This window comes from Schistocerca americana, chromosome X (genome assembly GCF_021461395.2).
Source record: "Schistocerca americana isolate TAMUIC-IGC-003095 chromosome X, iqSchAmer2.1, whole genome shotgun sequence".
Lineage (NCBI taxonomy): Eukaryota > Metazoa > Arthropoda > Insecta > Orthoptera > Acrididae > Schistocerca > Schistocerca americana.
Genome location: NC_060130.1, coordinates 628948279 through 629020367, shown reverse-complemented (window position 1 = coordinate 629020367; position 72089 = coordinate 628948279).

Here is a 72089-nt window from a genome sequence, read left to right as displayed (position 1 = left end):
ACACCGTGAATTCATTGTCCCAGGAAGGGGAAACTTTATTGACACATTCCTGGGGTCAGATACATCACATGATCACACTGACAGAACCACAGGCACATAGACACAGGCAACAGAGCATGCACAATGTCGGCACTACTACAGTGTATATCCACCTTTCGCAGCAATGCAGGCTGCTATTCTCCCATGGAGACGATCGTAGAGATGCTGGATGTAGTCCTGTGGAACGGCTTGCCATGCCATTTCCACCTGGCGCCTCAGTTGGACCAGCGTTCGTGCTGGACGTGCAGACCGCGTGAGACGACGCTTCACCCAGTCCCAAACATGCTCAATGGGGGACAGATCCGGAGATCTTGCTGGCCAGGGTAGTTGACTTACACCTACTAGAGCACGTTGGGTGGCACGGGATACATGCGGACGTGCATTGTCCTGTTGGAACAGCAAGTTCCCTTGCCGGTCTAGGAATGGTAGAACGATGGGTTCGATGACGGTTTGGATGTACCGTGCACTATTCAGTGTCCCCTCGACGATCACCAGTGGTGTACGGCCAGTGTAGGAGATCGCTCCCCACACCATGATGCCGGGTGTTGGCCCTGTGTGCCTCGGTCGTATGCAGTCCTGATTGTGGCGCTCACCTGCACGGCGCCAAACACGCATACGACCATCATTGGCACCAAGGCAGAAGCGACTCTCATCGCTGAAGACGACACGTCTCCATTCGTCCCTCCATTCACGCCTGTCGCGACACCACTGGAGGCGGGCTGCACGATGTTGGGGCGTGAGCGGAAGACGGCCTAACGGTGTGCGGGACCGTAGCCCAGCTTCATGGAGACGGTTGCGAATGGTCCTCGCCGATACCCCAGGAGCAACAGTGTCCCTAATTTGCTGGGAAGTGGCGGTGCGGTCCCCTACGGCACTGCGTAGGATCCTACGGTCTTGGCGTGCATCCGTGCGTCGCTGCGGTCCGGTCCCAGGTCGACGGGCACGTGCACCTTCCGCCGACCACTGGCGACAACATCGATGTGCTGTGGAGACCTCACGCCCCACGTGTTGAGCAATTCGGCGGTACGTCCACCCGGCCTCCCGCATGCCCACTATACGCACTCGCTCAAAGTCCGTCAACTGCACATACGGCTCACGTCCACGCTGTCGCGGCATGCTACCAGTGTTAAAGACTGCGATGGAGCTCCGTATGCCACGGCAAACTGGCTGACACTGACGGCGGCGGTGCACAAATGCTGCGCAGCTAGCGCCATTCGACGGCCAACACCGCTGTTCCTGGTGTGTCCGCTGTGCCGTGCGTGTGATCATTGCTTGTACAGCCCTCTCGCAGTGTCCGGAGCAAGTATGGTGGGTCTGACACACCGGTGTCAATGTGTTCTTTTTTCCATTTCCAGGAGTGTAGATAGTGTTGGGAGATAATGGTGATATAAACGGACTTGGCGAGGCTTCTTAAAGAGACATTAAACGATATTGTTTCCGTGGGAACTGACGTGTTTCATTTGCTGCGACAACTTCTTTCTTTCTTTCGTTTTTTGTTTTTTTTGTTTCCTGAAACTATATCTTTGTTCAGCTTCCCGATGGAAATTGAGAGTGATAGTGGGGAGTTTTGTGTTAGCAGCGGTCCACATTTCCGGTTCAGTGGCACGAATCTGGAACCTATCTAAAGGCAATCTGACAGCTACAGAGATGGCGGTGGAATAGACGTGATGACTAGTTTATCGTCGCCTCGGGGGTCAGGCGAGGCTGATGAGGCTTATCTAAACCATTTCCTTAGTACCAAAGTGAAGAGTATGGATCGGGCCTGCTGATAAGTTTTTCCCAGAATGTCAAGCTTGCACTGTTGTGTTGGCTGAAGAGCCAACACCGTGTTACTAGAGGAGGCCGAAATGCACGCGTTTTAGCTCACGCAGGCTGGCGTGAGGAGGGAAGAACTATACTGACGTGAGGTCTGGAACGTGGCAAGGAATGAGAATTCAGAAAGCGGACGTAATTAGTTTCATACTTAACTTTAATCCATTAATGATGAACGTCGCTCTTGACGGTACATGATTTACAATATTATCTGTTCAGATAATAGAAACTGAATATGGCTCCTTGCTACGTCGTAGCAATTGATGTAGCTGAAGGCTATGCTAAACTGTCGTCTCGGCGTCTGTAAACAGTGAACCATCGCTAGCAAAGACGGCTGTACAACTGGGGCGAGTGCTAGGGAGTCTCTCTAGACTAGACATGCCGTGTGGCGGCTCTCGGTCTGCAATCACTGATAGTGGCGACACGCGGGTCCGACGTATACTAACGGACCGCGGCTGATTTAAAGGCTACCACCTAACAAGTGTGGTGTCTGGCGGTGACACCACATGCATCCCATAGTGTCATCACAAACCGCATCAAACCTGGACTTTGACGACGACAGTAGCGGGTGGAGAACAATCTCCACCGCGACGTCAGTTTGTAAAACTAAAGTGTGTAAAACGGCTCGATGAGATGTTCCATAGCACGTATTTATGATTGTTTGCTGTGTAGGAATGATTTCAACACCGGAATACTTACGGAAGCAATTACTTAGGTTTGTTCCCAATATTTTTAAGTTTTTCATCAGCTTCACATCGTTTAAAACCGTTACTTTGCCAATTTACGACTTTTTCAAGTTGTTCCACAGTGATTTCGTGTGTGAGACGGCTAGTCTTTTTGTCTGTTTGTCATTCTGGTTTTGCTCTGTTTATGGAACCCCAATTGTTGTAGTTAAGCAAGAGCTGATCAGCAATAATGTCTGGTGACAAGGTCATGTGCGCAGAGGTTATCTTGATAGCGTTACTAAGCTTTTCCAATCGTCTCCAAGATGAAATGAAATTACAAAATAACATTGTTCACTGTGGAATATTTGGCCACAAGTATTCCATTATTTAACATAGCAGTTTGTTGTAATAAATACACCTTGATACTCTCATATGCGTGGGGACCTGTCCACTCGTCAGCTGCTTTCTCAGATAGCTATACAGCAAATCAAGCAAATCACATTGATAGTTTCTTTATTACAATAAAGTGGATTGACAATACTTGACTTTGATTACAACGAGTTATCTCCAGCTATGGGCGACATGCAAACAGTTAGTGTCCTTCACTGTATACAATGTCCATGTAAGCATTCACACTCGCTCATAAGTCATTGCCATCGTTAATATCACTGTTCATCTAGGCCTCTCTGCTAGTGTCCGTCTTCTACTGTCCCCGAGGCTGGCAGGAGCGGCGCTTATATTCTCTTCGTATATACGAGACGAAGGTTGGATGCCATCTCAGAAGAATTGTTCCATTTACTCTTGAAGATTGCAGCACTTCTTTCTCCTATATCATGGGACTGGGTGGATGGAGTGACTTCAGCCAAATTCGATTGGGTATATAAGGCTTCTAGTTCCCGGCAGATGTCAAAATTTAATCGCTTGGTGCCACAACAGCCGACGCCACAGGAAATAACTGCACAACGTTCCGTGGTTAATTTCACGGAGAAGATTTTAGACGATGCGACGCTGTCAGTTTTGCGCAAAGGTCTTAATTTTGCACCTACACCAAGTGCAGTACCTCTTATAAGTTTCGTAAGTGGTGTTGAACAAGCTGTACGTCGCCTTCCTATGGTCGCTGTTGAAGAAATAAGAAGGGAAACTGGTCGGGTTCTTCTGAAAGTTCCTCTCCAACGCAGAGATATAACTGCTGAAGAAAGGGCTCCACTACGGAACCTTCGAGAAGATCCGGAAATAGTGGTGCTTAAAGCTGATAAAGGTAATTCTATCGTTTTGTTACCTCGTGGGTTGTATTTGGAGAAGATATATTGTCTACTTAGTGATACTATGTATGGGAGACTTGATCAAGGCTTAACAGCACGTATGCAACGGAAGACGAGTGCACTTTTGAACTCTTCCTCGGTAGCTCCAGAGACCATCAAGCGGTTAAGACTACCGAGACTGTATGGTCTTCCTAAAGTGCATACAGAAGGTCTGCCTTTACGGCTTATGGTGAGTAATACTGGCGCACCCACATATGATTTAGCCAAACATCTAGCTCCTTTGCTGAGAGCATTTGTTGGCAAATGTTCACATTATACACACAACTCTGCTGATTTTATCAACAGACAGGCGGCTCTCCACTTAAGTAGTTCGGATCTTCTAGTGAGTTTTGATGTAGTTTCTCTTTTCACAAAAGTACCTCTTGTGGATTCTTTGATTCTAATTGGTCAACTGTTTGAATCGGACATTACTGCTTTGTGTCGACATGCTCTTTCCTCAACTTATTTTATGTTTAACCAGGAATATATTCAACAGTCTGACGGTGTCGCCATGTGTGAGCGTGTGGGTGCTATTCTGTCATTCTGCGCAACGGATTAATCTGAGATGTGCCCTTTACCCTGTGGCTCCTGCAAGATACAATTTCCACCCCCACACTACTACAGAAGTCAGACAGACGCTCCTAACGTTCTAAAGAGAAATACCTGAAAAACTTTCAGCAAAAAATATCTTCTGGAGTCGTCCGCTGTAAGGAAATGACACAAAAATTCACAAAATTTCTTACATAACTAGTGGGATACTTGGGTACTGGAGTAGTGCTAGTTAGTGTAAGAAAAACATGAACTAACGAAAATTATTATTTATTTTGCAAAAATTCTGAGAAATCACAATGGCACTTCTAGTTATGAACTGAACAAGTTATTTCTGGGTTCTTTTTGGAATGTGAAGTTACCTCTTAAGGATAGGATTCACTAATGAAATTTCTATACAAAGTTTAAAATTGTTATTGACTTGGCAGAATGGCTGAGAGCTGCACATACTCAACTTGAATAATTATCCGTTAGAATGTTGCTAGGCATGGTCGAGGCTGTTGGGTGTGAAATGCAGTGAAGTGTATTGTTGTGGAGGAAATATGGGGCTCGCAAGAGCTGTAGCGCACAATACTGTAAGCTGCGATGACTGCTGTCTGCGCCGCTCGCTGCTGAGAAATAAGATAACTCTCGTTCTATCTGGATTGACCTTTGCCAATCAAACTCTCCCTACGCCTTGATGAAGTCAAGGACTCCTGTTTGCCCCCAGTCTTATTGGTGTGGTACACTGGTCAAATAACCAGTCCACCACGATGCCACTCAAAAAATTCGCTCGCAGGCGATTAACTATAACTGTGTCCATTCACACCGCCCAAAAGTGTGGCGGCCAACACAGTGAACAACGCTTAATCGCAAGGACTCAATATAGAGTCGCACTCTGATTCGCTCTCGATGGAGGTGCTCTCCCAGTGAAGTACTGAGGAGAGACTTGTTCCTCGCTCCTTGAGTACACGTATGAGCGCACACGCTCTCGTTACGTGTTCTTGCTTCAAGAGCGACAATGGAACGGCCCCTCTCCATGCCAGACGTGAAGGGGTACATCTTTCGGTCTCTTCCATTACTCCTTCAGCTCAAGGCGTCAGGAATATCGTCTGCCAATCAGCATTGCTCTTCTAAAACGGGAGAATGACATTTCGTTTAAGGTGACCAATCCAGAAATCTGTAGCATCGGCGTTTGGCGTTTGCTGTCTCCCTGTGAAAACCTCTGAAATTGCGTGCTATGTTTGTAAAGAAAGCGTAGGCTGGGCGCTCCCACACAATGTAGCGGAATTTGCTTTTAAGCCAAATACGGGGTCATTCTCCTCTTTCACTCGGGCAAACGCTGTTCTCTCCACGGGCGGTCGCCATCCGATGTAGATAGGCTGAATCGTCCACTGGAGGGACCGGCCTCTCGGCGTGCGATACGCCTCTCCCGAACTAAAAGCTCTTGTGACCGTGGTGTCTTGAATGTGTGTATGTACACCAGCCTCGAGTATCTCAACCCCGGTGCGCACTTGTTATATGCGTATCATTTACATGAATTCATACAACATTGACTTTATGTTATCGAGTTTGGGTTCGAATGAAGTGTCTTGATGTGTGGAATATGATTGTGAGGGCGGAATATGTAAGCAATGAAGGTCAGGAGACCACAACGTTTTACAAATGGGCAGCCCTCTGTCTCTTCTGGAGGCTAATCTTTTTATGGAGGATTTTGGGGAGACAGCACTTGAATCAGCGGTTTGTAAACCAACTATTTTTTTGAGATACATCGATTATACTTTCATAGTGTGGCCCCACGGAGAAGAAAAGTTAATGGAGTTTTTTCATCATCTTAACACTATCCATGAGAATATTCGATTTACTATGGAACTAGAGAAAGATGGCTGCCTTCCATTCCTGCATGTTTTGGTTAAACGGAAGAGTGACTGCACGGTGGGATATTCTGTCTATCGTAGGCGCACTCACACTGTTTTGTAGTTGCATTCTTCATGTTGCCATCACCCATCTCAGACCGTAAGTGTACTTAAAACCCTTGTGCATAGGGTACATACGGTGTCGGATGCAGAGAATTTGCCTAAGGAACTTGCACATTTGAGGACGGTGTTCAGAGACAATGGGTACTCGACCCGGCAAATTAACAGGGCCTCCTCAACTAGAGCCAGGAACCGGGAAGTGGATAAAGAGGAGAACGCGCCAGCCAAGTCCCGAGCTTTTCTTCCCTTCGTTGGAAATATCTCCTTCAAGATAGCGAGGATTTTTAATAATTTTCAGGTGAAAGTGGTTTTCCGTCCGCCTTCTAAGATTTCGGATATGCTGGTATCGGTGAAGTATGATTTGTTACTGCGGAAGGAGGGCTCAAATGGCTCTGAGCACTATGGGACTCAACTGCTGAGGTCATTAGTCCCCTAGAACTTAGAACTAGTTAAACCTAACTAACCTAAGGACATCACAAACATCCATGCCCGAGGCAGGATTCGAACCTGCGACCGTAGCGGTCTTGCGGTTCCAGACTGTAGCGCCTTTAACCGCACGGCCACTTCGGCCGGCGCGGAAGGAGGGAATTTAAAAAATACCATGTCAATGTGATATGGCCTATATAGGACAGGCAACGCGTACAGTGGAAGATTGTTGTACAGAACATCAACGTTGCACTCGCCTACTGCAACCCAGTAAGTCTGCAGTTGCGGAACATTGTATTTCTAACGGACATTCAATGGAATACGACAAAATTTCGATTTTGGCCACAGCAACAGCTTTTAGGAAGTCCATTATTAAAGAATCCATTGAAATATGCATTGCGGGAAATCTAATGAACCGTGACAGTGGTTCTCAATTGAATAACGCATGGAATCTCGTCATCTCCGAAATCTGCTCGAGACGAAGACGCCAGAAGACTTCGATGGCTGTGGCCAGCGACAATACCGACGGCAGCTGAGCATCGCAGTTCCACCAGCGAGGGTGCTGTCGCTGGGTGGTGTGGCCCTTCTGTCTCGGCGACTGCAACGCATGCGCGGCAGTACTATCAGCGCATTTTATAAGCTACAGCGAAGAACGTCTTCGTCAGTCCTCGTTCGGCTCACCTGATGATGGCTGGCAGTTGTCCTGCCGAAATATCGTGCAATGAAGTTTACGACGACCGGCTGTAAGCCCGAAATCTTTTTGAACAATCTGTTCAGACAGCAAGGGCAGTAACTCCCCTTTGTCAAAGTTCAGTCAGAAAAAAAGTCTATGTGAAAATGCACACCTCTGTAACGTTGTCAGTGATTGAAACATTTTGCAGTTATTTCAAAGTTAATTCAAACAATCACAAATCTTTATCTTTACTAGTAACCGAATTGTCTTAGTTTTCCTCACAAAGTTCATATATTTTAAGTGTAGTAAAAAAATAAAGTGAGTAGATTTAGAATTGAAACACATGTATAAAAACTTTATTTTAGTTCATACATCTGAAACTTTGATAGTGTATGGAATGACCCTGCTGTTTTAAACTTAATGCCTAAGAACAGCACTCGATGGTTCAAATGGTTCAAATGGCTCTGAGCACTATGGGACTCAACTTCTGAGGTCATCAGTCCCCTAGAACTTAGAATTACTTAAACCTAACTAACCTAAGGACATCACACACACCCATGCCCGAGGCAGGATTCGAACCTGCGACCGTAGCGGTCAGCGGTTCCAGACTGTAGCGCCTAGAACCGCAAGGCCACTCCGGCCGGCGAACAGCACTCGGATTTCGTACAAAAGTCAATATTTCAGCATAAAGCTTCCATAGTATTTTCAAAGCTATAAATTTTCCTCTACCCGGAAATACTGGCTTCTGTTTTAGCCTGTCTACTGCACGGCCACAAACTATGCTGATGTTAGAGTTAAATAAGCATATAGGAAGTATTGCTGTTAAGTAACGGCCGTGATTCTGTGTGTTATTGTGTCTTTGTATGTCCATGTTTTTAATGATAAATTAGGCCACGTTTCCGGGACAACGTAACTGTTACAGTGAGTGGGAGAGTAGGTACAGTGTTAAAACAGAGACAGAATACAATTGTTTCCTTTCATAACTAAAGAAACTCATTATAAGATACGTATTAGGCCAACCATTTAACTAAGTACGTTAAAATACTAAGTTAATTCAAATAATAACACATTACTAACAGCAAAGGTAGTTTTGAGAAGTTTTTATTGTTGGAAGATGCAAATACACTCCTGGAAATTGAAATAAGAACACCGTGAATTCATTGTCCCAGGAAGGGAAAACTTTATTGACACATTCCTGGGGTCAGATACATCACATGATCACACTGACAGAACCACAGGCACATAGACACAGGCAACAGAGCATGCACAATGTCGGCACTAGTACAGTGTATATCCACCTTTCGCAGCAATGCAGGCTGCTATTCTCCCATGGAGACGATCGTAGAGATGCTGGATGTAGTCCTGTGGAACGGCTTGCCATGCCATTTCCACCTGGCGCCTCAGTTGGACCAGCGTTCGTGCTGGACGTGCAGACCGCGTGAGACGACGCTTCATCCAGTCCCAAACATGCTCAATGGGGGACAGATCCGGAGATCTTGCTGGCCAGGGTAGTTGACTTACACCTTCTAGAGCACATTGGGTGGCACGGGATACATGCGGACGTGCATTGTCCTGTTGGAACAGCAAGTTCCGTTGCCGGTCTAGGAATGGTAGAACGATGGGTTCGATGACGGTTTGGATGTACCGTGCACTATTCAGTGTCCCCTCGACGATCACCAGTGGTGTACGGCCAGTGTAGGAGATCGCTCCCCACACCATGATGCCGGGTGTTGGCCCTGTGTGCCTCGGTCGTATGCAGTCCTGATTGTGGCGCTCACCTGCACGGCGCCAAACACGCATACGACCATCATTGGCACCAAGGCAGAAGCGACTCTCATCGCTGAAGACGACACGTCTCCATTCGTCCCTCCATTCACGCCTGTCGCGACACCACTGGAGGCGGGCTGCACGATGTTGGGGCGTGAGCGGAAGACGGCCTAACGGTGTGCGGGACCGTAGCCCAGCTTCATGGAGACGGTTGCGAATGGTCCTCGCCGATACCCCAGGAGCAACAGTGTCCCTAATCTGCTGGGAAGTGGTGGTGCAGTCCCCTACGGCACTGCGTAGGATCCTACGGTCTTGGCGTGCATCCGTGCGTCGCTGCGGTCCGGTCCCAGGTCGACGGGCACGTGCACCTTCCGCCGACCACTGGCGACAACATCGATGTACTGTGGAGACCTCACGCCCCACGTGTTGAGCAATTCGGCGGTACGTCCACCCGGCCTCCCGCATGCCCACTATACGCCCTCGCTTAAAGTCCGTCAACTGCACATACGGTTCACGTCCACGCTGTCGCGGCATGCTACCAGTGTTAAAGACTGCGATGGAGCTCCGTATGCCACGGCAAACTGGCTGACACTGACGGCGGCGGTGCACAAATGCTGCGCAGCTAGCGCCATTCGACGGCCAACACCGCGGTTCCTGGTGTGTCCGCTGTGCCGTGCGTGTGATCATTGCTTGTACAGCCCTCTCGCAGTGTCCGGAGCAAGTATGGTGGGTCTGACACACCGGTGTCAATGTGTTCTTTTTTCCATTTCCAGGAGTGTAGTTAAACAGTAATTAGAGGGAGGACGCCAGACATGGCTCTCAGTAACAGGACACCACATTTCTACATCTACATTCACGTATATGTGACTGCTCCAGGATTCACACTTAAGTGCCTGGCAGAGGGTTCATCGAACCACTTTCACAGTAGTTCTTGCCGTATCCTCTCTAACAACGCGGAAAAAACTAAAAAAATGTTCAAACGTGTGTGAAATCTTACGGGACTTAACTGCTAAGGTCATCAGTCCCCACACTATTTAACCTAAATTATCCTAAGGACAAACACACACACGCATGCCCGAGGGAGGACTCGAACCTCCGCCGGGATCAGCCGCACACTCCATGACTGCAGCGCCTTAGACCGCTCGGAAAAAAAACTAACACTTAAATCTTTCTGTGCAAGCTCTGATTTGTCTTATTTTATTACGATGATCATTTCTAAGTAAGTAGATGGGTGTCAACAAAATATTTTCGTATTCGGAGGGGAATGCTGGAGATTGAAATTTCGTGAAATGTTCTCGCCGCAACGGAAAACACACTTGTTTGAATTATTGCCACACCAACTCGCGTATCCTGTCCGTGACACTCTCTACCCTGTTTCGTGGTAATACAAAACGAGATGCCCTTCTCTGGACTTTTTCGATTTCCTTCGTCAATCCTATCTGGAAAGGATCCTATATTGCACAGCAATACTCTAGCAGAGGGCGAACAAGCGTAGTGTAGACAGTCACTTTAGGAGACCTATTGTATCCTTTAAATGTTTTGACAGTAAAACGCACTCTTTGGTTTGCCTTCCATACAACATTATCTACGTGATCGTTCCAATTAAATTGCAATCCCTAGGTATTTAGTTGAACTGACAGGCGTTAGGTTCGTGTGATTTATCGTGTAACTGAAATTTAATGTTCCACGTATTTAAAATGGCTTGTCTCAGCACTAATTTCTGGGCGAGGAAAATGTTAAGTTGTCAATTTTCGCTTCCTCGAAAGGTTTGTCGAGGGAGAAGTCTAATCAAAATGTGGCATGCGCAATGATCAGAAAAACTGAACGGCCACATCTCTCATTTGACGCGTCTTTGCTTTAAGTTGGTTGGTTGTTTTGGGGAAGGAGACCAGACAGCGAGGTCATCGGTCTCATCGAATTAGGGAAGGACGGGGAAGGAAGTCGGCCATGCCCTTTGAAAGGAACCATCCCGGCATTTGCCTGGAGCGATTTAGGGAAATCACGGAAAACCTAAATCAGGATGGCCGGACGCGGGATTGAACCGTCGTCCTCCCGAATGCGAGTCCAGTGTCTACCCACTGCGCCACCTCGCTCGGTTGTTGCTTTAAGTCTCGGAAACGTATAAGCAGTAGGGCAAAGTTGGTATGACCCCACTTGTCATTGGTAGCAAATTTATTCAAGATGGCGGATCCAATACGGCGGCCATAGATGTGGCAACGTCGCAATGACGTCATGGTGAGAAGTTCAAATTTTGGTGGGAAAATAGGTCAATTGCGCTACCTACACTAACCTAACACACTCCCGTCCCCCCAACCTGCTCAACCACCACCCCTTCCCTCCCTGAGACGGCTTCTGACCGTCTCGTTTAAACACGCGCCCTAGTTAGGCCTTGGCTTCCCGCCGGCGCTTTTCCGCGTGGCGGCGCCGTCTGTTCTCGTCTCATGCCCCGCCCTCTAGGTCGGTGGTGTGGAGTGGCTGAGTCGTGAAGCGGGGCAGTAGGCCATCGACTTCGGAAGTGCTTGTTGGTCTTACTTGCGATGGTTTGTGTGGTGTCGGCCGGCTCACTCCACCGTGAGGTTCTACGGCATAGCGTGTCTGACTTGGAGAAGCCGTTAGCTCCGATTATGCTTGTTCTTATCGGAAGAGAATTGAAATAAGGAGCTGCGATGTTGCTGTTACGGAGAATAGTGGGAGTCGCCGAGGACGGATGCTCCGGGAATGTTTTGAGCACTGAGGGCGGCAGGTTTTCCTCCGGGACTGAAGTTGAGTATATTTCGCTATTGCCGTTGTGCTTTTGAATTGCTATTGCCTTGTATTAGGTTGGTGTTTGCGACTTCCTTTAGGTTGCTGCCGCCGACATTGTGTGTTTTTCGCCCACCGGATTAGCTCGCCGGTTCTGAACCTTTGAAGGAAAAGGTTGAATGTTAGTTCTGCACTGCGTTTGCGGAGTTTGACTTCGAGTGGGTAGGTTGTTCTTGTACTGCTGGGCTGGTTCTTCGGCTAGACGTCGACGTGAGCGGGAATTGCTTGGTTAAAATTTGCAGTAGGCACTCCGGGCATGGTCGATGCTGTACAACGAAGATAGTAGAACATGTTGAATCAAAGGCTGTGAATGCGAGCTGTTGCTCTGTCATGTCACACTAGGAGACTGTCTAATTAGGTACTGGTGTATTGGTGGCTATCTATTGATTCTTGTGACCAATTTGGTAGTCAGTTCCAAGCCTACGTGTTCTATGTATGTGAGAGAAGGAAAAGAAATTTGTGAAGTACGTGGCTGTGGATACCTTAAAAGTTGTTGGTGCATGTGTTTATCTTAAAGATTGTTTTAATACCGTATGTTATTATCAGCCCCCTTTTAGACTGAAAATTTTACAGGGTTAGTTTTATTTGTATGTTTGCCTATATGAACAGTGTCGATTGAGCTGGTGGCTTTTACGCCAGTTTGTGAAATGCGGTAGCTTTACGCTGTGGTTTAATGGTTTGTAATTGAAGGTCATCATTTAATTCCTCTTTGGGGCTCGCCTTGTATTTTTCCAGTTTCGTACTACCTGGAGATTGTAAATCATGATATTGGGGCACAATGACTGATTGGTAGCCTTGCAGCTGCTTGTATTTCATACTCAGCAACTGTGGTTAAACTTTTGTAAATTTGCTGGACATGTTGGTGTGCGATTGTTTGCATTTTAAATTTAGATTTTATGCAAGTTTACCTTTTAGAAGTATATGCATGTACTGTTGTCCCTAGGTTTTAAGCTTGATAGTATCAATTGATTTATTTAAGGCTGCTATGTTTTAGGGAATTGCTTCGCTGTATGATAGTTCTTAATGCTTAATGTGGATTTTAAATGTACTGTGGCCCTTAACGCTCGATTACTGATAAATTTGTTGATTTGCCTTCTATTTTTGAGAACTTGTGTAACCTTAACCATCGGCCAGCCCTTCAGGATGAGCTGTTTATTAAGTACCTGGATGAATTGGCCCTTCAGCGCCCCCCCCTTTTGGAAGCTCTACAGCCCTTAAGGCTTTGAAATTCAGTTTTAATACTTAACCTCCCTTGCTAGTGTACTGGGGCCCTTAAGACCGGCTTACTGATAAATTCCTGGCCATTACTTACTTATTGCAGAATTTGTTTGACTAATTTCATTTATTACCTGGCCCTTAAGGTCGAGTTGTTAATAAGCGCTTGTTATTTTCCAGTTGATATTTTTAAGATTTTCTTATCTTGTTAATTTGGCCCTTCAGGCCCCTTGCTTGGAAGTTGCACGGCCCTTCAGGCCTCTTTATTGTTTCACACTGCCTTGCCTAAACTGTTGGAAAATCTGCTCTTTAACTAAAGTCTAGTTAACTATTTTGGTGGCCCTTCAGGCTCAAACCTTCTGTTCGTACGTTTATGGTTGAATATTTTCTTTGTCTGTGGTATTGGCCTTTTATATCTTAAATTTTGAAGTGAAGTGAATTTTGGTTTGCAAATTTACTAGCCCTTCAGGCTGAACACGTTATATGTATTCTTGCTAAATCGGCCCTTCAGGCTTTCTTTACGATTGCAGCCCTTAAGGCATACGCAGTACTATGTTACGTGGTACAATGTTAAATTGTTGATGAACTAGTTTCTTAAGGTTTGATTCTCCCTATATCAATTATCTTGGCAGATTGTATATTGTATTTTAGCTCGTTTTAATAAATGCATTAGAAGAAAGGTGTTGTGTTACTTCTACCAGCACTTGGCCCTGCTTCCTCGCCTGATCCTAGTGGCTCCTTACTTCGTTGATTGTTAGAATTTTTGTCCGTTAGCCACTATTATCGGTTTCATGGAAATTGGCGGAAAAGGATTCAGTCTGTGCTGAGCTGCCGGATAGGACGGATGTAAGTCTTTATTTTGTATGCATTTTTGATTTAAACAATTTAAGTTGTCATAGGCAGTAGCTCCATCCAGTGTGTTCACCATGTGATCTGGAGTCCAACTGACCCAGTTCACAACAGCGCCACGAGAGGGCACTGTCATCCCTAACCCCTCTCCCCTCCTATGACGTAATCCAAGATGGCGGTCTGGAAAAAATATGGTGGGAAAAGGACTGTCTGTGTTTAGTTACTGCTCTGGTATGTAGGATGTAATTGTTCACATGTTCAATGGACGAGACGTCTGTGCTGGAGAAGGAGGAGTATATTAGGATCTCAGGACTGTCGATAACATTGATATTTGGTAAAGACTAATATGGCTAAGTTCCACTTCACAACTCATGCTGATACATGCATGTGCTGTAAATGTAGATCGTGCGATTAAAGTGCGATAGCACTGATACTTGGTGAAGACAGATATGGGTTAAGTTACACTGCGCAACTCATACTGATAGATGTGTGTGTCGTAAATGTAGACCATTTGACAGAAGTCCAGCCGTAGTACAAGAGGCACGGCCTCTTCCAACAGGCCCAGGGTCTCGGGCAGGCAATGCGCTAGGCTATCCGAACCCTAGTCTCTGCGCCAGCTCAGGCCATGACCAGGGAGTGTTCCGGCTTACAACACAGTCACACGGTAGCTGCTAAGCACTTCCTGTCACTTTGAAAATACCCATGGTCTTCCTACCTCCTCCCCATACCTACTGGATGGATACCCTTCGTCGTTGATCACTAACTGCTTCAGGAGTTATTACACCTGGTGTTGGGGAATATTGTCACATACATAACTTAAAGATACCACATGAGCTAAATGTACCACTGCACAAAGAGAAAGAGAGAGAGAGAGAGAGAGAGAGAGAGAGAGAGAGAGGGCTTTGTAGATGACGTGAGAGTATTTAAACAATTATGTATGGATGTCAAAAGAAAAAGCTAGCAACACAGCTGTGAAACCGTCCCAGAGACACTTGGCGCACTTTTGTGGGAAGTACTCCTATACTTGTCTTTGAGTATGAACTGCTTCAGGAGTTACTAAATCCAACTGAATACATCTGTAAATACACTTCCAATAAGATTGATGCTCAGTATTTTGCCTCAATTTTGCGATGCATACCGCAACACTCTAACATGGACTCAAAAATAGATCGCGCCACACGTGTGAAACCGTTACTGAGACGCTTCGCCCGATTTGTGGGAAATACCCTTATCTTTGAGCATGAGCTGCTTCATCAGTTACTAAATCCAACTGATTATGTCTCTAAATGCACTTTCAAAACGATCGATGTACAGTAGTTTGCTTCAGATTTGCAACGTACACCTCCACACTCGAATATGGACTGTAAAAAGATTGCGACAAACTTATAAAGACTTCCTGAGACCCTTCACATGCTTTTTGGGAAACAGATCTCGCAACTGATATCAGCTGCAATATCTGATTTTACGCGTCAAAAGGACGATATTGGGAAGTCGAAATAAATATAAATATCTCTGTAATACGAAAAACAGGACGGTCACCACTTTCCAAGTTTCAGCTGCTTGTTTGAAGCTATTGCCAGAGAGAGAGAGAGAGAGATAACTTTTTGAGTCCTATGGCTACTGTGGTGTTCATCAGTTTTCTGAAACTGTGAGTGGGCTTAGTTTATATTTGCTGCTGCTGGAGTGAGGGACGCTATTTTTTCCTCTCTTCTCGAAGCACTGTCTAAGCACAGACGGGAAAATCAGCACAATTATGCAAACAGAATTCGAAGGAGTGTCCTACAGATGAGAAAAATGACGAATATTCGGTGAATTACCGATGTTCTACAGCTGCTGGTCTGGAGATGGTGTAAAGCCACAATGGCGGATGAGGTACAGCATCCCTCCAGAGATGGATGGTGTGCTTGAACTTGTCTTTGAACACTCGAACAAAGAAGACATCACATTACTCTCAGAATTTTCCATACGTACCTTGCCCCCGTCTTGTTCAAACCCGTGTGTAGGCTTCTATGCCCTTCACAAAGGATGTCTTGTTAATGAATGGAGCATTCTAATTGGCTCTTACTGAATTTATACATGTCAAACTCCTGCTGCTGCCGGCGTGGGAGCACTGTCCGCCAATTTCTGAAGACGAGACTTTCAACGGCAAAACTATTTTGTACAGATCGCCATATTGCAGTGACAGTTAAACCCTGCAAAAGTGATCTACAGATCATGAAATACGGAAAGACACTTTTTCAAGCACATAACTCTGCTACTGTTGAGGAAAGCTCGAATTTTTCAGCGTGAAACTAATCTCCAAACAAGCTATATCACCATGTACGAAATTGATCTTGTAAACACACAATTCGTATCCTGCACCATACAAAATCATCACTCCTGTATCCTGCATATAGCTGTCGACCACCAGACACTCGTATATATACCGCGAAGACAGACAGACCCCAAAACAGAACATATGCACATGCACCGTGTACACTCCTCACAGCACTAGATATTTCCCACGAGGTCGGAACTGTTTCTGGCCCTGACCTGCTTGCTTTCTTCACCCATCTCCAGACACTGGGATTACAAGAACGTATGTATTTTCATATGGTTTGCCAGAATACCATTCCATTTACAGGATAGTTCTCAATATCAAGCACATGGTAGTTGGCTACCGATAGCTTGCAGAACATAATTCTAAAGATAATGAGTGGAAATTATATTTATAGAAACCCGAAACTTCAGCGAGGTGCAGGGAGGTGGAACATGCTGCAAACTACTGAGTAACTAGAAACTTATTTCGTCTGTGAAGATCTTTACGTGATAACTCGAAAAAATTGAGGAAACTGATAGTTCCACTCGCAAATGCCTATGTCAATGGTATAACAGACTCCAAATCGCCCTTCTGCTTTACAAAGTCAACTAAGGTGTTTCTCATATCCAGAGAACCAGCAAACCTGTCTTCCACCCGTTCTTCACCATCTAGATGTAGACAACACGCACCACAATCGATGTTCTCTCAACCAAATAAAGACGGGAAATGTTCAGAAGCAGTCAGTCGAGCAGTTTACATAGGAGGACATAATGATCCAGGGCAAACACATGTCCATATTGAATCTCCTCAAATTTTTCATAGAGAACACAAGTGATCATGAAGGCTACCCAACACATATTGAGTATTAGTTCGCTATTCAGCCATCTTTAGTGCGACACGGTCAGGTCAGCTGCATTGCTGTACCCTAGCTGGTCTTTGCTTTCGGACGGCTCCTGCCGTAAGCCAGAAATGTCATTCGTTCCCGTCACAGGCTACCGCCGCCACGTACTCCCAGCACATCAGACAGAATTGTCCTAGAATACCTGCCACATATATTTGATCACTGTAGTTACAATTAAATATTACGATTTCAGCCTCAGTTTGTAAGTAGGCTGTTTACGTTTATATGTTGGTAACGCCACGTAGCGCTCTGTATGAAAATCGCTGACTGTGCTGTGTGCAGTCTGTGGCTGGTTTGCATTGTTGGAATATTTGCTATTGTAGCGTTGGGCAGTTGGATGTGAGCCGCCAGCAATGGTGGATGTGGGGGGAGAGATGGCAGAATTCTGAGAGCGGACGATCTTGACGTGTGTCCATCAGAAAGAGTAAATTTGTAAGACTGGATATCATGAAATGATGACTTTTGAACATTATTAAGGTAAATACATTGTTTGTTCTCTATCAAAATCTTTCATTTGCTAACTATGCCTATCAGTAGTTAGAATCTTTTATTCAGCTGGCAGTATTGGCGCACGCTGTATTGCAGTAGTTTGAGTAACGAAGATTTTTGTGAGGTATGTGATTCATGAAAGGTATAGGTTATTGTCAGTCAGGGCCATTCTTTTCTAGGGATTATTGAAAGTCAGATTGCGTTGCGCAAAAAATATTGTGTGTCAGTTTAGTGAATGTCTGAGTACGTTCAGTTTTGCTCAGCTGTTTGAAAATCAAATAACGTAGAGGTTATCCAGCACTGTCATTTATAAAATTTTTCTAAGGGGATATTTCAAGTTGTATGACATTCGGTAGTGAACGAAGTACCAGAAATACCCCCTCCTGACGACTGTGGCTGTGGAAATATGAAATCTATAGCATTCTTATGACTGGACATAATTTTCCAAGTAAAAAAAATCTTTCATTCCCCTTACAGCTGTCGCGATTTTCCGCGTCAGATCCATACCTTCCCTACGACAGGACAAAGCCATTTTCTTCGCACAAGTCAGAACACTGACCACAGTACACAAACTTTATAAACCTGCCGATCACGGGGAATCTATCGCGCATCCCCTATTACTGAGTATAATACTTCGCCAATAACTAAACGCTGGCGATACGAAATAATACTGAGCAAAAATCCGCGGTGGATGGACATATCTCATTTGCTTTTCTTGCGAGTGATACCAGAGTGTGTCAGAATGAAAGACGTAATCGTCTTACATGCCACCAGATGTTAAAAACACGACCACAATGGCCATGTTGAATGGTTCCTGCACATCTTTGAAAGGCTCCTGACTGAAGGTCAGTAGTTCCAGCCCCGCACTCCCACCTAAATTTTCCGCTATCTCTGCAATTTCTTCCTCTTCCCCATTTTTCAATCGTTTCGCAACGCTCCTCGTTACGGGTTGTGACTTCATTTTAAAATTTTGCTAACCGAAAGGATAAAATCCCGTGATAAAACTTCTAATCACTACTCTATCTATTGTATTCTGGATACAATTTTATACAAAACCCTTTCCAGAATTACATAATACAATACACAGACACAGTACAAGCAACATAAGACAAATAACACTGCTATTGATATCTCATAACTAACCGCATCCTATGAAGGGTACGCCAATTGAATGGTTCCTGTACATATTTGAAAGGCTCCTGTTACGGGGAAGGTTCGTTTCATGAAAATATCTTTGTTGATGGAACAAGTAGAAAGATTCCTGGTTATGTGGAGGATTAATAAAAGGTTTCAAAAAATGGTTCAAATGGCTCTAAGCACTATGGGACTTAACATCTGACGTCATCAGTCCCCTAGACTTAGAACTACTTAAACCTAACTAACCTAAGGACATCACACACATCCATGCTCGAGGCAGGATTCGAACCTGCGACCGTAGCAGCAACGCGGTTGCGGACTGAAGCGCCTAGAACCGCTCGGCCAAAGCGGCCGGCAATAAAAGGTATCTCCTTCTAACGCTTCTAGCTTATTTATCATTCTCTCTTTCTCTGATAATTACTTCTCTGATTTTGATTCTCATTATAAATATGGGATTCTATTTTAATTGTTTGGAATAACAACAAACCAATGAATTAAACGTTAATTTATTTTACTAATTGCAACATTTAACATCTCGATAATAATGTCAATCTCATGGGTGCCTTTACAATTATAAGCCAACGGATAATTTACTCAGGTAATGGATGAGGACTAGATGTATTCACATTCATGTTAGTACTTGTGTGCTAGAGTCATACATTTACTGCACGCATGCATGCATCACGATTAGTATGGTGCAACAAGTTACAAGTAATGCAGCACAGTCGAACGCTATCCGGACTTGGTTATGAAGTTCCGAGCTAAGGTGCATTCCGCGATTCTAAATTGGCAGACGTCTGGCCGAAAGCTCCGCACACGAACGAGCTGCTACACATCGCTTAGAGGGCCACTTTTTGCTCGCCTCTAAGACGGCGGATTTCCCCAGAGCGACCAGAATTCGGCCCAGCGCAGCCTCTGTCCCTTCTGCACTAGGCGGTACTTTACCTCGCAGCCCAACTCCTTTCAGACTCGAACGCTAAGAGGGTTCCTTAAGCAAACTGCCGACTAGGGTCCGTTCCTGCGGTGAAGCAGCACGTGTAGCTCAATTAACAAGGGGAGGCCGCCAATTGTGAAATTCAGATTCGATTCATACTGCGCATAATAAATGCTCATGGCCAGAGGTGTAATGTGGCAAAGCACCAAGATGCACTTCTCAGCCGTTGTCGAGAAAATCGACAGTTAAAAGAAACCGCTGCGGTGAAATACTCTCAACGATTAATGATCTTCAACAGCGTCGTGGCGCAGCGGGAAGCGCTCGGGTTCGTAATGAGAAGGTCGCCGGATCGAATCTCGCACCATGCATTTTTTTATTATGTTTTTTATAATTCAAATATATATATATATATATATATATATATATATATATATATACTATTAATGAATTGCTTATGCATGTTGGTGAAGGCGGATAGCTCTCCACTTGTACCGCGTCCATTTTTCCGTTTGTTTAACAGGGTGTACCAAAGTTTTCACGTCCGCACTGATTTTCGACGATGTTATAAGTTGCGCTAGGGACCGCATCTACCTTCTTTCGAAGTTAGCAGGCTACTACGCTGTTATGCGGCGGCTCGTTTCGGCCCATTCAACATCTGTCCTTCAAGTGTAACGAGCGAGTAACGGAGTTTATATTTCATACCTGCCACAGCAAATTTGTGTTCGTGGGGTCTCTATTCTAATTCGAACGTTTGAATTACGCTATATGTATTCGTTTCGGAATATCGTTTCTACGTCTTCCGTTAACTATACGTGGTTAACATGATGAAGACAATTAATAACATTTGTGAAATACAACTTTGTTTGCGGAAAACATAATGATGTTCGAAGTCGTCAGTTTTTCCACGACAAACGACTTTCAACAACTTATAATATGCATAATTGTTGCAACTGATTGCCAGGAATTATATATATATATATATATATATATATATATATATATATATATATATATGTGTGTGTGTGTGTGTGTGTGTGTATACATTTGAATTACAAAAAACAAATACTAAAAAAAAAGGTTGCATGGCGCGAGATTGGATCCGGCGACGTTTGGATTACGAACCCGAGCGCTTACCGCTGCGCCACGACGCTGTAGAAAACTGTTAATCGTAGAGAGTATTTCACCGCAACGGTTTCTTTTAACTGTCGATTTTCTCGACAACGGCTGAGAAGTGCATCTTGGTGCTTTGCCACATTACACCTCTGGCCATGAGCTTTTCTTATGCGCAGTATGAATCGAATCTGAATTTCACAATTGGCGGCCTCCCCTTGTAAGAGAAACTGTCCAAGAATGGAATATTGCTGTCGCTACTCACAACGCTAATAAGACAGGCTAATTCACGTAAGGCACGTGGCATTCCCTGGACTATAGGTCGTTACTTGAAACCTTCATAAACATTACCCACATGATGATTGTTCAAATCGCCCTACAATATATTAATTCACAACTTAAATAACAAAAAGAAACTCTCTAGTATCCTAACTAATTCAGTGTATTAAGCAAAAGGTGGATCTACACATTGCCTACCACGTGGCCACCAAGTCCACGTGTTACCCTACTATTCAAATTAACTCTCGGGATCGTGATTACTATTCCTTTCTTTCGCGGTACATAAATTCCCAGAACATATAACAATTTCACAAAACATGGAAACACATTACACACGCCTTATTCTCCCGCGTCCGGCCATTCTGATTTAGGTTTTCCATGATTTTCCTAAATCGCTCCAGGCAAATGCCGGGATAGTACTTTGAAAGGGCACTGCCGACTTCCTTCCCCGTCCTTCCCTAATCCGATGAGACCGATGACCTCGCTGTTTGGTCTCTTCCCCCAAAACAACCCAACCCATCTTGTTCTTGCCACTGGGGCGCTCGTGCACAATGAATCTATAAGTCACACGTGTTATTCTATTCAATCTCAACACACGAACGGTATGTCACACACGCATCTTAATTTAAGATATATCCTCACCTTAAGTTTACCAGCTGTGTCTTACCATTTCATCGTGCAACACGACTCAGAGATTTACCATTACAAAGCTTCACACTATATCTTAAAATATTAAAAAGATTCTTAAATGTTTCACACACGCATCTTAATTTAAAACCTATCCTTATTTCCTAACGCTGAAGTAAAAGTGTTGGTACCGTTGTGGCTCACTTAAGGTGGACTCACCAATCACGCCGGCCGCGGTGGTCTCGCGGTTAAGGCGCTCAGTCCGGAACCGCGTGACTGCTACGGTCGCAGGTTCGAATCCTGCCTCGGGCATGGATGTGTGTGATGTCCTTAGGTTAGTTAGGTTTAAGTAGTTCTAAGCTCTAGGGGACTGATGACCACAGAAGTTAAGTCCCATAGTGCTCAGAGCCATTTGAACCATTTCACCAATCACGCCACGCTTTCTTAGCGGTGCTACCCAACACGTCCACTCACCATGAAGTCCGCTGCCGGAGTGCTTTAGAACAGCACATCACCCAGCACTCTTTGTTCCCCCCGGAAGTCCTCCAAAGTATCACAAAAGAAGCTCGTCTCTTACTGCCAACCTTGCTCATCTTTGCTTGACCAAGACCTGAAGTTTCGACTAGCTGTTGCTCTCTTTGGAGCACCCTTACATCTCTGTCCAGCAGACGCTATCGATTGCTACAATACTGAAATTGTGTAAATGTCTTTCTCCCACCCACCCACCCACACACACACACACACACACACACACACACACACACACACACACACACAACATGAGATATTGATTTAGGGAATTACACAGGAAATGTTGGCTTTACAAGCTGTAACATTAATAAATGACAAGTGGTTTTGCCTTCCTTGAGTTTGCTATTGCATTTTCTGTTCTAACTGAGTTTACTTTTATGATTGTCATTACATTTTCTACTCAAACTGAGTTTATTTCTATGCGAGGGTCCAAGAACGGATCTCTCATCGTTAGTGTCACAAGCGGTCTAGGTTATACAGGCGCACACAAGTATTGCTAACGATATCCATGTTAAATCCTATACAAGCCTTATAACTCGAAGTATGGTATTGCTTCCAAATGAAGTGGTTTTACATACAAATCCTGCGATATTTAATGTTGTTACTGCTACTTCCATAACATACACACTTGGTGATTTTAAATAAAAAACTAATACTGAGTATGTGTTGGGCAGCCTTTGTGTTTGGGTGTGTTTTCCGTGGAAAATTTGATAAGATTCAATATTGACGTGTGTTTGCCCTGAACGATTATTCCTTCCCATATAAATTGTTCGGCTGACTGCTTCTGCAAATTTCCCATCTTTATTTGGTTGAGAGAATATCGATTGTAGTGTGTATTGTCTGCATGTAGATAGAGAAGGACAGGTGGAAGACAGGTTTGCTGGTTCTCTGGATATGAGAAACACCTTAGTTGACTTTATACAGCAGAAGGGTGATTTTTAATCTGTTATATGACTGACATAGGTGTTCGCGAGTGGAACTATCAGTTTCCTGTGTTTTTCGAGTTATCACTTAAAAATCTTCACAGACGAGATAAGTTTCTAGTTACTCACTAGTTTGCAGCATGTTCCACCTCGCTGCAACTCGCTAGAGTTTAGGTTTCTAGAAATATAATTTCCAGTCTCTATCTTTGGGAGTATGCTGTGCAAGCTATCGGTAGCCTACTGCTATGTGTTTGATATCGAGAACTATCGTGTAAATGGAATGGTATTCTGGCAAACCATATGAAAATACATATGTTCTTGTAATCCCAGTGTCTGGAGATGGGTGAAGAAAGCAAGCAGGTCAGGTCCAGAAACAGTGCCCACCTCGTGGGAAATATCTAGTGCTGTGAGGAGTGTACACGGTGCATGTGCATATGTTCTTTTTTGGGGTCTGTCTGTCTTCGCGGTATATATACGAGTGTCTGGTGGTCGACAGCTATATGCAGGATCCAGAAGTGATGATTTTGTATGGTGCAGGATACGAATTGTGTGTTTACAAGATCAATTTCGTACATGGTGATATAGCTTGTTTGGAGATTGGTTTCACGCTGAAAAATACGAGCTTTCCTCAACAGTAGCAGAGTTATGTGCTTGAAAAAGTGTCTTTCCGTATTTCATGATCTGTAGATCACTTTTGCAGGGTTTAACTGTCACTGCAATATGGCGATCTGTACAAAATAGTTTTGCCGTTGAAAGTCTCGTCTTCAGAAAATGGCGGACAGTGCTCCCACGCCGGCAGCAGCAGGAGTTTGACATGTATAAATTCAGTAAGAGCCAATTAGAATGCTCCATTCATTAACAAGACATCCTTTGTGAAGGGCATAGAAGCCTACACACGGGTTTGAACAAGACGGGCGCAAGGTACGTATGGAAAATTCTGAGAGTAATGTGATGTCTTCTTTGTTCGAGTGTTCAAAGACAAGTTCAAGCACACCATCCGTCTCTGGAGGGATGCTGTACCTCATCCGCCATTGTGGCTTTGCAGCATCTCCAGACCAGCAGCTGTAGAACAACGGTAATTCACCGAAAATTCCCGTCATTTTCCTCGTCTGTAGGACACTACTTCGAATTCTGTTTGCGTAATTGTTCTGATTTTCCCGTCTATGCTTAGACAGTGCTTCGGGAAGTGATGAACGTCACAGTAGCTACAGGACTCAAAAAGGTATCTCTTTCTCTCTGGCAGCGCCTTCAAGTAAGTAGCTAAAACTCGAAAAGTAGCGACGGTCCTGTTTTTAGAGTTACAGAGATATTTATATTTATTTCCACTTCCTAATATCGTCCTTTTGACGTGTAAAATCAGATATTGCGTCTGATACCGGTTGCGGGATCTGTTTCCCACAAAAGCGTGTGAAGTGTTTCAGGGAGGTTTCACAAGTGTGACGCAATATTTTCAGAGTCCATATTCGAGTACGGGGGTATACATCGAAAAATTGAAGAAAACTACTCTAATCGATCGTTTTGGATGTCTAATTACAGAAATATTCAGTTGCATTTAGTGACTTCTGAAGCAGTCCGTGCTCAAATACAAGTAGACTTTCCACAAAAGTGCGCTAAGTGTCTTAGGAACGGTTTCACAATTGTGCCGCTATCTTTTTCTTTTAGAGTCAGCATCACGTGTAATAACTCCTGAAGCAGTTCGTGTTCAGCGGCAAATGGTATCCATGCTCCGGGTACGGAGAGGAGGGGGAAGGCCGCGGGTATTTTCAACGCGACAGGAAGTGCTTAGCGGCTACTGCATGACGGTGCCATAAGCCATCGTTCTCCCTGGCCGTGTCCTGAGCCGGCGTGGAGACTTGGGGGCAGGAAGCCTGGCGCGATGCCTGCCCGAGTCCTTGGGCCTGTTGGAAGAGTCTGCGTGCTGGAGTGGGTGAACGTCTTGCCTCTTGCGCCTGGTGTGCATCTGCACTAAAGAGATCATAGGCTGTGTCGCCTTAATTATACACTCCTGGAAATTGAAATAAGAACACCGTGAATTCATTGTCCCAGGAAGGGGAAACTTTATTGACACATTCCTGGGGTCAGATACATCACATGATCACACTGACAGAACCACAGGCACATAGACACAGGCAACAGAGCATGCACAATGTCGGCACTAGTACAGTGTATATCCACCTTTCGCAGCAATGCAGGCTGCTATTCTCCCATGGAGACGATCGTAGAGATGCTGGATGTAGTCCTGTGGAACGGCTTGCCATGCCATTTCCACCTGGCGCCTCAGTTGGACCAGCGTTCGTGCTGGACGTGCAGACCGCGTGAGACGACGCTTCATCCAGTCCCAAACATGCTCAATGGGGGACAGATCCGGAGATCTTGCTGGCCAGGGTAGTTGACTTACACCTTCTAGAGCACGTTGGGTGGCACGGGATACATGCGGACGTGCATTGTCCTGTTGGAACAGCAAGTTCCCTTGCCGGTCTAGGAATGGTAGAACGATGGGTTCGATGACGGTTTGGATGTACCGTGCACTATTCAGTGTCCCCTCGACGATCACCAGTGGTGTACGGCCAGTGTAGGAGATCGCTCCCCACACCATGATGCCGGGTGTTGGCCCTGTGTGCCTCGGTCGTATGCAGTCCTGATTGTGGCGCTCACCTGCACGGCGCCAAACGCGCATACGACCATCATTTGCACCAAGGCAGAAGCGACTCTCATCGCTGAAGACAACACGTCTCCATTCGTCCCTCCATTCACGCCTGTCGCGACACCACTGGAGGCGGGCTGCACGATGTTGGGGCGTGAGCGGAAGACGGCCTAACGGTGTGCGGGACCGTAGCCCAGCTTCATGGAGACGGTTGCGAATGGTCCTCGCCGATACCCCAGGAGCAACAGTGTCCCTAATTTGCTGGGAAGTGGCGGTGCGGTCCCCTACGGCACTGCGTAGGATCCTACGGTCTTGGCGTGCATCCGTGCGTCGCTGCGGTCCGGTCCCAGGTCGACGGGCACGTGCACCTTCCGCCGACCACTGGCGACAACATCGATGTACTGTGGAGACCTCACGCCCCACGTGTTGAGCAATTCGGCGGTACGTCCACCCGGTCTCCCGCATGCCCACTATATGCCCTCGCTCAAAGTCCGTCAACTGCACATACGGTTCACGTCCACGCTGTCGCGGCATGCTACCAGTGTTAAAGACTGCGATGGAGCTCCGTATGCCACGGCAAACTGGCTGACACTGACGGCGGCGGTGCACAAATGCTGCGCAGCTAGCGCCATTCGACGGCCAACACCGCGGTTCCTGGTGTGTCCGCTGTGCCGTGCGTGTGATCATTGCTTGTACAGCCCTCTCGCAGTGTCCGGAGCAAGTATGGTGGGTCTGACACACCGGTGTCAATGTGTTCTTTTTTCCATTTCCAGGAGTGTACATATATGTAGTGTCCGTTTGCTATGTCCGCGGACCTAACTGAATCGCGCGTGCCCTGCCGTCGCTCAGCCCGGACGCACATGCGCGGTGGTCGGCCTTAGCTTCACGTCGCGGCCGCCGGAGGTTCATGGCACTATCTCCGGCCGAAGACGTCGCGCCATTCAATAGTTCTTACCTGCAGCTCCCTCTATGGCCACCAGATATGATGCGAGCACAGACCTGACGCCACAGCCACTCGCTCTTGCTCGCTAGCTGTGTTAATATCGAAGTGTTATTATATAGATCTTATATGACAACTTTGGGCTTAGAACTTGGTTACGATTTGGATTGAACTGTGTATTTGTGAATTGTATTGTGAACTTAATTACGTAGCTATATGCTATGAGAGCAATAGACGGTGCCTGCTTCAGTGTGGAGAGTAAAGATAAGTAATCTTCCCGATCGCTGGCGCCTTACTTTGAGACCTATCTTTCTCGGCCCTCAGATCTTGCGTCACACCCCGGTCACGTCCTGCTACCAATTCCAACTTATGTTTGCCACTCCAGGCAGACATAAAACTCTTCTTTCGGACACGTCTTAATTCATAATGGCTGCTGTATCAAAAAAATGATGTCTGCTCTTTCGGACACGTCTGAAAGAACAAACACCACAGATATGATCTCTTATGTGCAGACGCACACCAGGCTCCAACTCTTATGGGGATCTGCGAAATGTAGCGAGTAATGGGGATAATGGGCAAAGGACACCAAATTAGTAGTGTTTGAATAAGTTGGGAATTTGGGTCGACGGGAGACGTGCTAGGGTAGTCCGTGCATCTGCAGTGATCACTGTGTCCAGATGGTTCAGTGGTCAGAACATCTGCCTAGTAAGCAGGAGACCCGGGTTGGCATCCTGGTCTGGCACAAAGTTTCCACTTTTCCCATTGATTTCAATCAATGCTCACTCGCAGCCAGTGTCTGTAATTCGTTTGTGTCTCAAATTGTGATTGATTATTTGTGACCTAGTTCGTTAGGGATTAAATGTACATTGTGGCGGTGTAGTAAAAATTCCTAACTTGTTGAAGAGGTACCTGTATGACGACTATGACTACCATACCATATTACATTCTTGAATGAATATATGCAAAATATGTCAGGAGTTTGATTTGTTTATTTCCAAGACTAACAATTATAGCGAATTATATGAAGGGCAAAAGTATATTGATTCTCTGGGAATCTCGGTAATATGCTTCTTCCAGTTCAAGTTTTTCTCAATGTGTACAACCAAAAATTTGGAGCATTCTGCCCTATTTATGACTCCTGCTAATGCGATACATCTATTGTTCGTATGACTATATTTGTTGCACAGAAGTGAATATAGTGTATTTTCTCAAAATTTATGAAGATTCCATTTTCAGGGAACCACTTAACAATTCTTTGAAAAACTTCATTAACCACAAAAATGGTTCAAAGTGCTGTAAGCACTATGGGACTTAACATCTGACGTCATCAGTCCCCTAGACTTAGAACTACTGAAACCTAACTAACCTAAGAACATCACACACATCCATGCCCGAGGCAGGATTCGAACCTGCGACCGTAGCAGCATCGCGGTTCCGGACTGAAGAGCCTAGAACCGTTCGGCCACAGCGGCCAGCCATTAACCACATCTTCTGTTGCTTTCTCTCTGAGGGAATTTATGCACTTAACATCTCGAATTGCAGGAAAGGGAGCACTGCCTACTGCTGCTACCCCGGTCCTTGGCAGGGCGTATTACAGGACTTCACTTACCCGTTTTAGACGCTTTGCTCCAGTAGCCGCCTATGTGAGATGAACCCAGTCTCTCTTTCAAAGTTAATATACAGTGTGTAAATAGGTATCAGTGCAGATATTTCTACTGGTGACTGAGGACAGTGTACTGAACAACATTACATGAGTATTAACGTCATTAGCAGACTAATAGTTATAGCTATTACAAGTCGTATGTTTTACTTTGATTAGTACTTCCAAATACATTTGACAAGAGCAAGACATTAATGCTAATTTTCCCCTGGGCAGCAGATCAGATGTGTAAGTGTGGACACTTGAATGCAAAACGGTTAGCCAATACTGTCAGGCGGAGTCCACTTAGTCGTGCAATTACGACTGTGAAGAAGTAAAATATGTGACTTGTTTGCGGGGAAACTGCTAGACTCAGAGAAAAACAGCCAACACACTAATGTGTACACGTATTAAGGCACCACATGTAAAAATATCTGCACTTGTACCCTGTTAAACCCGGTATCAATCTGACCTACTGCTTGTAACGTCACAATAAACGAAAGGAAACGTGATTTTCAAGATTTTCTCCCTGTACAACTGTTCCTTGCCAGAATCATAAAATGTACGTACACTGTATCATCCGACCCCTTCTGGCAACCGTCAGCATTTACTGCAGGCGAGGAGAACGCTGCAGCACACTTCTATTCACAACTACGTCCACAATGGAACTGCCCACGAACACATACAGCACTAAAGCAGCTATATTGAAAAACAGAACTTCCTGTAGAAATTTCTGCATCCTAAAAGTTATCATTTCTTGCAGATGACCATTATGTGATTTTATTTCAGTGATTACAAAATCCAGCGGAAAGTACATATTGGGTAACCTAGGTAGCTTGTGAATGGCAGTGCAGTCACTTGTTGACGTATCACCTTGTGGTTCTTCTGTCGATATCTGTTTGGTGAGTTTTCAGACGTTTCGCTAGCTATTGAAACGTCAGAAACATCTTGAAGCAAATTTTGGCTTAAGCATGCGATACAGATACCAACAGTCAATATGTTAAGCAGATTAATTTGTTGAACAGGCTGCAGTTCACCTACAGGGTGTTAGAATTCTCATCCAGGGTGACACATCCTCAATTACGACAAAATTGTGAGCCATCTGTAGGTAACGCTCAGTGGTCTGTTGGAATGATTCTAGTATGCTTTAGGTCTGAGTTCGATCCTCCCTTCAGATAACAACTTTTAATAGGAATGAACAGACCCTCTTCACCACCAATAACGCCAACTGAGCAACATAGGGTTGAATCGTGATTCTAAATCCACATTAAAAATGAGGTTCCCTCGCTACCAATAGGAGGAGAGTCGGTTCAGATTGGGTCACGACAGAGGCGAAAGTCACGGCAAGCAGAAAGTCTCTCATTAGTAGACATTCTTAAATTATAGATTTAATTAAATTTATGAACCAATAGTCGTGTAAGAACAAACGGCGTTTGTGTCTTATTCTATTTGAAATTCAGATATTGAAATTACTGGGATGGCCTAGGATTCGAACTCAGATCTCCCCTCCTGTGGGATTTGAACCCTTCAGGATGATCCAGTTCCATCCTTTAGTTGCTTTCTCAAGATTTCAACTCTTCAAGGTCAGAGGAAACGTGAGTATCTTGATTCGAATACCGGTCCACCGTAAAATTTTCATCATGTCTTTTCAAGTTTTACCATGCGTATGCCGAACTTCTGATAAAAAAATGACTATGATTTTTAATATCTCTTCGTGCACCGTCAACAATAGGGATAGCTGTCAAATTCGACTCTGTCAGAGACAGAACTTTTCATCACATCGTTTCAGGTCCAAACCTGCCACTCCCAGCTATTGCTGAAAGAGAATTCTGTAGCTAACGTCTCTTCGTGTAATCAAGAACGACGAAATGCATGGTGGTTCGACTCCCAATTAGCAAAGAACTTTTCGTCACTAATTTCTAGTTAAAACATGTTCACCTATCGACACTGGAGACATAAAACGGTATTTAGAATCTATTCGTGGCTAGAAAACAACGGCGATATGGGTGAGTTCGAATCTCGGTAAGGCAAAACTTTTTCATCCTGTCATTTCAATTTCAGCCATCTCGCTACTGTTGAAAAAACTCGATAAATTACATATGACTGTGCTTGGTCAACAATATGATTAGATGCAGGCATCGAATACCCCACCAACACAAAATAAGGTCTCGACATTTTAAATTTAAACATGCGCAAACGTTGTTATTTGTGAATGAAATCATATTAAGATATTTTGTGGTAAGTTAAGAGAGAAAATGGCACTAAAAGTAATCTGCATGGCATAGTATCTGGCGTCTTAATCGTCATACAGCGATTACAGTTGGTCTTTTACAAAACATTAGCAGTTACGTAGTACGAACACAGAAATGGGAATACAATCGTTTTCATTGGTCAATTTTTAAAGAAACCTTTTGCATGTGCGGAAATGGTGTCGCGCCACTGCATCTACTAGATTCCAAACTTGTTTTGTATATACCCTCCCCCAGTGGTCCAGTCGATTAATACCAACTATTATTCTCGCCACGTTGAGGTCCATTTCATTTATTCGGGGCCTTACGTCACCAGTGGAGCTAGCAGCGTGCATTGCAAGTAATTTCGGTTAACTGATTGGAGATTAGAAAATGCACTCATTCTATAAAGGAGATTCCTTACGGAACATTCGTGCGAACCATTGGGGGAAGGTACACAGAAATCAGGTTTGGAATCTAGTAGATGCAGTGGGCCGAAACAATTCGCATCCTCGCTTCGTTAAAAGCTGACCATTTGTGGGTTCGTAGTACGTAACTGCGCATGTTTTGTAGAAGACCCACTGTGATCGCTGTATGCCGATTAAGACGCCAGATACCGTACCACGCAGAGTACTTTTACCAAATAAAAACAAATATTCCTCGACCCAAAATCAAACCCTCGACCCCCTGCATGCTAACCCAAAACGTTATCCACTGCACCAACTGCACAGCACTGCTCTGTTTTCTGACAGAGGTAGTCACCGTACATGTGATAACATTGTTGCCTGATTGCCAATCTTTAACATTCACTTACTGCTCCAAATATGAAAAGGACGAAATATTATAGAGACATTTTTGTATTGCCAGGACGTGAGGAGTCCGAGTGCGCGAATTTTTCTTCACCCTGTATAAAGTTCATATAGTGTTTTTCTATTGTTCAATATTTTCACCTCCTTTGCTGAAACGTGCTTAAGTTACAATTAAGAGCCAAGCATGTTCAATGCAAATGTTTTGATTATAAGATGGAGCATATTAAACATTTCGTAAGTCAAATAATAGTTCTACTGGTAGGAAATATGATTCTTAGCGTGAATTAACAGTTGCGCGAAGGAAGTGGTACCTATGTGAGCGTGTGCTTGAAATGAAGGCAGATCACATCACAACAGCACTTTCATGGGCCAATACTCACAGAAAAAAGGGCTTTGTAATCAGGACAATTTTCTGAACCATTCTTCATGAACTTCGAGTTTCAATCAAATACAGGCCGCTTACAGAATCAGTTGTAGTTTGTAACCACGTATTTGCGGATTGATATTTACTGTAACGTTTTTGGTTCCTTTATCATATAATTTGATCCATGTCAGTTTTCGATAGTACTTACGATACATACTGCATATTCATACACTGTCTGACAAAAAAAGTACTACACCCAGAAGGGGAGCAGCAAACGAAATGAAACTTCGTGGTTTGAGAGAGTTTGTGGTGTTATTTAAGTAATTACAAAATTGAGTCAAATGTACAAACAACTTGTCAGTATGAGCCCACTTGTCAGTATGAAGTTGCACCCTCTCTCTCCTCGATGTGTGCAATGAGTCGGTTGGGAAGGGTGCCATAAAGCCGTTGTATCCTCTCCTGAGCCAAGCTGGCCCACATATTTTGTAACTGGCCTTTGATGCCACGGATACTGTCCCTGGGATGGAGCTGGTCCCACACTTGTGCTATCGGGGACAAATCTGAGCCCTTGTTGGCTACAAGAGTACCTCAAAATTACGTAGATAGTTCGTAGAGACACGGACTACGTGCGAACAAGCATTCTCCCGTTCAGAATTGGCACCGCAATACTGTAGCTTGGGAGTTAACACATGTGGACGCAGGATGCCTGTGACATACAACTGTGCTGTCAGTTTCCTCAGTCATTACCAGCTGTTACCTGTAGTCATACCCACACCATAACCCCAGGAGTAACACCACTTACCCCTCCAAAACAAAGAGAGATTGGCGTCTCTATCCAGGTCACCGCAGCATTCGCCGACGATGGTCATCCGGGGTAGCACGACACGAAGACTTATGCCTCGCCTAGGCTCGTCAACACCGACATTGGACTGTTGCTAAGTAGAAACATGTTCCCTGGTCGGACAAATCTCGTTTCAAATTGTATCGAGCGGATGGAGGTGTATGGGTATGGAGACAACCTCATGAGTCCATGGACCCTGCATGTCAGCAGGTGACTGTTCTAGTTGGTGGAGGCTCTGTAATGGTGTGGGCGTGCGCAGTTGGAGTGATATGGGACCCTTGGTACGTCTAGATACGACTGTGACAGGTGACACGTTACGCAAGCATCCTGTTTGATCACCTGCATCCATTCATGTCCATTGTGCATTCTGGCGGACTTGGACAATTCCAGCAGGACAATGGCAATGCGACACCCCACACGTCCAGAATTGCTACAGAGTCGCTCTAGGATCACTCTTCTGAGTTTAAACACATCCACTGGCCACCAGACTCCCCAGACACGAACATTTTTGGGGATATCTGGGATCCCTTGCAACATGCTGTTCAGAAGAGATCTCTCTCCCCCCCCCCCCCTCCCCGACATACTCTTACGGATTAATGGACGGCCCTGCAGGATCCATGGTGTCAATTCCCTTCAGCACTACTTCAGTTACAAGTCGAGTTCATGGCACGTTGTGTTGCGGCACTTCTGTGTTCTCGCGGGGGACCTACACGATATTAAGCAGGTGCATCAGTTTATTTGGCTCTTCGGTGTATGAATAAACATTTATTACTGTAGTTCGGTTTGCTATCACTTTTAGCAGTTTTGTGTGTAGTCCTGCAAAAATCTCTTATTTTCATTTACATTAACGTGCAGTTGAAGTATTTCTTTCAACATCCTCTGCAATCTCTCTCTTGAAAAGTCTCACGTTTCTTTAACAGTTTTTCAATAACATTACGTGAGTACAATCATCACAAATTTTATATAGCATTAAACTTGTATTCATTGTTTTGAGGTACAGCTTTTTTTTACTTTACATGATTGGGCATGAGAAAGTTGTAAATTAGTGAAAAACTTAATTTAAGAGGTTGGTAAAGTAGATTAAGTATATTCTCAAAACTGCAGCATCAGGCATTCAAGAAGTGTCTAGACTCTTTAAAATCAACCCTATTTTCTATAACACCTGTTCATATTCGACTTCTAAATGCAGACTCAGCAGCAACCCATTCAAGGGCATTGATTGGATCTAATTTAATGTGTTTTGTTGTCGGGTCACCCATTATTGCGAACTCGACATAAATTCACTACTACAGTAATGTTATTATGTTATTCTCGAAGTCAGTGATGTCTACAATTTTCAGCCTACTGAAAGAATTATAAGTCGGCAGTCTTAGTCGCTCTTCTTCGATAACTGCTTCCGGACTGGGTGCTAGAAGACAACCGTTGTCCTTCTTCAACCACAGCTTAGACTGGGTATTAGATGACACTTGTTGCTGAAAATTCTGCAACAATGAATGAGAGAAAAGCACGCCTGAGTTACAGCAAGTAAATGAATTTGGCAAATACGTTGTTGTTGCATTCTGAGATTTGGCAAGGTCTGAACAGGTGGAAACTTTCAAAAGGAATGTAACTCAGAATCAGAGACATGCCTTTGTGGCTTGGGTTGCGTTACGAGAAACCTGTATGGAAGGGACAGGATAAGAAATGAAACACGCTTCAGATCAACCCTCTAAAAGAAATCGACTGATATGCCTTGGACATAGTAAAAGAATGGGAAAGAGGAGATTGGAAGAGGCTTTGTGAACGACCTACATAACAGAAACGTTGCAAGAGGAAGAATGAGTACATATATGCGAGACTTAGATTGTATTGGAGAGTTGTGTTTGTGTTCTTGAAAGAAAAGAGTTGAACAACAATTAGAGCTATGGCAGCATGACATCAGTACCTTATTTCGAGTTGCAGCCCCCTGATTTTATAACGCACCTTGCTGTTGAAGCAGCAAGTGGTCTCTGTTTTTGGACTATTACACCACCAGCATTCTCGTCTACTTCGTCAATATTATTAATTTGAACGTGCCCATAAGGATAGTGAAAGAAAAACGACTTTTGTAAACTTTACATTAAAACTAATTACGTCGACAATTAGACCCATTCTCAACGCTTTCAAGAACGGTAGTTTCGTAGTCAGAGGGCCTGACGAATACATCAATGTATTTGTTTATTTTATGCTATTAAATTCACAGAAGTGTTAGGTAAAATTAATATCAGCGTCAATTTTGCAATTTGTAAGTGCTCCATTAAGCTAGTAGCGTAATAAGGCCAGTCAGTCAATGAAGACCAAAAAAGGTCGAATACGGGAAATAATTTGTGCAGTCACAAATTTTTGTACAGTTGTCCGTGGAGTGCCATGAACAAAATACTATTCCTTGAATAACTCGAAAATTACGGTCTCCAGCGAAACCGTAAACCCAATAAAAATTTTAACTACATTAAATTTCCTGCAAAAAGGTCCTGTTAATATTTTTTTACGACTAATAGTTTCCGCGTATCGAGCGGAAGAATATGAAAATTTCGCGGGTGGTTTATGAAGGCCAATATAACATCACGAGTTGCATGAAGCAACAGCGGCAGGGGCAGCTGAATCACCCTACATAAGGCAGACATACAAAGCTAGATGGACTCAAGAAGATTTAAAAATAGAAAAAAGTTGTGGCTGAAGGTTTATCAATTAGAAAGACTGCAGCAAACGTTAAAATATTTTTCTTACACACCGCATATCAGATTAAGGAGTTGAAATGAATGAGACCCCAACTTCGGAAGAAACTCCATCCCGCACATGGACAAGCTCTAGCCGATCATGTTCATACACCTAAAGCTACTGTTTGATTGAGGACGTGATTGCACAGGAAACACAATGCAGCGTCAGTTAAGTTTTATTGAGGTAAAGGCAGCTGTTAAAACTTGATTAGCTGCTGGAGATGTTCCACATATTTTCTCAAACTGCAGCAACATACTCTTTGCAGTACATAATATTCTAAAAATTGTGTAAGATGAACATGAATGTGTGTTAAATTCATACGTTTTCTCTATGTGACAGACGATTTGTGCTGCAAGACAATGTTAAATGTGATTTCAGTGCGTGTGGGAGAAAAAAGGTGGTGGTGGTTAGTGTTTAACGTCCCGTCGACAACGAGGTCATTAGAGACGGAGCGCAAGCTCGGGTTAGGGAAGGATTGGGTAGGAAATCGGCTGTGCCCTTTCAAAGGAACCATCCCGGCATTTGCCTGAAACGATTTAGGGAAATCACGGAAAACCTAAATCAGGATGGCCGGAGACGGGATTGAACCGTCGTCCTCCCGAATGCGAGTCCAGTGTGCTAACCACTGCGCCACCTCGCTCGGTTGGGAGAAAAAAAAAAAAAAATTGAACGTGATTTGTACTCATTTATTCTGAGAAAATGTAAAAAGAATTATTATAAATTTGTGTCTAGAATGTTATACTTGGTATTCTTTCCATTCCTTCTGTAACACACTGACGGAAAAAAGGATCGCAACACCAAAAAGTAAATAATGTAGAGTAATGAAATTTCGGGAACGCATTTGACCACGTAACTTTGCAAGATCACAGGGTTAATTTAAGCTCGAGATGAGCCATTGCAAATGTGAAATGCTGCTACGTTACTAACCGGTGGAGCTGCCAGAATGTTAAATGGAAGCATGGAAACGTGTTGTAGAAATGCCAGATGTCCGTTTCTGGGGCTTTTGCACTTGGTCAGTCAATACAGGGACGGTTAATGCTGTTTGTGGATGACGCTGGAGTAGTCATTCGACGATGTGCCATATGTTCTCGATAGGAGACAGATCTGGTGATCGAGGAAGCGAAGGGAACATGTCGATACTCTGTAGAGCATGTTGGGTTAGAACAGCGGTGTGCGGATGAGCGTAATCCTGAGGGGAAAAAACTCCCTGGAATACTGTTCATGAATGACGGCACAACAAGTCGAATCACCAGACTGACGTACAGATTTGCTGTCAGCGTGCGTGGGATAACCACGAGAATACTCCTGCTATGATACGAAATCGCACCCCAGACAATAATTCCAGGTGTAGGTCCAATGTCTCTAGCATGCAGACAGGATGGTTGCAGGCCCTCAACTGGCTTCCTTCTATCCAACACACTTTCGTGTCTGGCTCCGAGAGAGAACCAGACCTCCTCCCTGCCCTCCAGTGAGCTCTCGCTTGACACCCTAAAATCGCAAATGGCGGTGGTTTGATGTCAGTGGAACGCACGCTTCAGGTTATCTGGTTCGGAGCTGTCCTTGAAGTAATCGATTTGCAACAGTTAGTCGTGTCACATTGGTGCCAACTGCTGCTCAGAATGCTGCTGCAGACGCAGTACGATGCACCAGAGCCATGCGCCATACAAGATGATCATCCCTCTCGGTAGTGCCACACGGCCGCCCGGAGTCCAGTCTTCTTGCACTCGTACATTCTAGTGACCACCGCTGCCAGCACTCACGTACAGTAGCTATATTCCTTCCAAGTCTATCTGCAATATCGCAGAAGGGACATCCAGCTTCTCGAAGCCCTCTTACGCGACCTCCTTGAAACTCAGTCAGGTGTTAATAATGGCGTCTTGGTCGTCACAATGGCATTCTTGACTAATATTGACCACGTCCAATGTCGAAGGTAACTAACGCTCACGACCGTTACACCGTGCATTTAAAGCAAAGCTAATTTGAATCCTCATGGTGGAGCTACCAGCTCCACTCTTATGCCACTGACGCGAAATTTGAACAGACACCATCTTTCAGATGTAGAAACATCCATACTAACTTTCGTTTATGTGACACACCTCCTTCTTGGTTTTCGATTTTCTTTTTTAGTCAGTATATAGTCTATCACTGGTGCTTCATTCACACACATACACACACACTCAGAGAGAGAGAGAGAGAGAGAGAGAGAGAGAGAGAGTAACTGGTTTCTAAATGCCAAATTACTAAAAGTATTCAATGTAGCAAAGGAAGAAAGTATAGAATTTCACTGCATAGTCACTTAATCTGGAGCACAAACGTGGAGAGGACCAAGCAGGGAACGAAGTCTACAGTTTCTAGAATTCACCCAACTCGATTTAGGGGCATCATGCAAAATGTTAATCTGAATGACTGCATGGGGATTTAAAGCCACTTCTTGCGAATGCGAGTAGGGCGGCTTATACACTGTGCCACCTAGTTTGGCTGAGTGTAGCAGTGAATTAGTGCATTAACAGACCAACGCGGATTTGTGTTCTGATTGTTGACCAGTTTCTGACAAAAATGTTGAAAGATACAAGCTTTTCTACTGGAAATTTGTGTAGCAACAGAAAAATTGAAAGCCAATACTTGTTTACGGTAAAAATTGCTATACTTTTACCTTTAACTTCACGTAAATTTTACGATGATAAAAATTGACTGTAGTTTATTTCATTAAGCACATTTTAAATATTTGTAGCCGGCGGGGACCAGTTCTTGGCTTAATGGTGTATATTTTACGAAGGGCGTTCAAAAAGTAATGCAACAGTTTTTTTCTGCCAGTTTCGGTTGAAAAAACACGGAATTTGTTGTGGGTCATCGTGTTGGTAGTGCTGACACCTCGTCACCACTTGGGGTACCCAAAGGTGTGTGTCAGCTGAGTTCCTCGCTGCCTAACAGAAGACCATAAAGAGCAACGAAGGACCGTCTGTGTGGAATTGCTTGCGTGTTACGAGGCTTATCGTGACAATGTTTTGCCGAAAATCTTCACAGACGAACCGGAAACAAAATGGCAATCGATGCAGTGGAACCACACCACCTCCCCTCCGAAGGAAAAGTTGGAAGCCGCACTCTCAGCCGGTAAAGTCATGGAAACGGCCTTCTGGGACTCTGAAAGCATTATTCTGTTTGATGTCCTCCATTATGGTGCAACGATCAACTTTGAAGGGTATTGTGCTACCCTCAGGAAATTGAAGAAACTTCTTCAGCGTTTTTGTCGCGACAAAAATGCGGACGCAACGCAAGGCCTCACCAAGTCTGTGCGCCAGACAGGAGCTCACGAAACTTCGTTGAGCTGTTCTTCCTCATCCATCCTACAGCCTGTATCTCGCACATGACGACTTCCGCATGTTTAGCCGAATGAAGGATGCACTTCTCGGGAAGCAGTACGTGGACATTAAGGAGGTTATTGATGCAGTAAGGCCTTGGCTCTGATGTTAACCAGTCGAGTGGTACCATGCAGACATACAGGCCCCCCCAGTAAGGTGGCGTAAGTCCATCCCATTGAACAGGGATTATGTTGCAAAATAGGGTTTTGTAGCTAAAGAGTGGGGAGTAATATGGTGTACTGGAATCCTGAATAAAAGTAACTTGTAATAAAAAAAAGTTTTGCAATAATTATTGAACGCCTCTTGTACTTTGTTCCTGTCGCAGGACATTCTTACACACTGATGAGCTAAAACATTATAACCATTGCCCACAAAGACACTATATGCCGCACTGGTTGCAAATGGGGAAATCAATTGACGTAAATGACTGTAACAGAGAGAAAATAGTTATAGCCCAGCGCCTGGGACAGGCGGAAACAGTGGAGCTCCTTGGCAAAAACTCAAGATGTAAATTAATACCACGCTACTACAAATATCAGAGAAAATATTATTAGAAATGAGACAGTCCTTAACGCTTGTATACTCAAACTTATTACAATTGGAGACATTTCTAAAATTTTAATACTCTTATAAGTACCCGAGACAACTACTGCCCGTAACTCTACAACATGGAGCATTTCGTAATCCTTACTCAAAACTAATTTTTTTTCCGATAAGAGATTTTTCATGAATATATGAACTGCGAAAGTTCTATAACAGTTCGAAGTATACTTGCTCTCTAAAACGTTTTGCAACCACTTATTAACCGCCGATCGCTTGGAAAGTGGGTTTGTAATAACTGGTTAATGACCTGATCAGATAGAAAGACTGTGATTAATAGCGTCAAGCACTCTGTGGAAACCTATCTATCGCCCTGGTTATCTAACGCAAAGTTACATTAAAAATTATGAGCAGCTAGCTGTGGATATGTTTGAACTTTAAAACACATGAGCAACTTTTTGAATCTGGATATGGATTCAAACCCAGTATCTATGGGCAATGCAAACTAAGCCAAGCTTTCATGCCTGACAGCTTCGTTCAAAGGTCTGAAACTCATAGACGTGAGCTACCTCATTCTTAGCTAATATCGGTTAGTAAATCTAATTTTGAAAATACATGTTGAAAATATTTGTACTTGCCTGGGACTCCTATGAAGCAACTATTGTCATCTTTAACTAAGCACGGAAGATGTTAAATATGGTTTCATTCACAACTAACAAACCTAAAATGACGTGACGTATAGTTTTGTGTTGGACGGTGATTCGGACCCAGCACGTAATCGGATTGTTAGCTGAACACAATGAAATGATACATGTCGAATTTTCGCAGCAGTAGCGATCTGTTTTAACCTAAAACGGCGAGATGAATGGATGTTTTTACCGTCCTGGGATTCGAAACTGGCATCTGTCGCCGATATATTCTAGCGAAAATTGACGTTAAATATAGATTTCTATCACTAGTAGCGAGAGGTACGCATGTCTGAAATAGGGGTAGCATGATTAAGAGTTAAGTGCTGTCTGGAAAACGAACCCCGCACTTGTCGTTGGCTGCACATGCAAAGATGTTACTCATCGAATTATTTCAGGCAGTACCTAGGAGTGGCATATATGAACTTGAAATGGTGTGACGAAAACTTCTGCGTGTTAACGGAAATCGAAACAATATGATACAGTTATCGTTGACAACGAATGGAGAGACATTAAAAATCGAAACTGTTTTCCACCAGCAATTAGGTGTGCTCATTCTAGAGGTTGAAAATTTTTATACTGGACCAGGATTCAAGTCCAGGCACGATCCATACGTAGAGACATTGAGGAATTTAAAATTTTGAACAGAGAAACAATTGTCAGGAAGGGATCAAATCCTGCGAAGGGGAAGATCCGAGTTCGAATTCCTGCCCAGAACCTACGAACGTAACATCTCAGGCTCAAATAAAAGATGGAATATGTGTCCTGTGATATTAGATGATGCTTGACTCAAGTTTCCACATGCTTCCATCTCTGTTGTTTTCTGTCCTAACCTCTAATCGGTAGCGAAGGGAAATCACGTTTAATGTCAATTTGGAATCATGGTGCAATCTTACATTGCACACTTGGCGTTACCAGAGCCTAATATGATCTGTTTGTGCTTATTAAAGACTATCGCCTGACGTGAGAATCGAACCCAGACCCTGAGTACACAATCCTATCATCGATCCAACTCTCACCGACCTCCACATGTGGTTTGGCAATGCATGTGAGCAACACTAAATGAAAATTCTGAATCTCTCACTCCCTGAAGTGGATTACATCCTTTTCAATACACTCATTTCCTAGTTTGATCGAATCACCATTAATCAATGCTCGTGGTCTAGTGGCTAGCGTTGCTACCTCTGGATCACAGGGGTCCCGGCTTCGATTCCCGGTAGGGTTGGGGATTTTATCTGCCAGGGGTGTGGGTGTTCGTGTTGTCTTCATCATTTCATCATCATCCTCATCATTCGCGACAGTGGCTACATCGGACTGTGAAAAAAATTCAACCGTGAAAAAAATTAGGACTTTGTACGGGCGCCGATGATCGAGCAGTTGAGCGCCCCACAAACCAAACATCATCATCATCATCACCATTAATCAGTGCCTTGGCTATCCAATACGTACATTCGACTTGATTTTTTAGTTAATGAAATCAGATCACGTAGCGGCCACCTACACATACAGGCTATAACTGTACGGTGCGGAAGTTTTCGCAGAAACTGTTGCCTTCACTTGTGTTACTCTGCTGCACTATCTGTTCGCTGTAAACGTCGCGCAATGCTAAGGGAAAGCTGTTTATTAAACCAGATTTTTACGTAAGTTAGTGAACCACAACTCGCATATCTGCTAAAAGTACCGCGCGGGATTAGCCGAGCGGTTTAAGGCGTTGCAGTCGTGGACTGTGCGGCTGGTCCCGGCGGAGGCTCGAGTCCTCCCTCGGGCATGGGTGTGTGTGATTGTCCTTAGGATAATTTAGGTTAAGTAGTGTGTAAGCTTAGGGACTGATGACCTTAGCAGTTAAGTCCCATAAGATTTCACACACAGTTGAACATTTTTTTGCTAAAAGTATCAATCTGTTGGAAGCTCAGAGATAATTTACTAACTCAATGGTAATAGCAAAACCATATTAAAAACGTTAGAGCTGGTGGCTGGCTGTCCTGATCACAAGAATTTCTGTTCCATTGACTTACGGCCACCTGACGCTAGCCGGCGTCAGCCAAGGTGATCACAACGCAACACTCCTCTAGCCTATGATCTACAACCGGCGTTTGTGCACTCACATTGGCAAGAGTAAGATTATTTAATATTGTAGTTTAGTTTTCAGCTTGAAATATTTTCGATAAATGGAGTATACACCGTGCAGTAACAACAACGTTGTAACCAGTGCTCTCGCAGTATATGGCATGAATACCAAGTATGTAATCTACAATTGTGGGCAAAATTAATCCGGAAAGAGAAGGTTGGTGCGAAAGTTCGGGGCGATTTTATTTGATGTGTTGGCACGCAGGTTGCTACAAGTGTGTTTATCAATTGTCATTTTTTATTTGAATACACTCCTGGAAATTGAAATAAGAACACCGTGAATTCATTGTCCCAGGAAGGGGAAACTTTATTGACACATTCCTGGGGTCAGATACATCACATGATCACACTGACAGAGCCACAGGCACATAGACACAGGCAACAGAGCATGCACAATGTCGGCACTAGTACAGTGTATATCCACCTTTCGCAGCAATGCAGGCTGCTATTCTCCCATGGAGACGATCGTAGAGATGCTGGATGTAGTCCTGTGGAACGGCTTGCCATGCCATTTCCACCTGGCGCCTCAGTTGGACCAGCGGTCGTGCTGGACGTGCTGACCGCGTGAGACGACGCTTCATCCAGTCCCAAACATGCTCAATGGGGGACAGATCCGGAGATCTTGCTGGCCAGGGTAGTTGACTTACACCTTCTAGAGCACGTTGGGTGGCACGGGATACATGCGGACGTGCATTGTCCTGTTGGAACAGCAAGTTCCCTTGCCGGTCTAGGAATGGTAGAACGATGGGTTCGATGACGGTTTGGATGTACCGTGCACTATTCAGTGTCCCCTCGACGATCACCAGTGGTGTACGGCCAGTGTAGGAGATCGCTCCCCACACCATGATGCCGGGTGTTGGCCCTGTGTGCCTTGGTCGTATGCAGTCCTGATTGTGGCGCTCACCTGCACGGCGCCAAACACGCATACGACCATCATTGGCACCAAGGCAGAAGCGACTCTCATCGCTGAAGACGACACGTCTCCATTCGTCCCTCCATTCACGCCTGTCGCGACACCACTGGAGGTGGGCTGCACGATGTTGGGGCGTGAGCGGAAGACGGCCTAACGGTGTGCGGGACCGTAGCCCAGCTTCATGGAGACGGTTGCGAATGGTCCTCGCCGATACCCCAGGAGCAACAGTGTCCCTAATTTGCTGGGAAGTGGCGGTGCGGTCCCCTACGGCACTGCGTAGGATCCTACGGTCTTGGCGTGCATCCGTGCGTCGCTGCGGTCCGGTCCCAGGTCGACGGGGACGTGCACCTTCCGCCGACCAGTGGCGACAACATCGAAGTACTGTGGAGACCTCACGCCCCACGTGTTGAGCAATTCGGCGGTACGTCCACCCGGCCTCCCGCATGCCCACTATACGCCCTCGCTCAAAGTCCGTCAACAGCACATACGGTTCGCGTCCACGCTGTCGCGGCATGCTACCAGTGTTAAAGATTGCGATGGAGCTCCGTATGCCACGGCAAACTGGCTGACACTGACGGCGGCGGTGCACAAATGCTGCGCAGCTAGCGCCATTCGACGGCCAACACCGCGGTTCCTGGTGTGTCCGCTGTGCCGTGCGTGTGATCACTGCTTGTACAGCCCTCTCGCAGTGTCCGGAGCAAGTATGGTGGGTCTGACACACCGGTGTCAATGTGTTCTTTTTTCCATTTCCAGGAGTGTAGTATAGTTCTTGGATTGACATATTGAAAGTTGGGTATAAGAAGGTTATAGGTAGCGTTGTTTATGGGTCAGGAAACGGAGCGTTAAGTTTAATACTTGTGACATTTTGTTCTGTTTGTATTTAATACTGGGGTGAAAATAGTTTCGGAATCTCGAACATTCGTACGTTGTATGGGGCGGGTCATATCGAAGAAATCATGTCAGAGAATAATTTTCTCACTTAATGTAGGATAGTTTTGACATGAAATGTTCACCACTCTCAGGAAGCCCGACGGCTGTAGCTCTGCTACTTGCGAGATAAAATGCTGCTCTCCCACGCGACTTGACCTTAGAACCAACGCAGCTTTTGCCTTACAGTGTGACGGTATTCCCACAGACCTAGCGACCAACCACGGTATTCAGGGTTCCTAGCGATAGCTTAGACAGTTAATTCGCAATGAAAAAGACGGAGTTAGTTGTCGAGTCTATGTGAAATGACCTTTCTTGACTCAAGACACGCATTTTGTAGTTAGACGACACACCGTAAGCGAAATCCGTTCAGAATATTTAAATGAAATATCAAATGAATTTTGCAGGATAGTTATGTGGCACTCCAGGAAGTAACTCAGTTATTACAGGGTTGCGAGACATATTCTACAATGTTGTCAAGTCAAGTGCTAATCACCGTTACATCAGGAGGGAATACGTTTCCACAGACGATGTGTTTCTTGAGCGACCTAGAAATCCAGGAGTGACGTTTTGTGCTTCAAACAGAGGAAACAGTTGCCAAATTGACAGGTGCCTGAAATACGGTAGGTGTAAGAAATGTGTATAAGGTATCCAAAACACCATAAGCCGGCCGAAGTGGCCGTGCGGTTAAAGGCGCTGCAGTCTGGAACCGCAAGACCGCTACGGTCGCAGGTTCGAATCCTGCCTCGGGCATGGATGTTTGTAATGTCCTTAGGTTAGTTACGTTTAACTAGCTCTAAGTTCTAGGGGACTAATGACCTCAACAGTTGAGTCCCATAGTGCTCAGAGCCATTTGAACCATTTTTTGAACACCATAAATTAAGAGCAGGGAATAATTACCTGGACGTCCGTCTTCGTCATACCTGTCATTATTTTATGTTTGTTTTAGTCTGTAGGTTATCAGAATATTCACATGAGAATTCAACAACATATACAAGAGTCATCTGTGTATCCCCTTGGTACTGTGTGGTGGGCGAGATATTCGCTAAAGATGCAAGGCAAGTATGGGACCTATGCCGAAGAGCACTCTCTGTAAAAGTGAACAGTGATTCTATCAGGACTCGGTGACTTATTTATTTACAAATCCCACAACTGCTTCTCAGCGCCAGGGATGCCGATTTCTATGTCCTCCATGCGAGAGTGTGCGTTGTTCCAACGATTGCATGTGTCTACGAACCTGCTGCGTGAATGATATTTTAAACATGAAATTTAGTTCAGTTTTGTTTTTACTGTCTTCTATTGCCACACCAGATTGGTCGACTGTTGATTAAGAATTTTCTATGGTTCTTGGCAAGATCTTTCACTAACGTATGACAGCATAAGCTGTATGCTTCACGCATCAGTATTTTTACAGAGATATGAATTTCTAACAAGTTTTGCCTGTCGACGTTTCTGCATTCTGTTTCGAAGAGAGAGTGCAAAAGTTTCTGTTTCCTCAGCACGTTCCGAATTTTGCTGTTAAACCATAGTTCGTGTTTTCCATCCTTAATCCAATTACTCGGGACATAATCTCCAGAGCGCGGTTTACAATCCGTTTAAACTTTGCCCATTATTCCTCTACGGCTGTCATAATGGAAGTATGTGGTACCCATTCATTGCGTAAGTTGGGTGCTAACTACTGTCTATCTGCTGCGTGAGGTGTAATTCTCCTAGCATTATTGATGGATGTATTAACTGTAGCTACCATCTTATCTATAAATATACCATGATCACTAATTCTTATCCCCATACTGACAATGCCGACAAGTCAGGCCTGTTTGTAGCTGCAATGGCTAAAATATTTCAACTGCTTGTGGGTTGCCGAACTAGCTGCTCAAGACAGTTGTCGGAAAATGTATTAAGAATTATTTCACAAGAATGCTTATCTGTGCTACCTACAATGAATCCTTAGACGTCCCAATCTATATTCGGTAGGTTAAAAGGGCATACAATTAATATTATACGATCGGGGATATTTCCGTACTACTGAGCATAGACTTCCGTTGAATGATTCTAGAACTCTTATTGCGAAGTTGATTGGTCGGTAAAGACTTAGTTTCTGTGTTGATTCTATTTATATTTGTGACTAAGTCAAGCTCTCTATGACGTCATCATCATCATCGTCACGTGGCAAGCCTCGCCCCCTTTCCGTAAACTTTCTTCTTCTCCTTCCCTCCCTCCCCATCACTTCTTCTTCACCCTCTCTGTCCAAACAGTGTATTATTAAAATGAGACAGCCAATCACAGCTTACTATTTTAGTGGGAATTACAAGGAAATAACCGATCGCAATGTTGTCAACTTGACTATATTCAAAACTATCTGGAAGCTGTGAATTTTACGCCGTGGTAAGAAAAGTATTTAAGTTTTTTCACCTGACTTGTGTAAATTGACGCCATCACGCGGGCACAAAAACACACACACACACACACACACACACACACACACACACACACACACGCACTTATGTCAAATGCTGCAGCTTCATCAGTAAGCTTCATTGCTTCATTACTTAATGTTTGAGTCAAATACTGCATGGAAGTATATTTCACCTCTCTTCCTGTTTTGAAACTCCACCTGTGTCTACGCGAAACTGCTTTACCACCTCATCATCAGCATATTGAATTATGTAAACTACTGTACTGTCCAATGAGCAGTAGATTTAATTTCTGTCTTTTATAAGATTGTAGAGTAATGGGAAAGGAAAAAGCTCCAATAAAAATATCCTAGATACAAAATTTATTAGAAAACATCTTACATTCCAAAGGAAGTTAGATGCACACTTGGTTTATTATACACCTTTACATATGACAAGAATTATTTGGAGTTAAATAGCAGAATATCTTACTTAAACTCAGTATCTTGCTATTCATTCACACGTTTCATGATTTTTTCGTGTTACAAAAATACGTTAGTATCTTTAATGTAACATTCAATGAGCTTCGTAAACTAAAACAGAAATTACTTTTTCTGCTATCACACACAGAGGAAACATACGTATTTAACATATATTTTACTACTTCAACACTTTAGAATATCATGTATTGTAAACATTAGATTGTTACAGTTTGCGTAAATACTTAAGATATCGCCATGAGTGAACCTAGTTTTGACAGTTGTATGTGCCTCGGTAAAATCGAAATGGCTCTGAATTGCGTGTTGTTTACAAAATGTATGCAATGTGAATAACATTTTCTTAATTCGACAATTAAAGAGTTTTTATATTGAAACAGAATCACTTTAATGTAATAAATACTTTCATATTAATCTTGCACTCTTTCGAGAAAGTCAAGTTCATTTTAACTGACACCCAAGAATCTTGATACTACATGTGTTTTGCAGCCCTTCAGCTAGACCAACGCTGCTGCTCAAAATCTGGTGATGACGCATCTTGCTGTCAAGCTTGGATGCCTTCCCCTTCTCCAACGTCTTAGTCTTTCAATGGATATTGCATTTTTCCCATCACCCAGATGATTCAAGCTCTGTAACATGAAAGCAGAATAATTCCTGCTTTCTTCAACAATAAGAAAAATACAAATTTTATTAGTATTAGTAGTAATGCATATTAAACTTACATTTTTTATAATTCAATGATGCATACAAACAGGACAGCAGCAACTGTATCAATAACACTAGTAGCAGGAGAACCAGTAACAACAGCGCCAATGACTTACTTGTATTAGCAATTGTCTCGAACATAGATGTAATTTACTGCTACGACAGCAGATATCGACTTGTTCCAACAAACCCTCAAAAGCAAATTGCTTCACAAGTCTATATGTTTTGCAATGTCCTATTTCATCGACTTGACAAGTCATGAAAAATTGAGGTTTGCAAAATGCATAGTCAGCATGTCCGGACTTGCTGATACTTAATTGGCATGCGTATCATATTAAACCAAGCCAGGAGTAAAATGTATTAGTTTCCATCATGTGTGTGCAACACGCTAAACCTCATTTAATGTTTTTTTCATTTTCACACATACATTAAAATCACAGCTAATTTCGTCTTGCAGCACAGATCATTTGACAGCTTTTGCTATCTGTAGAATATCACGTATTGCAAACAGTTGGTAGTTAAGCAAACACACGTTCATCTGCTAAACTCTCACGTTCTGTGCCGACCAGCTTGTAATATGGACTCTATATCTTGGACTATATTTCCTATTCTCTTCTGAAATCGAGTACAATACCTTGCTATCTATTCCCAAGATCCACTGTGGGCTGTTTGATGTGAAAAATCCCATACAATAATTAATGAATAATAATAATTAATCAACAATAATAAAGAAAGGTTGCCAAATCTTTTAAATGTGTAAAATACACCTATGGTCTGAGTCATTCAAATGACAGAATATTCTCATATACGAGGGCCTTTCCGAAAGTTAAGTCTTCTGCTTTTCTTGTGGTGACTTTAGATGTCCGCGCAAGATGTTGATGGTGTAGTGCTAATGCTTGAACCTTCCTCTTTCATTTGTAGGTTGTTCCGTTGTTTTGAGGTAGTTGGTGCCAGCAGAGGAGTGTTCCAAAATGGAGTCTGATATGGACGCGCATATAAAACAGCGATTTGTGGTTGAATTCCTCATTGCTGAAAAAATTGCACCGATTGAAATCCATCGATGCCTGCTAAAGGTGTATGGAGACGATACAATAGACGTGAGTAATGTAAGGCGATGGTTACGGCATTTTCAAGGTGGTGAAAACGGTATACATAACAAGCCACGGCCTGATCGACGCTGCACAGCACTCTCGCAATGAAGAGCGTCTTGATCAGCTCATCAGTGCTGAGCGGTGGATAACGACCATAGAATTGTGTGCAAATCTGAATCTCGCCTGTAATGCCTTGGAAACAGTGTTGGAACATCTTGGTTATCGCAAAGTCTGTGTGAGATGGGTCCCGCGGATGCTTACAAAATAACAAGAAACTCATCGAATGGAAATTTATCGGGACCTGCTGGACCAATATGAAGCTGAAGGTGACAATTTTATGAATAGCATTGCCACGAGCTGTGGTGTCACCACTATGAGCCGGAATCCAAAAGACAGTCCATGAAATGGCGACATGCGAATTCTCTGTCAAAGGAGAAATTCAAGACACAGCCATCTGCAGGCAAAGTGATATGCAGTCTTCAACCAGAGAAGAAGACCAACTTTCACCTGCAACATGATAACGCCAGACCGCACACCATTTTTGCGACCACACAACTCATTGCAAAATTCGACTGGACTGTCTTAGCACATCCACCTTACAGTCCCGATTTAGCGCCTTCAGACTTCCATCTCTTTGGAGCTCTGAATGATGGACGACGGGGCGAATATTTTCAAGATCCGGATGCTGTTATCAAAGCTATAAGAAAGTGGTTAGCCGCAGATAGTGCCGATTTTTACAAGCGCGGTAGGCAGGCTCTGGTTCATCGTTGGCAAAAGTGCATAACGAACGGTGGTGACTAAGTGGAAAAATGTCTGTCTGTACCCGAAATACTGCTCTGTTTAGCTGTGCTGTTTTAATTTATGTATCTCCTGTGTTTCCAGAAGCAGCTGCAGCATCACCAGTCACGAACTTTCCTCTAGCAGTTGCGTTGTATTTATAACTATTTTCCTGCTGCAATCATCGACTTCTTTCAATATGTTTCGATAAGCAAAGTGCTTAGTCAGCAAGTTAATAAGTTTCGCAATCTCCAGCTGTGTTGTCTTACACCAATTGGATGTCTTAGCGTGACGAGACTTGTCGGACCAAGTATAATGCTTAGTCAGAAGGTTCAGTATTGCCAATGCCTAATATGCATGTGCATATCATATTACGCTATGTTGAGAGTCACTGAATTTTTCCATCACCTGTGTGGGGTCCATATGATGGAGCAATTACATATCTTACGTTACACTTTTGGTAATTACATTCACTTTATTTTTGAGTGACATTGCGAACTTCAAGAAATAACTGTTCCTTCTCGAAGTGTCTTCTCTGTAGGTATTATTTCTTTATAATATGAATTATTTCTTACCGCTTTCGAGGCTAGTAAGGAAACTAATCTCTCCAGCAATTGGGTTTGGTTGTTCCAGTGGGCATTGTCGATACATGCTGGTTATTTGTAGGACAGTGTCTTCCTGTCGTGAATTTCATCCTTCTCATCGTGATTATCTTCTTCTTGTACATCACCCCTACCACCATCATCATCATTTGCCTCATTCTCTTCTTCATCATTATCTTTTTCCTCCTCCTTATCATCATCATCTTCAAACTGAAGTCGCACTGCTCTCCAGAGGGATCAGATCACGTTCAATGGGATTGCTGGACCACCATGTCCTTAGAGAAAGGGTGAATCGTCCGGCAGGTGTCAGCAGTGTTACAGGTAGTGAAGAAAGTCGCCCCTTTGATGATCTCACTGTCTTTCGCTTTCGATCACAAAATATGTGGGAATCAACGGCCTATGGAAAGGCACTGTTTCATTGACGTCCTTTATGGAACCACTTAAGGCATTTTCGTGTCGATTCTAAGCGACACTGAGTCTGGAATGGTTTCCTCGGGCCCCATATGAGAAACGAGTGATTTCAACACTGGGCATTGCGGTTCTGACCTCCATTGCCGGGGAGACAAAAGAAAAGGTGAAGTGTGTATAAGAAAGGGTGCGGTCACTTTCCCATCGTGTGACACGCCCACTGTAGTGTTGTACAGAATTGTAGTGAAATTTGGCGCGAATGTGACATCATTAACGCACTGTACACCTCACACGAACTTAGGAAACCTTTCCCCTGCTTATGGTGAACGGCTTATCCCAAACGCATGGTTTTATTCAACAATCAAGAAAAGAAACTGAGCTTAAAGTCCTTAATACATAACGATATGATACAAAAGTAGGGCTTGTGTCAGCTGTGCTATGATTTTTTTTAAGATCTTATGGGACCAACTGCTGAGGTCATCGGTCACTAACCTTACACACAACTTAATCTAACTCCTATCTAAGGATAACACACACACACACCCATGCCAGAGGGAGGACTCGAACCACCGACGTGGGAAGCAGCGCGGATCGTGACAAGGCGCCCTAAGACCGCTCGGCTACCCCGCGCGGCGCTATGACTTTACTTGCATCGGAAATATACTCTATCTCGCTCAACATCTAAACTAAAGATGTGAAGATGAACCACACTGAGACTCTTAAATTTAGAAGGGCTGCTGTGCTGTGCTCTGCATTGCGAATGATTCCACCGAACACACACGGTGTGCTACACCACCAGTCGTGATGATCATCGTCACCCTGAATGCACGGCGTACACTATTTATGCGGTAATAAGGGTCAGTCTACCCCAATCTTGGTGACTGCCACTACCCCAGTCATTGTGGTTACCATTAGTCCAATCAGGACGACTACCATAACACCTATCATGATGACTGCCGTTACTCCAAATCTGTGGAGGATACTATTGGGGTAATAAGAGTCAGTTGACGTGGTAAATGGCATTAATCCAATCATAGTGACCATCATTGCCCCAAATCAAATGATCATAAAAGACATTGCCAGAAGTCAGTCGACTTCACCCTGTCCAGAATAAAGAGCCCTTGTTCAGGACGTTGTGCAAATAGTAGATAAGCTTGGCACAACATTCTCACTGTTATTATAAAAATCACATGTGGGAATCAAATAAGTGGATGCCTCATGAACATCCATTACAGACCTACATTAACCGATTTTAAGTTATGAGGGCAAGTTGAGAAACTCTCTACTGCTGTGTGAAACTTACCGCGATAAATGCTAAGCAAATGGATCGAGAAAATATCTTACAAATTATCAGACAACTGCTTACTTTTAGAGTGCTGGAAATAAGTATCATCACAACACTCACACACTGTAGTTAAACATTCAATAATATAATGAACAATACCTACATTCTGTTTATCCTTCTAACAATCTAATCTGGCAAGTTCTATATCGTTTAAAATCTGTCTGCTCACGTTAGGAGTTCCATCATTTTAAATATGGGCCTGCTTACAAGTTGACGACATCGGTAGCTTTTCATAGACATTTATACAAACAACGAGCAGGATTTGCTAGTTGATCGTGCTATGTGATAATTGATTTATGTGGAAACTATTTTCAAAAAATCCGAAGGAACTTCCGGCATTTTGATATTCCCGTATACTCCTGTAGCACTGGTGTTTACCCACACAAGGTACCAAAAACAAACCAAAAAAAAAAAAAATGGTCCAAATGGCTCAGAGCAGTATGGGACTTAACATCTGAGGTCATCAGTCCCCTAGAACCTAGAACTACTTAAACCTAACTAACCTAAGGACATCACACACATCCATGCCCGAGGCAGGATTCGAACCTGCGACCGTAGCGGTCGCACGGTTCCAGACTGTAGCACCTAGGCCACTCCGGCCGGCACACAAGGTACAAATAACATTTGTTGTCTACAGTTTAATATCACATACGGTTTGTAACTTCTCACTTCAAAGCCTGATTCTGAACAACTGGTGAGCCAGCGATTCTGTCTTGTCTTCACAGAGTCTTATAGTTCATAGTGCTCTAAGGAAAATTATTTCACGATCACTCGACGACAGACTTCGGCAAAGCTATCAACATTTATATCTCAGCGTACAGTACAGATCAACTACTTAAAAACAATTCACTTTCTACACAACTTGCATAATATTTTTTTTTACTGATAACGGGATCTGATGTTTGATTTCTAACTACACAGCTCGTAACAGATTACGTCTTTCTGTTTTTCGTATGCCACTTACATAGCGAAAACGAAACATCGAAAAAATTATTATGTTGCATGGTGTCACAAAATGTAAACGTTTTAGGGTATTGCAAGAATGGAAACAAGGATAATATGGGAATAACTATTGATGGCACGTCTAAAACAACCTGGATCTTTATAAGATAGCAGAAGATTATCGCGAGAGCAGAAGAATATCCTCGGAAAAGAATGCAAGTAGATGCATTATGGGCACGGTGTTGTGGATTTAATAAATTCTCGATTGCTTTCCAGAGAAAGTGCGAACACATGTGCATTATGTTGATTTAAAAAAAATTGTAACGCTGTTGGCTCACGTGAGCATTACATTTTTCTATCTTTCAGGCTGTCAGTTCTAGTTCTCGTAAGTCCCCACGAGAAAAATTTGCTCTGAAAGACAGCAAATCTATGTGTCTCGCAGTTAATCCAATACGCACTGTACGGTGCAAATACAGATGTTGTTTTTTAAATTTCGGAACGAAACGACAGCGATTTGCAAAAAAAAAAATAGTGCTCTCAATAAATATTTGCAGCACTCCCACTGTATGCGGATGAATGCACAAGGCAAGCCTGTGCGATGTCTTTCAAACAAGAGAGCTGATACAAGAGGTACAAAATGGTTCAAATGGCACTGAGCACTATGGCACTTAACATCTGAGGTCATCAGTCCCCTAGAACTTAGAACTACTTAAACCTAACTAACCTAAGGACATCACGCACATCCATGCCGGAGGCAGGATTCGAACCTGTGACCGTAGCGGTCGCGTGGTTCCTGACTGTAGGACCTAGAACCACTCGCCACTACGGCCGGCGAAGAGATACAACACAGGTAGTTCGTGGTGGCATATTCCTAGATGTTATGTCTGTAGTCGCTGCGCCAGAATATCAGAAAAGCTGTCACATTCGAAAGTATCTGAATTTTGTGTCATCTTCAAAAGTATCTAAACGATCTGAATTTTGAGGAAGTTGGAGTTACGCTCGAAGGTTTCGGAATTATTTGTTGGATGTGTTTATAACACGCCTTTATTGAACATAATCAACTAGCATATTAAGCATATTATGGATTTAGGTCAATGATATGAGGCATGACAATATAACACTCGATGTTTCTACAAACCATTTCGAATCGTTACATGGCTCACGATTCGGCCAATGCATTTGAATCTCGGCGTGGCATAATATGACACACACATGCCAGTTAGGCATCGGCAAGACTGAACTTGTTGACAAAGTGCGTTAGTCATCACCCTGACAAATTCAGTCGACGTAATGTGATAAACTTGGAGATTGAGAAACGTACTCACTTGCTGACTAAGCACCTTGCCTGTGAGAATTCAGCGAAACAGATCAGAATTTGCTGCATAAATGGGAAAATATGTATAAATATGAGACAGCCACTATAGTTTGTCTAAAATTTCCTTAGGATTGACAGTTCGGCAGGAGCACGTGGAGGCGCAGAACACAGTTGGCATGCTCCGCACGAAACTCACGCGTAATCTTAAATTTAATTCAACTCGCTCAGACAGGCAAACTATTCAATGTATAAGGATGGAACTATCATAAATTTGTTCTCGAAGAGAACACTACTATAGTACACTACTGGCCATTAAAATTGCTACACCACTAAGATGACGTTCTACAGACGCGAAATTTAACGGACAGGAAGAAGATGCTGTGATATGCAAATGATTATCTTTTCAGAGCATTCACACAAGGTTGGCGCCAGTGGCGACACCTACAACGTGCTGACATGAGGAAAGTTTCCAACCGATTTCTCATACATAAACAGCAGTTGATCGGCGTTGTCTGATGAAACGTTGTTGTGATTCCTCGTGTAAGGAGGAGAAATGCGTACCATCACGTTTCCGACTTTGATAAAGATCGGATTGTAGCCAATCGCGATTGCGGTTTATCGTATCGTGACATTGCTGCTCGCGTTGGTCGAGATCCAATCACTGTTAGCAGAATATGGAATCAGTGGGTTCAGGAGGGTAGTACGGAACGCCGTGCTGGATCCCACCGGCCTCGTATCACTAGCAGTCGAGATGACAGGCATCTTATCCGCATGGCTGTAACGGATCGTGCAGCCACGTCTCGATCCCTGAGTCAACAGATGGGGACGTTTGCAAGACAACAACCATCTGCACGAACAGTTCGACGACGTTTGCAGCAGCATGTAATATCAGCTCGGAGACCATGGCTGCGGTTACCCTTGACGCTGCATCAGAGACAGGAGCGCCTGCGATGGTGTACTCAACGAAGAACCTGGGTGCACGAATGGCAAAACGTCATTTTTTTGGATGAATCCAGGTTCTGTTTACAGCATTATGATGGTCGCATCCGTGTTTGGCGACATCGCGGTGAACGCACATTGGAAGCGTGTATTCGTCATCGCCATACTGGCGTATTACCCGGCGTGATGATATAGGGTGCCACTGGTGACACGTCTCGGTCACCTCTTGTTCACATTGACGGCACTTTGAACAGTGGACGCTACATTTCAGATGTGTTACGACCCGTGGCTCTACTCTTCATTCGATCCCTGCGAAACCCTACATTTCAGCAGGATAATGCACGACCGCATGTTGCACGTCCTGTACGGGCCTTTCTGCATACAGAAAATGTTCAACCGCTGCCCTGGCCAGCACATTCTCCAGATCTCTCACCAATTGAAAACGTCTAGTCAATGGTGGTGGCCGAGCAACTGGCTCGTCACAATACTGTGGTATCGTGTCGAAGCTGCATTGGCAGCTGTACCTGTACACGCCATCCAAGCTCTGTTCGACTCAATGCCTAGGCGTATCAAGGCCGTTATTACGGCCGGAGGTGGTTGTTCTGGGTACTGATTTCTCAGGATCTAGGCAGCCAAATTGCGTGAATGGTTCAAATGGTTCAAATGGCTCTGAGCACTATGGGACTCAACTGCTGAGGTCATTAGTCCCCTAGAACTTAGAACTAGTTAAACCTAACTAACCTAAGGACGTCACACACATCCATGCCCGAGGCAGGATTCGAACCTGCGACCGTAGCGGTCTCGCGGTTCCAGACTACAGCGCCAGAACCGCGCGGCCACTTCGGCCGGCCCAAATTGCGTGAAAATGTAATCATGTGTCAGTTCTACTATAATATATTTGTCCAATGAATACCCGTGTATCATCTGCATTTCCTCTTGGTGTAGCAGTTTTAATGGCCAGTAGTGTAAATTATTAATATGATGTACGGGCAGTTTACGAAATTGCATTTTCTGACGACATTACCGAATTTTCGACGTTCAGAAAATTGTCTTGTTATTGAAGTTAGGTGAACACATTATGCGAACGAAATCTTAAGAATACATCAAATTTTCATCTGTTTCAGAGCTCTTTAAGGCGAGATAATTTGAGTTAAATATTACGCACAATCATTCGTTCGCTCGTCAAGTAGTAATCGGCTGTCCGTACGGTTTTGTTGCGAGAAACAGACTGCCATGTTTGTAATGAAGCTGTTGTCGATTTTTCTACCCCACCTATAAAAACTAATACAACAAAAAAATGTGGTTATGCGTGTTTATTAGGGTGAGAAAGCGTATCTTTAATAGCCCTACCCCTATTGTGAGAAAGAACAAAAGCCATACAAAAAGCAGGGCCTCTTTGTTGCTGCAATTATATTGTAAACAGTAACATTTATTCTGTGTGATACAGACTGGATTCATGAGATGAACTTCATTTGGAATTACTTACTGGTAAGGTCTTCATCTTAAAATTTCAAAACTTAGTACTGTATAGTTTTGTTATGCAGGTACTTACAATGCCAACGGCCTCGTCGCAGTGGTAACTACGGCTACCCGTCAAATCACCGAAGTTAAGCGCTGTCGAGTTTGGCCAGCACTTGGGCAAGTGACTGTCCGGCTCTGGCGAGGGCTGTTAGCAAACTGTGTGCACTCAGCCCTTGTGAGGCCAGTTGGGGAGCTACTTGATTGAGATGTAGTGGCTCCGGTTACAAAAGCTGACGAAGCCGGGAGAGGGGTGTGCTGACCACATGCCCCTCCGTATTTGTATCCAGTGACGCCTATGGGCTGAGGATGACTCGGCAGTCGGTCGGTACCGTTGGGCATTCGGAGGCCTGTTCAGGTGGATATGTACTAACAGCTGTACACCGCACACTTTAAACATGTAGGTGAATTCGTCTGCCCTCTAATTCTACAGTGATAATTGAAAAACTTCACTGACATCACTCTCGTCGCTATGGCAGAAGCTTGTCCCGTCACTGTCGCTGCCACCGTCACTGTTGTTATTCAAAGAAATGATCATCCCCTACACTGAATTCTGCAAAACAGTTTCATTCTGCCATGCTCTCTCCATGATGCTCTGCGTATGTTTGACGGCTTTCTTCCACTCTTAGGAGATGATATTGCTAACAGCTTCCTTTGTGAGTGCTTTGACTGCAGAGAGGGTAAATTTATTATTAATCTTGACAATTTAACATTTAATTTTGGTCCATATTAGCTCTACTGATAGCGTAACGATTGTATGCCCATATGTGTCTGCCAGTTCGTCGATTTCGTATTACGGGAACTGTGATTTGTGGAGAGATATTTTTTTCCATAATCTCCATCTTTTTAAGGTCATCAATTACTTCGACGATACTACGCTGAAGCCAATCAATCATTTACCCCTTTTACTTTGCCACGGTGGGTGCCTTGTCAACAACAACCGACTGAAGAGGAGCATTATCTAGAACATTGTTGGTGGTTTTTTCAGATAAGATATTAGTGATTCTACAAACCACTTTGTAAATATAATGCGGTTCATTTTTTAACGATAATTGTCTGTATTCTTTAATTTAAAAAGTAGCAGACTGTTTGGGAGAAAACCATGGGAGGTGCCTACTTGAAGAAGAATAAGTCTCCCTCCCTTACCAGAAGCCATTTCCACTGTTTCTTTAGTCATATCACCTGTCCAGCCCCTCTTAAAAACGTGACAAGAACTGACTCACGTTTCATCAAGCCATACAATTTCGTCGATATTCGGGCTGCAGATCTGCCTTAAGAATCGGTATCACCATGCAGCTACTTCCTGTCACTCCATCAACAGCTTATGGCCACAGAAATGCGCACGCTGAAAGAGTAGACTGTGCAAAACTGTAAACAACGATGTGCGACTACTTTGCAAAAATATAGATTTCGTAAGTGCGACTGATAACTCGGAGAGTATCGGACGTTCCTTTCTGCGATAACAGTAATAAACATGACGACGAATCGCATCCTCTGCAAACTAATCTGTATTGGTAATACGCTTATCCATACATGGTTTTAGGTTTCGATGCTTCTCCAGCTTCTCTTTCTTTCTCGAACATTTTCTTTCCAGTCTTTACAACAGTGCTGTTGTTTACATTCAAAGCTGAGGCAGTTCTATCGATTACTTTGTTAACGGAGAAGAGCGAGCCTCCATTAAACCCTTATATGACAGACCCCTGACCAAAAGAACGACGTCTAATTTTTCCACTCACAACTTGTGACGAACTTCCTACTCACATTTTTCAGTACCAAACAAAAAATATCTGTAACAACAAAGAAACTTGCAACAAACAACAATAACAGCAAATAACAGTAACAACAAATAGAATAATAAATCATACAGTCGTAAAGGCGAGCGCAAAGGAAATCACATGGCGCACCGATTACGCAGAACAGCAAGCTGACTGCACCTGAAGCACTCACAATGAAAGGAGGAAGTGCAGTGGTGGTGGGGTGAAGTTTTGGCAACTTCAAGGGACTGCTGCGGCTGTTGTATCGTGCGACTGGCGGAATGCGGACCGTACCTATAGAGTTGGCCTTCTCCCCATTCTACTTTCGCCGTAGCTCGCAATCCTAAACTAACTTGAAATAAATTATAGGAGAAAGTAAGTCGCTGGTATTGCTGCTACTGCTGAAGTCCTCTGCACGTGCATGAGCGGATCATCGAATTACAAAGTTTGCCGTGTACGATGAAATTAATAAAGTGAGCCGGCCGCGGTGGTCTAGCGGTTCAAGGCGCTCTGTGCGGAACCGCGCGACTGCTACGGTCGCAGGTTCGAATCCTACCTCGGGCATGGATGTGTGTGATGTCCTTAGGTTAGTTAGGTTTAAGTAGTTCTAAGTTCTAGGGGACTGATGACCACAGATGTTAAGTCCTATAGTGCTCAGAGCCATTTGAACCAACCAATAAAGTGAAAGACTCACTTGCAGGATGGGATGTTGCATATCAGAAAAGTCCATCAATTGAGAGACGTCCGCAAAATGTGCATTACGCACATTCGAAAGATTTGGAAACAGTTTTTATAACTATTGTATGGGATTTCGCATATCAAATAGCAACACTGGATATTGGGAACAGATGGCAAGGGGTCATATTCTGATTCCGAAGAATACAGAACGTGAGGGGTTAGCAGATAAACCTGTATTTATGTAAAAACCTACTGCCTACTTTTTACAACAGATGGTATTCTGAAAAGTTTTTTAGCTGAATAATAATATGATAGCAAAAAATGTCAAACGATTTGTGCTGCAGAATAAGTTAATTCTGAAACTTCCTGGCAGATTAAAACTGTGTGCCCGAACGAGACTCGAACTCGGGACCTTTGCCTTTCGCGGGCAAGTGCTCTACCAACTGAGCTACCGAAGCACGACTCACGCTCGGTATCACAGCTTTTACTTCTGCCAGTACCTCGTCTCCTACCTTCCAAACTTTACAGAAGCTCTCCTGCGAAACTAGCAGATCTAGCACTCCTGAAAGAAGGGATAATGCGGATACATGGCTTAGCCACAGCCTGGGGGATGAGTCGTGCTTCGGTAGCTCAGTTGGTAGAGCACTTGCCCGCGAAAGGCAAAGGTCCCGAGTTCGAGTCTCGGTCGGGCACACAGTTTTAATCTGCCAGGAAGTTTCATATCAGTGCACACTCCGCTGCAGAGTGAAAATCTCATTCTAAGTTAATTCTGATTTTAGTGTTAGTGTAAAATGTAGAAAACATTAAATTTGGTTACTGTACGTTTCACACAGGTGATAGACACCAATGAAATTGACTCTTGGCTTGTAATATGATGCAAATGCCAATTAGGCATAAGAAAATCTGAATTCTCTGGCAATGCATTCTGCATTACTCACCTTATCCTGACTTATCAATTCAATGAAATAGAACATTACAAAACATGTTGACGTACGAAGCACCTTGCTTGTGAGAACTTCTTGGAAAAAATCAAGAGTTGCTGCCTAAACGGGAAATCATTTATACCCATAAATGCGAGTCAACTATTAATAGAACTAATTCATTGACGCTGTTGCTGCTGGTGCTGGTGATACCACGGCTGCTGACCTCCGTGAGTGCATCATTGAATTAGAGAATATACACTCCTGGAAATGGAAAAAAGAACACATTGAGGCCGGTGTGTCAGACCCACCATACTTGCTCCGGGCACTGCGAGAGGGCTGTGCAAGCAATGATCACACGCACGGCACAGCGGACACACCAGGAACCGCGGTGTTGGCCGTCGAATGGCGCTAGCTGCGCAGCATTTGTGCACCGCCGCCGTCAGTGTCAGCCAGTTTGCCGTGGCATACGGAGCTCCATCGCAGTCTTTAACACTGATAGCATGCCGCGACAGCGTGGACGTGAACCGTATGTGCAGTTGACGGACTTTGAGCGAGGGCGTATAGTGGGCATGCGGGAGGCCGGGTGGACGTACCGCCGAATTGCTCAACACGTGGGGCGTGAGGTCTCCACAGTACATCGATGTTGTCGCCAGTGGTCGGCGGAAGGTGCACGTGCCCGTCGACCTGGGACCGGACCGCAGCGACGCACGGATGCACGCCAAGACCGTAGGATCCTGCGCAGTGCCGTAGGGGACCGCACCGCCACTTCCCAGCAAATTAGGGACACTGTTGCTCCTCGGGTATCGGCGAGGACCATTCGCAACCGTCTCCATGAAGCTGGGCTACGGTCCCGCACACCGTTAGGCCGTCTTCCGCTCACGCCCCAACATCGTGCAGCCCGCCTCCAGTGGTGACGCGACAGGCGTGAATGGAGGGACGAATGGAGACGTGTCGTCTTCAGCGATGAGAGTCGCTTCTGCCTTGGTGCCAATGATGGTCGTATGCGTGTTTGGCGCCGTGCAGGTGAGCGCCACAATCAGGACTGCATACGACCGAGGCACACAGGGCCAACACCCGGCATCATGGTGTGGGGAGCGATCTCCTACACTGGCCGTACACCACTGGTGATCGTCGAGGGGACACTGAATAGTGCACGGTACATCCAAACCGTCATCGAACCCATCGTTCTACCATTCCTAGACCGGCAAGGGAACTTGCTGTTCCAACAGGACAATGCACGTCCGCGTGTATCCCGTGCCACCCAACGTGCTCTAGAAGGTGTAAGTCAACTACCCTGGCCAGCAAGATCTCCGGATCTGTCCCCCATTGAGCATGTTTGGGACTGGATGAAGCGTCGTCTCACGCGGTCTGCACGTCCAGCACGAACGCTGGTCCAACTGAGGCGCCAGGTGGAAATGGCATGGCAAGCCGTTCCACACGACTACATCCAGCATCACTACGATCGTCTCCATGGGAGAATACCAGCCTGCAGTGCTGCGAAAGGTGGATATACACTGTACTAGTGCCGACATTGTGCATGCTCTGTTGCCTGTGTCTATGTGCCTGTGGTTCTGTCAGTGTGATCATGTGATGTATCTGACCCCAGGAATGTGTCAATAAAGTTTCCCCTTCCTGGTACAATGAATTCACGGTGTTCTTATTTCAATTTCCAGGAGTGTATAAGTCTAATAATCACTGCTACTACTACTAATAAAATCTGTATTTTGCTTGTAATTTATTTCCTATAATTCAAGAAAGCCGAGATTCTTCTGCTTCCATGTGACAGAAGATGAAGCATCTGGGTAATGGCAGAAGTGCAATACGCAGTGAAAGACTTTCAATACTGGAGAAGGGGGGGGGGGGGGGGACCCAAGCTTGAGAGCAAGATGTGTCAACACCAGCAGATTACGAGCAATAGTGCTGGTTTCTCTGAAGGTGTGCAAAACATATGTACTACCAACATTTTTGGTTATCAATGAAGATGAACTTGACTGACTCATAAGAGGCAACGTGTGCATGATGTATCGTGGAACAGAGGATAGCATGGTCATAGTTGATTTCGAAAATAGTGATACGGACTAAAAATTTTTCTTACTTGCCTAGTAGATAACTGTTTATATTAAAATATCAGTTCCTGTTCATAAGGTATCACACAGTGGAACCATAAGAAAATTATTCGCTCTCTTAAAGGAGATAATTGTGGCCCTGTGTTTTATTCGTAAGAGTGTTTATTTGTCATATGCAAAGCCAAAGGATTTGGTTCCAATCTAAAACCTTTTTGGACGTGAATATGAAAATAATATAGTCACCCAAGAAGGAATGTTTTACACATTCTGAACATTTTGTTGCTTTTGGAGTGTATCATAAGTATGAAACTCTTTATTACACTAAAGTAATTCTAGGCCAGCGTAAAAACTCCTTTATTGTTGCAGTACGCATATATTATTCATTTTGTACACATTTTGCAATTTAACGTCATTTAGATTTTCTTAAGGCAGATACAGTTGTAAAAACTTAAGTGGAGAAGATATCTCAAATATTTACTCAAATAGAAACAACCTGCTGTTTGCAAATAGATAATACTCTAAACACTGTCGAAGATGAAGTAGAATATTTTGAATTCATATGTTTCCACTGTGTATGATAGCAAAGAAAATAATTCTGTTTCAGTATAAAAAATGGCTGATAGTTACATTAAGGATACGAAAGCGTTTTTGTGGTGTAGAAAGAAGCCATTAATGTGTGAGAAAGTATCAAAATATTGAATGTAAGGAAAAAGAAAGATTGTACAATATAAAACCTGATTATTCCTTGTCATATGTAAATGTAGAAAGTCAACCAACTGTGCGTCTAACTTTCTCAAGTTTTTTTTTCTTTCCTATTCCTCAGTTAGGTTAGGTTAGTGTTTTTTAATGTCCCGTCGACAACGAGTTCATTAGAGACGGAGCACAAGCTCGGGTCAGGGAATAATGGGGAAGGAAATCGGCCGTGCCCTTTCAAAGGAACCATCCCGGCATTTGCCTGAAACGATTTAGGGAAATCACGGAAAACCTAAATCGGAATGGCTGGAGACGGGATTGAACCGTCGTCCTCCCGAATGCGAGTCCAGTGTTATTCCTCTGTAATATATTGCTAAGACAGAGATGAAATTTACTGGTAATTAGGCAGTACAGTATTTGACATAAAAAGAGCGGTATTAAATATCCTGATGATGAGGTACTACAGTATTTTGGCATAGACATCATTGGAATACGAATTCCCACTAAAATGCTAAGCTGTGATCTGCTTTCTGTTTTTAATAGTGCACTATGATTGGCCAGAGAGGGATGGGGAATGGGAGTGGAATGTGGAGGGGAGAGGGGGAGGAGCAAGGGATGGGGATGGGAGGAGAGGGGACGGATTGCGGAAAGGGGACTGGGATTTCACGTGATGATAATGATAATGACGTCGTAGAGTCTGTGCTTTCGTCACAAATGTAAACGAAGTTGGTCGGAACATGCAATATAAACAAGGTGGTCGAGAATCGGCAAAGGCAGTACTACTCACGTAGGCTGGTTACTCGCGTCCCTGTGGCCGAGCGGTACTAAGCGCATCATTCTGGAACCGCGCTGCTGCTACAGTCGCAGGTTCGAATCTTGCCTCGGGCTTGGATGTGTGTGGTGTCCTTAGGTTAGTTAGGTTTAAGCAGTTCTAAGTCTAGGGGACTGATGACCTCAGATGTTAAGTCCCATAGTGCTTAGAGCCCTTTTACTTGCGTCCAGATAACGTCGCAGTCAGACCTAATTTCGATCTCAGTAGACAAAATATTTTTGTCCATTGGAATGAACACTCCCTCCTATGATATCTAACCTGTATATTCTGTATACGTTCCATACCTTGTTAAATAATTTCGTGCTCTCGGATAAGAGTATAATTTAAGCTTTCGTGAAGAGCAGTAAATTCAGCGACTTTGTTACCAACGCTTCAGCAGTTAACTGTTAAAATTTTAACATTTTAAGTGTCCTTACTTCATACTCGATCCCATTTCACTGTATGTATGATCTCCACAAGTACCCTGCTACCCGAGTACACCTTCATGAAAATGGGATGGTGCCACAAACCATAAACCACATGCCCTGTCTTCCTGCAATGGTAACGTTCTCCAGTAGTGCAGGTAATATGCATGGCAAATTGTATGGCTCTATGAGTATGTCCCTCAAAATGTCTGTCCACACGCAGTTAATAAAGCAAACCTGATGTTTAGCTTTTGTAATTCCTGTGGAATTTAATCTACCCACACATGATTAATGTAATTTATTATCCCACTCTCTGTCGGTCTCATCTATAAATAAAATGCAAGTTGTGAACTATGGATCTTTAGCACTCCGGCTAACAACTCCATTGGCATAACTAATCTGGCTTGGTGGTATGGTGACCTGGGATCTTATACAACGCTGCAAATGATAAGGATAAAGTACCTTCTTATGGAAAACTGATGAATCAAGAGCGCCGTTTCACCCTTCATCAACTCAATTATCCATACACTTGTTTGAGGATCAACCTACAATTTATGATCAGAAATATCCGGAAACCCCTATGTAATGTGAAATTGAGCACTAGATGTCAGGAGACATGGATCCTCCAGTATAAAGTGAGGTGTGGTGTACTGTGTTGTTAGTAGAGAAGCAGTAGCAAAAGAATGGGTCAGGCAGGGGACCTCAGTGACTTCGAACGAGGACTAATCATTGGCTGTCACCTGACTAGCAGTTATGTGATTAACATGTCAACCCTCCTAACGCTGCCCAAGTCGACTGTTGGTAATGTGACTGTGAAGTGGAAACGTGAAGGAACAGGTGCTGCTAAACCAAGACCAGGTAGAAATAAGCAGGTACAAAAGAGGTATTCTGTCTCGAAGTACGTTACGGATAAAGTCATTGTACTTTCCTCCTCCACATATCTGACAAAGTCAATTACCCAATGTATAAAACGGTGGGAAATAAAAAAAAATAGTCCAAATGTACAAGTGTGTCTCCCGCCTGCCCTCCTATGATGTAGGCTGTTCTCCTAAGTATAAACCCAGGATGGTGGACCTGAATTACTGACTATGATGTTAGCTTACCTCCCTGAGACAGAGATTGTTTTTCGTTCCCTGCAGGTCTGTTAGACAAAAGCTATTTTCCCCAAGCTATTATTCAGTCAGCGGTGTATGGATACTTCTACACAGACGGAAAAAATCACAACACCAAAAAATAATTAATTTTGAATAACTAAATTTCGGGAATACATCTGTCTAGTAATATATTTTAGTGAATAACATTGTAAGGTCAGCGGTTAATGTAAGCGTGAGATAAGCCACTGCAAATCTGAAGTGGCAGTGCATTAATAAACGATGTAGCCACCAGCCTGTTGAATGCAAGCATGCAGTCGTACATGCATTGTGTTATACAGGTGCCAGATGTCAGTATGTGGGATGGTGTTTCATGCCTGTTGCACTTAGTTGGTCAATACAGGGACGGTTAATGCTGCTTGTGGATAACACTCGAGTTGTCGTCTGATGCCGTCCTGTATGTGGTCGCTGAGAGACAGATCTGGTGATTGAGGAGCCCAAAGCAACATGTCGTCACTCTGTAGAGCCTGTTGGGTTACAATAGCGATGTATGGGCCTGCATTATCCTGTTGAAAAACACCCACTGGAATGCTGTTCATGATGGCAGCAAGACATGTCGAAACACCAGATTGACATACAAATTTGCAGTTAAGGTGCATGTGGCAACCACGGCAGTACTTCCGGTTGTACGAAATTACATCGCAGATCATAGCTACAGGTGTAGGTCTAGTGTGTATAGCACACAGATAGGTTGGTTGCAGGCGCTCAACTGACCTCATTCCAACAAACACATCTCTGGCACCGAGGAAGAAACAGCTTTCATCAAAAACACAACAGACCTCCACCCTGCCCTCCAGCGAGCTCTTGCTTGACACCAGTAAAATCGCAAATGGAGGTGGTTTGGTGTCAGTAGAATGCACGCTACAGGGCGCCTGGCTCGGAGCTGTCGTTGAAGTAACTGATTTGTACCAGATCGTTGTGCCACTATGGTGCCAACTGTTCCGCACATTGCTGCTGAAGATGTAGTACGTGCGCCAGAGCCATACGCTGAACACAATTGTCTTCCCTCTCGATAGTGCCACGTGACCATCCGGTGCCCGGTCTTCTTATGACTGTACATTCATGTGACAACCGCTGCCAGCTATCATGTACAGTGGGCACATTCCTGCCTCGTCTTTCTGCACCCTCACCGAAGGAACATTCGACTTCTCGTAGCCCTATTACATGACCTTGTTCAAACTCAGTGAGTTGCTGACAATGGCATATCTGTCGCCTTAAAAGTATTCTTCACTAAAATCAATCATATATGTCGCCTTAAAAGTATTATTGGCTGAAATCAATTCACCACGTCCAAACTCAAAGCTAACTAACGCCCTCAATCGTTACACTATGTGTTTAAAAATGGTTCAAATGGCTCTGAACACTATGGGACTCAACGTCATCAGTCCCCTAGGACTTAGAACTACTTAAACCTGTCTAACCTAAGGACATCACACACATCCATGCTCGAGGCAGGATTCGAACCTGCGACCGTAGCTGTCGCGCGGTTCCAGACTGTAGCGCCTAGAACCGCTTGGCCCCCCCGGCCGGCATGTATTTAAAGCCGACCTTATTTGCATGCTCAAGCGCCGTTACTATCGGCGCTCTTATGCGACTGGTGCGATATTCGAGTAGACATCATCTTTCAGTTGTAGAAACATGCCTACCAACTTTTGTTTATGTTGCATAACTCCTTCTTGGTGCTGCGACTTTCATTCCTGTCAGTGTAAAACTTCGGCATATTTCTTCTACTAAGTGGATACCTCCACTTGCATCTTTATTTAACACCATACCAGGGACAGAGACTCTGCATCAGTCTGCTTGCGCCAGCTGCCTCAGGAGGGCTGGGCCCACTAGCGAACAGCCACCACACTCGGCTGCATGGAAAAAGATCTATACAATGTAGGCAGGACCATGCAGCGCGACGGGTGGTCTACTGCAAGCTGCAGGCATCAGACATGAAGTGCACTTCCAAAGCGGAGTGTAGAAGCTCTGATTACCAACTCCAGTATGCTGCTGTGATGGCACTGCAGCCACTGTCTGACCTGTGTTTAAACGATAGGAAACCAGAAAAACGCAGGAAGCACACTTGTAATTTAACCCAAATGACAGGGTGTGAAAATTCATGTAAGTTGAAAATAGCCTGTAACCCACAAATACTTCTGCTTGGAAATTGAAAAATCAACAAACGCACATTTGTCCATCTGGCAGTGGACACAACACTAGTGAGTGATTCAAAGGCCAAAACTTAGATTTAAGCTTGTAAATTCACCGTTAAAAATTCGTGTGGAATAGGGTTGGTGGTTGTTTCACCAGCAGTAACATATCCATCCACCACAGAGCCCTCAAACACATGAGCTCATACGTAGCAGGCGAGAAACAACAAACATGCTCAAACTTATTTACGAGTCAAATCGTAGCCATCCAAAACACAACAAATAAATATGACCGGAAAGTATGATACATTCTACAATAGTAATGGTCAATACCAAATTTGCAAATCACATTTCAAGACGAAAAACTGAACTGCCATCTCCAGCAGAACGCTCGCCATCTAGCGGATGTAATTTGAGTCAAGAGCCAGCCTCCAGCACAGCCATTTAACAGCCCCGTTAGGCTAACAAGGCAGGAGCAAGCTGCATGTCTCTATAAGTACATTACAGCCGTGTGATTCACGCAGGCTGACATGGTTCGACCTGCAGCACTGCCCCTGCTGACAGCGATGTCTTGCGCGGTTCTGCAGGCCAGCAGCGGTATAGGGGGCGACTACGAGAGATATACGAAATACTCAACATGCGCTGCATAAGGACTTGCAGAGTATACATATCCACTTTGCTAAGGCTTGTAGCTTAGCAGAAGCTGCATGAAAGTCTGTTGCTTGGAATAACAGAATAATTTCACATGTTCCTTTGACACACTGGTTTCCATTGTAGACATGCCTTGGTCTGATGGAAATTTGGTATTGACGTAGAAAAATCTTTATGCCATCCAGGGTCGTGAACAAACTGAGCTAGTTTCCCCACCATTAAGAACAACATGCTACTTGATAGCAACTCATCAATTCAGTCATAAATCCCACGTAAGTATTCCATATTTGGATCATACGGTAACATATCAGAAATATATTTAACAGCGACCTGAAGTCAGAAACTCTAGCTTATTTGCTGACACATAATGACAACATAATCGAGGGGCACTTTAAGATATCTTTCCCATTCCCGTTTCTGCTACAGAACGAAACCACTGCCACTCCCATGTCTGCAATAGATCCAAAACCACAACAATTAGGAAAGTGAGAGTTCCACAAAAATTTTTGATGAATAGTGGTGTTAGTGATATTACAGCTGGTCAATTTTCTCAAGAAATCTAAGTCTTCAATCCACTTCTCCTGCAATTTATGAAGCTAAAGAACGCATCAGGTCTATCTGTGATGATCATAATCGTAATATTTTGGTATGTTTCACACAATTTCACGTGTTTAGTGGTACTACATCTCTCAAGTACACGATGTTTACGTGTTTATCTGTTGTTACACCTTTCAGTCCTCTGGAAGTCTCGTCGTTTTACATCAGAACTTGAACAGGATGCTGCACTAACGTCTTGAACAGAATGAGTAGCACAATCTGTCTCTGTCTCTGTCTCTCTCTCTCTCTCTCTCTCTCTCTCTCACACACACACACACACACACACACACACACACACACACACACACACACACACACAATAGCTGTCAAGCAAATGGTTAGAGTAACGTATGGATAGAGCTGACAGAACCTCAGAAAAACTGTTTTACGTTGTACGTACGACGTCCTTCATATGCTGCTTTCTTATATTCTGTCTTCTGGGTGCGAAAGTGCTGATGATGATTTAACAACAGCCAGCTGTCCTTAGGACCATATGTTAACGTAAATTCACGGGTCGCGTGGACGAACAGAACAAGTTGAATGGCTCTGAGCACTATGGGACTCAACTTCTGAGGTCATTAGTGTGTTGTTGGCAGGAGAGCCAACACCGTGTTACTAGAGGAAGCCGAAAGGCACGCGTATTAGCTCACGCAGGCTGGCGTGAGGTCTGGAACAGGACAGGGAAATTAGAATTTAGAAAAAACGGACGTAGCTGGTGGAATACTTAACTTTAATCCATTAATGGTGAACGTCGCTCTTGACGGTACATTATTCACAGTATCAATAGTAACTGGTAATGGCGCCTTGCTAGGTCGTAGCAAATGACGTAGCTGAAAGCTATGCTAACCATCGTCTCGGCAAATGAGAGTGTATTTTGTCAGTGAACCATCGCTAGCAAAGTCGGTTGTACAACTGGGGCGAGTGCTAGGAAGTATCCCTAGACCTGCCGTGTGGCGGCGCTCGGTCTGCAATCACTGATAGTGGCGACACGCGGGTCCGACGTATACTAACGGACCGCGGCCGATTTAAAGGCTACCACCTAGCAAGTGTGGTGTCTGGCTGTGACACCACAATTAGTCCCCTAGAACTTAGAACTAGTTAAACCTAACTAACCTAAGGACATCACACACATCCATACCCGATGCAGGATTCGAACCTGCGACCGTAGCGGTCTTGCGGTTCCAGACTGCAGCGCCTAGAACCGCACGGCCACTTCGGCCGGCGAGCAAGCTGAGTTCACACAATCAATGTTTATGGAACGTACGTTGTTATTCAGTTTCCAGAAAGGGTATAAGACGTTTTCGAAAACTGAACAGCTGGCTAGCGCTAGCTATATAGATCTTTGGTTGTGTACATTAACTTGATGATACTTACATTAGATTTTACATTTCTATTATAACTTCTAGTCCGCAGAACAGGTGTCGTTTTGGCATATGGTAGTACTAGCCACTGAATTATGACGTTGAGGTGTTGGCATTTCTGCCACAGACGCGAAACCGCCACAATGCAGCTGAACGTTCCATACGATTCCTAACAAGCACTGCAATTTTTGAACTGATAGATCATTTCCCGTCTTTCTTGAGTGAAATATATTCAGATTAAAAAGTAGTGTTAGAGGTGCTGAAGCTCAATCAGGACTGCTCCAGCTATGGAATCTCAGAACTGTTTCATTGCCTTCCTTTGCCACAATGGGTGTTGTGGCGTAGCAAGACAGCCACGCCACGGAATTAGCCGAAAGGCACGCGTTTAGTTCACGCAGGCAAGAGATAGGTCTGTAACAGGATACGTAATGAATGCTATAAAGAAAACTACGTAGCTTCTGGAATACTTAACTTTAATCCATCCTTGGTACATCGCTATTGACGATATAAGAGAGACTCTTTAGATACAACCTATGTAAGGCTAATGGCGCCTTGCTAGGTCGTAGCCATGGACTTAGCTGAAGGCTATTCTAACTATCTGCTCGGCAAAGGAGCGAGGCTTCGTCAGTGTAGTCGCTAGCTACGTCGTCCGTACAACTGGGGCGAGTGCTAGTCCGTATCTCGAGACCTGCCTTGTGGTGACGCTCGGTCTGCGATCCCTGACAGTGGCGACACGCGGGTCCGACATGTACTAATGGACCGCGGCCGATTTAAAGCTACCACCTAGCAAGTGTGGTGTCTGGCGGTGACACCACAATGGGATCCAGTCTTGTTCTAAAATTAGGGTATATTTAAATGCAAAATTGTGTAAACTTAGGATTGGGCGAAAGGCGAGAGACGTCTGCTTGCATTTCTCCCCATATGACATGGTGCTGGCCAATTCACATAGGTACCCATTGCACGTGAAAGTAGCCTCTCCGTAGAAGTGAATTTCGAGCTGTGTAAAGTAGTGTGGGGTGCTCAAAGCAGTACTGTTGCTGAGGTACATGTGGCCTATCAGTCTATGAGGGTGCCTCTGTCGTGGCTCCCAACCTGGCCTGGCGAGGCACAGCATAGTGAGATGTGGTGAAGTTGACGCTTTCTCCGGCACCCGCAACTCTACCACTGTTCGGTATGGCACGGTATTGCGACAGCGGTGTTTAAATAAAGAAGCAAGTGAATATCTTCCTATTCCTTCACACCCCCCCCCCCCCAAATACATATCACAGTGATGAGTGTTTGTTTGACAACCATACAGGCTGCATCAGTGGGATATTCAGTTTCAGAGGTAGGGCGAGAACACTATGTTTTTGACAACCAGCAGACTACTCATAAGCTTAAACATGGGGTAAGTATATTTTTGAACCATTTTGAACGCATGGTAACTGGTGTGGATTGGTGAATTGTTTAAACTGTAAAGTCAGAGGAGGTGTGAGGGTTGTTTAAGCATAGCACAAGTGGACGTGAGGGAGAGACCTGGCTCGGTGCACAACAGCAAGTACAATCGCGGGAGACTAGGCCGGTGGGGCCTGCACAGGGTGGCAGGGGTAATGGCATGTGGAGATGGGAGTGGCACTGGGCTGGTGCAGGGGCAGCTGGGCCCTACCCTTCCCTCCAGTGAGGCGTTAAACATATAAAGTGGAACAATCTAAATTTAGATTTAGGAGAAGCAGTATGCAGTGCCATACACCTCTGAGTGAATACTAGCTTGGGGAAAACATGTTACGCAGACAGCCAACTGATGTCCTTCGTCGAACAGACAGGCCGAGACCTGGTACAGGGGTGATCTTCCCCTTTGTTCCAGAATCACAGGTTTGGATCTGTAGGGAGAAACAAACATCCTTTGTCTCAGGAAATCTGCCATCATAGAGCCTCTCCAGATATTTCAGGTCTTTCATTCTGATGTCACAGAGCCTGTCCCTGCATTTCAGGTCAGCCATCTTGGATCGTCATCTTGTATTCTGACGTCACAGCATCTGTCCCAGTATTCCAGGTCAGACAGTGTGATAATGCACCAGCTTGGATTTTTGGATTTCCCGCCAATTTATACTTAAGACGACAGACCTACTGACATAGGAGTGGGGGAAAACTGCACAACAATTTGAATTTCCCACCATTTACACATAGGGCAGTTGACCTTTGGCAGAGGTGAGGAGGTGGAAGTTTGGGGAAATCTGATGACTTGTCGATGATATCAGCGATGACATTATAGGTGATATGCACTATCCTTGATCTCT